The 72089-nt window shown below is 35.8% G+C and overlaps 3 protein-coding genes across 3 annotated transcripts; 1 reads left to right on the top strand and 2 right to left on the bottom strand.

The window, feature by feature from the left end:
- The first annotated feature begins 25806 nt into the window (after positions 1–25806).
- On the top strand, positions 25807–29119 carry LOC140835374 (uncharacterized). The gene is made up of 3 exons (XM_073200866.1): positions 25807–26688; positions 27276–27548; positions 28790–29119. Exons 1-3 carry the CDS (start codon positions 25807–25809, stop codon positions 29117–29119), a joined length of 1485 nt encoding a protein of 494 aa, XP_073056967.1.
- A 4842-nt stretch (positions 29120–33961) lies between these two features.
- On the bottom strand, positions 33962–34330 carry LOC140835373 (uncharacterized). The gene has a single exon (XM_073200864.1). It carries the CDS (start codon positions 34328–34330, stop codon positions 33962–33964), a length of 369 nt encoding a protein of 122 aa, XP_073056965.1.
- Positions 34331–62747: 28417 nt separating this feature from the next.
- LOC140833360 (EPIDERMAL PATTERNING FACTOR-like protein 4) lies at positions 62748–63589 on the bottom strand. Its single transcript, XM_073197724.1, has 2 exons — positions 63332–63589; positions 62748–63209 (listed from the first exon to the last, which is right to left on the bottom strand). Exons 1-2 carry the CDS (start codon positions 63457–63459, stop codon positions 63008–63010), a joined length of 330 nt encoding a protein of 109 aa, XP_073053825.1. The 5' UTR covers positions 63460–63589; the 3' UTR covers positions 62748–63007.
- Between the last annotated feature and the right edge of the window lie 8500 nt (positions 63590–72089).

The following is a 72089-nucleotide window of genomic DNA, read 5'->3' as shown; positions in this document are numbered from 1 at the left end:
ATATGAATATTATATTTATGATACATGTTTATTAGTTTTTTGAGTATTTATGCTTTGCATGCTTAAATTGCAAATTGGATTAAGACATGGCACATGATTAGAGAACTTAGATTTAAATGCATGTTGATTACGTTAGAGTTTGGAAAACATTCAGATAAAATGCCTCCTAGACGTGCACCCATCATTGAGAATCAGGGAGAGAATAGTGTTAATCGTCGAGGGAATAATCAAGGAAATGGACCACCGCCACCACCGCCAGATGCTGCTACACGTGCTCTTGAGGGGATGGCTCGCCTCTTCGAGCAGCAGATTCAGAAGCAGCAGTTACAAGTAGCTATAGTTACAGCAGCAGCTACAGCAGATGCAGCAGCAGCACCTTCAGCAGCCACCTAGGCCACAGCACAACATTTATGATCAGTTCCAGATGCTAGGGCCGAAGGAATTTTCTGGCACCACCGATCCTTTTGCTGCTGAGAGTTGGATACGTTCCCTTGAGGTACATTTTCGTGACCTAGATATGGGAGATGCGGATCGTGTGAGGAGTACTACTTATTTATTCAGAGATGACGCTTCCTTATGGTGGGAGGGAGCTGAGCACAGTGTTAATCTTGCCACTGTCACTTGGACTCGTTTCAAGGAAATATTCTATGAAAAATACTTTACTGTCGATGTTAGAGGACGACTGATGAGGGAATTTATGACCCTCTGCCAAGGAGACGCAACTGTTGCAGATTTTGTGAAGAAGTTTGATAGGGGTTGTCATTTTGTACCCCTTATTGCCGGGGATCCTGCATTGAAGCTTAAGCATTTCATGGATGGCTTACGACCTACCCTTCGAAACAATGTTATGATGATGCTTCCATTGGATTATGCTACTGCTATTGCTTATGCTTTCCAGTCTGAACAGTCTTCGAAGGACATCGATTTTGAGAATCAGCGCAAGAGGCAGCACTTTCAGAATAATTATCAGCGGAATAAAAAGCCTTATACGGGTCCTCCTAGACCTCAAGGGCCTCAAAAGCCCCAAGGTCAAGTCAAGAAGCCAGCTCCACCAAAGCCACAAAATCCAGGAGCACCAAAGCCTGCTGAGAGGCAACCATGCAAGGAGTGCAACCGTCTTCATCTTGGCAAATGTGAATGGGGATCATTTAAATGTTTCTACTGCAAGGAGGCTGTACACAAAGCTATTGATTGCCCAAAAAGGAAAGCAGCTACAACGGCACGAGCCTATGTTATTAATGTCGAGGAAGAAGCAGACACTACTCATCACGGGTAACCTAGTTATTTAACATTTTTATATTGCTTATTATTGCATGAAATGTTAAATTGGTTATTGGAAAGTAGGTTGCATGTTCTACTTAGTTGGATTTATGTTATGATTTTAGAAACCATAGAAAATGATATGAATTTTGTGCCTTATTTTATGTGAAGGATGTAATGATTCCCAATAAAAAGTTGAGGGCCACAATTCAAAGAAAATTATAACTAAGGGATTTTTAGGGGATTTCGAAATTAATGGGGTCCAAAGAACAATTTTGGTTAACTTGAGGGCTAAAAGTAATTTTTGAAAATATAGGGACCAAAAGGTAATAATTCGAAAGATAAGGGACCTAAAAGTAATTTCCGAATTCTTAAGGACTATGAATGTAATTTTCAAAAACTTCAAGGACTAAAATGAAAAAGTTCGAAAATATCATGACCTTATTGCATTTATCCGAAATTCTGGAGACTAAATTGTAAAATCCGAAAAAAAAATTGAGGGACTAAAGTGCAATTTTCCAGAAATGTTTAAGTTCAACACGAAATTTTCACCTAAATTTGGGAAATTAATGATAGTAAATCCTTAAGCTTCAACACGAAAAGATTTATAATACAATTTCACCGTAGGGAGGATCATTATTCTAGGTGTAGCAACCTATGCATTGCTAGATTCAGAAGCTACACATTCTTTCATATCTGAAACCTTCATCAAAAGATTGAAAATTACTCCTCAAGATATGGGTTTGCGTTTCAAAGTTATTATCCCTTCCGGTGATCAAATGCTCACATCCAAGATTGTCAAGAATCTGGAGCTTCGTTTATTCAAGGATGTTGTCCGGGCAGATTTTATTGTCCTTCCTATGCCCGAATTTGATATCATACTTGGGATGGATTGGTTATCAGCGAATGGAGCTTCGATTGATTTTCGTCAGCGATCAGTATCTATTAGGCCACCTACTAGTGGTAAATCTTTTGTCTTCGAGGCAGCAAGAAACAAGCAAATGATGCACGTTATCTCTTATCTATGTGCGAGGAAGCTTATTAAGCGTGGATGCCAAGCTTATCTAGCATGTGTCACCACTTCACGTGAATCTATCAGTCAGAAGTTAGAAGATGTTGACATTGTGAGATATTTTCCTAGCGTCTTTCCTGAGGACGTTTCTGGCATTCCACCCGACCGTGAAGTAGAATTCTCTATTAATCTAATGCCGGGCACCGTTCCTATATCAAAAGCACCTTATCGTCTAGCACCTGCCGAAATGTAAGAGCTAAAAGATCAAACCCAAGAATTGCTAGACAAGGGTTCATTCGCCGTAGTTACTCTCCATGGAGCGCTCCGGTATTATTTGTGAAAAAGAAAGATGGTAGTATGCGTCTTTTCATCGATTATCGTGAGCTTAATCGGGTTACTATCAAAAATAGGTATCCACTGCCAAGGATTGAAGATTTTTTTGATCATTTGTAAGGAGCATCTATATTTTCTAATATTGATCTGCGATCTGGATACCATCAATTGAAAGTAAAAGAGTCAGATGTACACAAGACGGCATTTCGCACGAGATATGGGCACTATGAGTTTATGGTCATGCCATTTGGGTTGACCAATGCGCCAGCGATTTTCATGGATCTCATGAATCGCGTATTTCAGCTGTATCTGGATCAGTTTATTATTGTCTTCACAGATTACATATTGATCTATTCCAAGAGCAGAGATGAGCATAGCCGTCACTTGAGGATCGCACTGCAGGTACTGCCAGACAGAAATCTATATGCAAAGTTCAGCAAGTGCGAGTTTTGGCTGGATAGAGTGGCGTTCCTAGGCCAAATCATTTCTAGTGATGGCGTGGAAGTTAATCCGAGTAAAGTGGGAGCAGTGAAAAAATGGCCAGTACCATAGAGTGTCACCGAGATTCGCAGTTTCTTGGGACTAGCTGGCTATTATCGCAAGTTTATACAAGGGTTCTCATCTATAGCGGTACCTATGACCGCCTTGACAAAGAAAAATGCTAAGTTTATTTGGGGATCCGAGTGTCAAGACAGTTTTGAAAAGTTGAAGCAAGCCTTGATATCAGCACCAGTGTTATCTATGCCATCAGGGCAAGGGGAGTATGTTCTTTACACCGACGCTTCTAAACTTGGTTTGGGCGCAGTTCTTATGCAAAACGACCGAGTTATCGCCTATGCGTCGAGGTAGTTGAAAATTCATGAAAAGAACTACCCTACTCATGATCTTGAGCTTGCAGCAGTAGTCTTTGCACTAAAAATTTGGAGACACTATCTTTATGGGGAGAAGTGCAAGATATTCACTGATTATAAAAGTTTGAAATACTTCTTCACCCAAAAGGAGTTGAATATGGGACAGCGCAGATGGCTTGAGTTAGTGAAGACTATGATTGTGACATTAGCTACCATCCGGGAAAAGCTAATGTAGTGGCAGACGCGTTGAGCAGAAAGGCAGCAGTTATCACTCAATTATCACTCCAAAACCGTTGCAGTCCGAGATACAGCGTTTTGAGCTTACAGTGTATGCTAGGGGCGAGGCCTCAAATCTTGCCACATTATCAGTACAGTCGACTTTGAGAGATAGAATTCGAGATGGACAGTCCACTGATGAGTAGTTGCAAAAGTGGAGAGCTAGAGATGAAGTCAAGGACCGGAATTTATACTCAGTGGTGGATGTTTTAGTTCGCTATCGAGATCGTCTATGGTTTCCTAGTGACGATTCCTTGAGAGATCTTATTATGAAGGAAGCCCATGACACACCATACTCCATCCATCTGGGAAGTACGAAGATGTACAAATATTTTCAGTTGTTATATTGGTAGCCAAGCATGAAAAGGGACATTCTGAGATTTATATCCGAGTGTTTGACTTGTCAGCAAGTCAAAGCAGAGCATCAAAGACCAGCAGGAAAGTTGAAGCCACTCCCTATTCCCGAGTGGAAACGGGAAAATATCACTATGGACTTTGTTTTGGGATTTCCACAGACTGTTAAGGGATTGAATGCCATTTGGGTGATCGTCGATCGTCTTACGAAATCAGCGCATTTTCTACCTATTAAGACGACATTCACCATGATCCAGTACGCCGACTTGTATATCCGAGAGATAGTTCGGCTGCATGGGATTCCTGTATCTATTGTTTCCGACAGGGATCCAAGATTCACGTCATCTTTTTGGAAAATTCTGCAAGCAGCGATGGGGACCAAGTTATTACTCATCACAACATTCCATCCTCAGGTCGATGGCCAGTCAGAGAGAGTTATACAGATCTTGGAAAATCTAGTGCGAGCATGCGTTATTGATTTCCAAAACATTTGGGAACCAAAGTTACCTCTAGTGGAGTTCACTTACAACAACAGTTTCCAATCATCAATCGGAATGGCTCCTTTTGAGGCACTTTATGGAAGGAAGTGTAGATCTTCTATTCATTGGGACGAGGTTGGGGAAAGAAGAGATATTGGTCTGGATGTAATTGAAGAGACTGCCGCACTTGTAGTCAAAATTCGTGAGAGAATGAAGACTGCACAAAGTCTACAAAAGAGTTATGCGGACAAAAGACGAAGGGACTTAGAGTTTGCAGTGGGCGACCATGTATTTGTGAAAATAGCACCTATGAAGGGTGTTATGCGCTTTGGCAAGAAAGGCAAGCTTAGTCCAAGATTTATTGGTCCGTTCGAGATTTTGGAGAGGATTGGGACACTAGCTTATAGAGTGGCATTGCCACCAGCGTTTGCAGGAGTTCACAATGTGTTCCACATTTCAATGCTGCGGAAGTACATGTCGAATCCGTCACATGTGCTTAATTATGAACCTCTCCAATTAACTCCAAATATGACATATAAGGAAAGACCTGTCCAGATTTTGGCAAGGAAAGAAAGACTATTACGAAACAAAGTAATTCCAATGGTCAAGGCCAAGTGGCTGAATCACTCGGAAGAGGAATCTACTTGGGAAACCGAGAGGGACTTGAAGAGTCGCTATCTAGATGTATTCGGTAAGTTCAAATTTCGAGGACAAAATTTTACTTAGGGGGGAGGAATTGTAAGGTCCAAAATTAAGACGACGTAATCCAACTGCATGCAAATCTACGAATTATGAAAAATGAGTAACTAACTTATTTTAAATGCTATTTGATTATGTGACATATATGTTTACATGTTAATTATGATTTATTATCATCATGCATAAAATGGCATTTTTAAGGAATGTTCAAGTGACGATCGAGGAATGGGGACCAAGGGCTATAAATGTAAAATGTTTTTACTGAATAATTATTTTTAATTATTTAAAATATGGTTGATGCTTTTTAGTATTTTTGAAAATAAGGGTTTTTTAGGTGAATTTATACGCCGGGACGTAATTTTTATCGGTATCGGTTTTTCAACAAAAATACGAGCTTTTTTGCTAACCCGGCTAATAAATTCACATACTTAATAAACAAAAACCTTGTTGATATTTTATTATATACTAATTAAAATTAATGTGCTTAATTTAGAGGCTTAATAGGCGTAAAATCCTGGAGGGTGATTAATTAATATTTAAAGTGTTATTTTAGTCAAAACCCTACACTTGGTGCAAAAGAAAAATCGGCCACTCACTTTCAAAATCTGAAAACACTCTCTCAATCACTCTCCAAACACACGGCACTTCACACAAAATTTTGAAGAGCAATTCGAAGGGTTCAAGGGACTTCAAGCCAAGGTTTCGATCCGTTCTTCGTTGTCAACGTTATTTCGTGCGTATAAAACGCAAAGGCACGCCATACATCTCCTTTTCTCATCCATCATATCATATTATTGTTTAAATATTGTACGCATGAAGAACATGAACCCACTTTTCTGTATTTTCGAAATAGTGCACATAGGAGTTTCAAATTCATGATTTTGCATCCAATAAATTGTTCATGCATAAAAGGGGGCTGCCATGATAGTAAGTGATGATCAAGCAAATATTTTTATGGGTATTAGAGTCTCACACAACCCCCAAACTCACGACAGAAGCATGGGAGCAAGCAGCCGTGAGTTACTGTCAAGTGATGAGGGTTCGGGTTTCATGCACAAGGGGGAGGGTTGGCCTTGGCTTGGGTTCAGGGCTGGCTAGGGGCTTGGTTAAGTCTAGGGTAAAGTCCTAGCGAAGCTATGACTCGGGTTTGAGGGGTGGGAGGAGTCCTGATACACGAGGACTCCTACCCGAGAGCAACTCAGTTTCTGCGCATGGGGTGCGCAGCTTGCTGGGAGGGGAGGGCTCGGTCCGAGGCTCAGGGGCTGGGCTAGGGCGAGTCCTAAGGCTCGTAGGGAAGTGCACGGGTGGTTGGTTCAAGGGCTGGGCTCGTTGGTAAGGGTTGGGAAGCAAATCAAAGAGTCCTAGTCCCATACAATTCTCGGCCAGCATAGGGGTATTTGAGAGGATCACGTTTTTGGAGTTGGCGTGGGTTTCTTGGTGAACTTAGGGTCCAGTAGGGTACTTTAGGATGTTGGGCAAGTTTTGGATCAACATGGTTTCGGGGTAACTCGTGAAAATCGAAAGTTGGCTCGGGGTCGAAGTTTAGGTGTCAAAATAGGATTTTTAACTAAGAAAAATAGAAAAACGGCTCACGGGGGTCGAGTCATAGTTCATAAGGGCTTAAATAATATAAAAAGACTAAATTTTGAATTTAGGAATTTTATATTAAAGTTTGGGATTTTTCGGGATTAAAACACCGTCAAAACAATTAATTAAAGATAAATGAAAAAGTCTAAAATTTAAGCTAAATAAAATTATGGAAAAATTCATGAAGCTTAAATAATTATTTGGGACATGTTAGAGTCAAGAAATCAAGAAAAAAGTCAAAATCGTAAAACGTCAAGTTATGGGTAAAACGGTCTTTTTTACACCAAAAATTAGTAAACATCATGGCAGTTCCCTAAATGATGTTTTTATGATATTATGATTATTTTTAATTGTTTATGAAATGTTCATGATTAAATTATGATTTTTTTAAATGTCTAAGGGATTTTATGATTTAAGGAAGACATTGAAAATACATGTTGCATGCTTGGTTTCAAAAATGAAAATGTGATGTTATGTACGATTTTATAAAGTGGTGAGAATGTTAAACGTTGAAGGAAGTGGAAGTAATTGTGACTATTGAGGTAACGGTATGTGGTAACGGTATGAGGTAACTGTATGTGGTAACGGTAAGAATGAATATCGTGAGGGGAAAAGACCCCAGAGGGAGCCCATTTATGGGAAAAGACCCCAGAGGGAACCCCGCCGCCCAGTACTGCAGTTTCATGTAGATGGATCCATCGATTTTTGAGGTTTATGTCATGTTGAGGAAAGTCACAATTAACGATCTGAATTCAACAAAGGAAAAAGGGAAAGGAAAAAAAAACGTTTATGATCATGAAAATGCTTTATGTTATGTTATGTTTTGAGGAAAAGGAAAAAGTTAAAGTTTATGTTTGCATGTCCTGAAAAAGTTATTTTTACGTAAAAATATTTTCACCGTTGCGTGTGGTTTTACTATATAGTATTTGTTATAAAGATTATGGTGTGTTGAGTCTTTAGACTCACTAGGTGTGATGGATGCAGGTTAGGTTGAGAGAAGTCTTGACGGATGATTTGACTGGGCTGAAGGCACACACAACCCGTGTACCAGCGCTTCTACTTTTTCCGCATTTACAATTTATGATTCATGATTTACGTTAAAGATTTTAAGACTATTTATTTATGCTTTGGAGATATTTTTGAGAGGTTTAGTATATATTATACTTTTCAAACTTATTGCTTTTTAAGTTTTGTAAAACAGATGACGATTTCATTTTTATGACTATTGCACTTGATTTTTAAAATGCTAGTTGGTTGATGTTTTATTTTAAAGGGGTAAAATATTTTATAAAATTTTTTTCATGTGGTAAATGTACATTGGCCAAAAATTGAGTGCTTAAAAAAAATCTAGTACTTTTTAAACAATAAAAAGGGCAGACGCTTCACCATAAATCTCCTTTTTCTCATCTATCACACCATAATACATGTTTGAATTGAGGTTGCATGGCAAAGATATCGGCCTTGCTTTTATTTTCATTTTTATGCATTGACATGTCAATAACTCATGATTTAATGTTTCAAAACTCATATTATTATTGCATGAAGGGGCTGCCATGTTAGAGGATCTTGGAGGGACGTTTTTCCACGATTTGAAGGGCCATAAGACACATGTTTGAAGGTTGCACACGTTAGGAACCAAGCCTGAACGAAATTGCATGATTTGGTGTACAAAGGGTTCGGTTATGGGACAAATCAGCGCACGGCTCGACAAGGGCTTGACCAGGGTTCATGCTAGGCGTGGTTGGGTGTGAGGAAGAATCCTAGCATGCCTAGGACTCATGTGCCACTACCAAGGAAGAGCCCAATCAAGGTGGGACTCTTTCCATGCAACCACGGCTGCAGATGTGCGAAGGGGCTTTGGCAATGGCTTAGGCTGGCAGGCAGGAGTCGGTCAGGGTCCAGATGGTGAGGTCTTGTTGGTGGCTCGATGGTAGGAGTCCTAGCCGATCTACGAAGAGTCCTAGGATTTTTAGCTAGGGTCGTGCGGCTTCTTGTCTTAGTGTAGGAGGTTGCAGTGGGCTAGGGGTTGGTTCAAGGGGTCATGGCTGGTCAATAGGGTCCACAAGAGGGTTGGGAAGGACTTGGCTTGAGCTGGCTCGAGGATATCACAAGAGGGCTCGAGGGTGTCTTGTAAGGTTCGAATATTAGGTTGTAATGGGTAAGGGTTGAACCGTGGGTCCACGGGGGTGGCTCTTGGATCACAAAGGTATTTTAGGAAATAGAAATTCTATGTTTAAAATTTGGGAAATTTAATAATCAAGTTTGAAATTAATTTGGGATCAAAACGCGCTACGAATTAATAATTAAGAAATAAATAGAAAACCACGAATTTAAGCCAAATAAAAATATAAAAAATTATTTTAAGCTTAAATAATTATTTGGGATGGTCTAGTGTCAATGAAAGTAATAAAAAGTTAAAATCGAGAAATTTTACGTCTATGGGTAAAACGCTCATTTTACACGGAAAAATGGGTAGACGTCATGACAGTGCCCCAAACGCTATAGCATATGTTACAATGCTTACTTTGAATGTGTTAATGAATTTTATAATAAAATAATAAAGCTAAAAGATATGTTGCATGCTTGGTTTAAAAATAAAAATGATATTTATATGCTATGATTTTTATAAGTGGTGAAAATATGAAACGTTGGAGGGGAAGTAATTGTGACTATTATGATACTATGATGTAATGATTGGGGATATCGTGAGGGAAAATGGCTCAGAGGGAGCGCATTTACGGGAGAAGGCTCCAGAGGGAGCCCGTCTATGGGAGAAGGCCCCAGAGAGAGTTATTACTGTAGTTACATGTAAATAGATCCATCGACTTTATGATGAAACGAAAGTTACAATTAACGATCTGAATTCAATAAAAGATAAATGAACATGCTTATGATGAAAAGGAAAATGGTTATGATGAATGATACGAAACGATGAAAGGAAAAATGTTTATGTTTATATATATTCATAAAAAAGTTATTTTAAGTAAAAGTATTTTTATTGTTGCATTCGATTGTATATATATTACTTGTTATCAAGATTATGGTTTGCTGAGTCATTAGACTCACTAGATATGATGGATGCAGGTGAGCATGATGTTAATTTGGACTGAAGGTGCACACAACCCGAGAACCAGTGCTTAGATTTTCCGCATTACGATTATGATTTACGTTTAAGTTATGATAAAGATTTTTAAGTCTTTTATGATACTTTTTGAGTGGTTTTGAGAGGTTATTAGAGTTAGTCTTATTTTTGAATTATTATAAAGTTAGGTTGTTAATGTTTGACGATTTTATATTCTAAACTCTTTCCTTTGATTTTCAAACATAGTTGGTTGTTTTAATTTTAAAATGGTGTCATGGTATTTTATATATGTATGTATGTATGTATCGGCCGAAAATATTAGAGTAGAAAAAAATAATTTCTAGTATATTTTAAAGTAAAACGAATAGTGGACGTTTAAGTTTGTATCAGAGCAATGTTCCTACAAAGGGTTATTCCACTGCAGTTCCGGGAAGTACAGGCATCAAGCCTCAAATTTGTAAGTTTATATGCTTTATATGATTTTATGCTTACTGCCGGCATGATTTACATGTTTGAGATGCATGATTACCACGATTTAATGATATTCATGTTTAAAGCATAAGGATAAATGAAATTTATATGACGCATGATTAGAAACCTTAGATTTAAATACATGTTGTTACGGTTAGAATTTGGAAAACGTTCAGATACAATGCCTCTTAGACGTGCACCTAATACTTATAATTAGGGATCTAAACGAACCAAACCGTTTGTGAGCTATTCGAAGATCGATTCGATAAAAGCTCGTTTAATGAGGCTCGTTAAGATAAACAAACCAAACTCAAGCTTTACAGTATTCGGCTCGTTAGCTCGTGAACATGTTCGTTGGTAAGTTCATGAGTAATTTTTTAGATGAAAAAATAATAGTTTTGATATTTGATTTATTGATTTTGTATATTATTTATGAAATATATAGAAAAATATAATTTTTCAATTTCTCTTTCTGATCCAAATATCATGAAAGCCCCCACCTTAAATATAAAAACTGAAGGTTTTGATATGATAGATGGAACAGAAAATGTTGTTCTATTATATAGAATTTGTTACAAGGTCATGAATTCAACGATATCTAATTTTAGAATCAATACTAATCAAATTAGTTCAAAAAGAGGAGAAACTACTCTTTTCATAACTGATATTACTAAAAGCAATATTATGATTCCTAAAACAATTAATTGGAGTCAAGTTACTTTGCCAGAAATCTGGAAAATGGAAAGTATAGCCCCTTCTCTAAAAGAAGAAGCTAGAAAACTGGAAAGTATAGTTCAATATGTTGATGGAGATGTTGAAATAAAATTCTCATCTCAAAGACATCTACGAATTAAACTTCCTGAAGAAAGTAGAAATTCTACTTCTTCTATATCTGATTTTGAAAAAATTAGTATATCTGGTCTTCAAAAGACTAATGATAATGTATCTCATCCAGAATATAAAGTGGATATTCCCGAATCTAGTTCTTCTCGATTTCAACGAAGTTATTCTGTTAATAATAGAAAATCAGATTCCCTTACTTTTTCTGATATGGGATATAATGTTATGGTTATTAATAATAACTCTATTCAAAAAAGTTTAGATAAGATTAAAATGTTAATAAGAAAAAATGGTTTTTAAGTTGTTTAAATTCTAGACAACAAACATTATATGTTTCAAGATATTTAGAATGGATAGAAGAAACTAAATTAAATTTAGATTTTTTCAAATGGATAGAAAATTTATATTTTCCAGCAAGAAATAAAATATTTCCAAATTTTAAAGATGAGTTTTTTTATAAATACTCTTGAATCAACATATAAATTATATGTTCATGAAACTGGAGAAGAATCTTTTGAGATTCATCCTCCTTTTACTACTTTACAAATTAAAAAAGGTAATAAAGAAATTTATGCTACCCCTATAAAATCAGAAATAGGGCATGGTAATTTTGAACATATTATTCAACAGAATAATTTTACCAATCTTACTTTACATTCTATAAGAAATCAGACTACTAGGATTGAAGAAATTTTATCAAAGTCTAAACCAGGAATTTCTAGTGGGGAAAGTTCAAAAACTTTGATGATAAAACCTCCTCCTAATCTTAAAAAAGAAAATTTTCTTTTAAGTTCTAAAAAGGATGATGATTTTATGGAAGGTCTAATAGATCGATTACAAAAAATCAATATTAAAGAAAAAGGTTCTATTTCGGTAATTAATAAATCTGAACAACTAGATAATATTTCTAGTTCGTCAGAAGATGAAATGCAGATTAATAAAATGCATAAAGTATCAATTGTAAAACCTTTTTATAAAAAGGCAACACCTGTTGATCTTCAAATTGAAGAGAAAAAAGATTATGTTCAGTTTAATGGAGAAGCTATTACTGAATGGAATATAGATGGAAAATCTGAATATCAGATTAAAACTATTATTAAACAAATGTTAATATACTCTTCTGCAGCAAAGATAAAAGGTAATAATGATAGGCAAATTGCTCAAGCCATTATTACTGGTTTCACAGGCCAACTTCAAGGTTGGTGGGATTTTTATCTTTCTAAAGAAGCAAAGAATAAAATTCTAAACTCTTCTATAGTTGATCTTAATGGAAGAGAAGAGTCAGATGCTGTAAATACACTTATTTATACAATTTTATCTAATTTTATTGGAGCAAATGAACTCCAATTAGATAGATCTCAAGAACAATTAATGAATCTGAGATGCCCAACATTATCTGAATTCAGATGGTATAAAGATGTTTTTATGACCAAAGTCTTAACCAGAAATGATTGCAATGCAAATTTCTGGAAAGAAAAATTTATATCCGGACTTCCGGTGCTTTTTGCAGAAAGAGTAAAAAATAGATTAAAATCTAAATCTCCAACAAATTCTATAGATTGGAATATTCTTACTTATGGAGATTTATCTGCAGAAATAACTGCAGAAGGAATTAATCTTTGTAATGATATCAAGTTAAAAAGACAACTTGATATGCAAAAAGAAGAAAATAGAAATATTATTGGTGATTTTTGTGAGCAAATAGGCTTTCAACCAATACAATATCCTAAAAGGGATAAGAAAAAGAAACGATTTCCTTTTAAAAGAAAGAAACATTACTTAAGAGATAAAGAAAAATCTAAAAGATATTCTAAGAAAAGGTTTAAAAAACCTATAAAAAATGATTCTAAAGTTCCAGTATGCTGGAAATGTGGAAAAATTGGACATAAAGCTAATAAGTGTTATGTCAAGAAAAAGATTAATAATCTCAATATAAACAATGATTTAAAAGAATCATTGATAAACATTCTTCTAAATAAAGAAGAAGATTCAAAACAAAAAGATTTCTATATTAATATTATTGATGAATTATCAGAATATTCTAATAGCAGTTCAGATAATGATTCTGATAATGAAATAACAGAAAATAAAATATGTGATCCAAATTGTGATTGTGACACCTGTCTCATAAATTTTATGGGATTAGAAATAAATGTTATATCAAATGAAGAAACTTTCATTTTAGATCTCACAGATCAAATTAACGATCCTATAGAAAAAAGAAAAGCTATAGAACATTATTTAAATATGGCAAATCATAAGCCTCCTAAACTTGTACAAAATACAGTACAAGAACATGAATTATATTCTTACAATAAAATATTAGAAAAGGCTAAACAAAAAGAAAGAGAGCCTACTATTTCTGAATTAAAAGGAGAAATAGATCAGATAAAATCTGAAATAAAATATTTAAAAGAAAGAGTAAATACTCTTAGTATCAATAATAACACTTGGGAAAAAGATTCGACTTCTGATGAAGAAGAAGAAGATATTTTACCAAAAAATGATAATGATCATGAAATAAATCAAATGGTATGGATCAATAAAATTGATCAGATTATTTCTCAAAAATGGTACTCAAAAGTAACATTAATTATTAATAAAAAATTTAAAATTACTATTGAAGCATTATTAGATACGGGAGCTGATGTAAATTGTATCAGTGAAGGAATTGTTCCTTCCAAATATTATAAAAAGACTACTCAATTTATAACAGCTGCTAATAAGCAACCTCTTATAGTTAATTACAAATTGTCTGATGTGGCAATATGTAATTCTGGAGTTTGTTTAAATACAACTTTTATTCTCATTAAAAATATATCTACTCCTGTGATTTTAGGAACTCCATTTTTCCAAATGTTGTTTCCTATTAATAAAATTAATGAAAAGGGTTTATATACCAACATTAAAGGTAATGATTTATTTTTTCCATTCACAACAATACCAGTTTCAAAATCTATTAATATTTTACAAAAAATAGTGTGTAATAAAGAAAATTTTATTAATTCATTAAAAGATGAAATTCATTTTAAAAATATTAAAGAAAAATTAAATTTTGAAAAAATTCAAGAAAAAATAAAAATTATTTCTGAAAATATATCCAAAGAAATATGTGCTGATGTTCCTAATGCCTTCTGGAATAGGAAAAAACATCAGGTCAGTCTTCCTTATACAGATGATTTTAATGAAGATAAAATTCCTACAAAAGGAAGGCCTATAGCTATGGGGCCTAGACTTTTAAATTATTGCAAAGAAGAAATTGATAGTCTTCTTAAAAAAGAGTTAATCAGACCAAGTAATAGTCCTTGGAGTTGTCCAGCTTTCTATGTTGAAAATGCAGCCGAAATTGAAAGAGGAGCTCCAAGACTTGTTATCAATTATAAACCGCTTAATAAAGCATTAAAATGGATAAAGCATCCATTACCAAATAAAAGAGATTTACTAAATAGATTATTCAAAGGAAAAGTTTTCTCTTCTTTTGATTTAAAATCAGGATTTTATCAAATTCTTCTAAAAGAAGAAGATAAATATAAAACAGCTTTTACTGTACCATTTGGCCATTACGAATGGAATGTAATGCCATTTGGATTAAAAAATGCTCCAATGGAATTCCAAAATATAATGAATGAAATTTATAATTCATATATAGACTATATTATTGTCTATATAGATGATGTCCTTATATATTCTGATAATATTGATCAGCATTTTAAACATTTAAATATATTTATTCAAGTTACTAAAAAAGCTGGTTTGGCAGTAAATCAGAAAAAAGTAAAACTTTTTCAAACTAAGATAAAATTCTTAGGACATTATATTGAAAATGGAATAATAATTCCTATTGAAAGAGCAATTGTTTTTGCTGATAAATTTCCTGATAAAATCACTGATGTAAATCAATTACAAAGATTTCTTGGAAGTCTTAATTATATAGGAGATTTTTATAAAGATCTCGCTAAAGATTGTAAATTATTATTTCAAAGGTTGAAGAAAAATCCTCAACCATGGACTGATAGTCATACTTTAGCAATACAAAAAATAAAAGAAAGAGTTAAAGAACTCCCTTGTTTATCTATTGCTAATCCAGAAGCATTCAAAATAGTTGAAACAGACGCCTCTGATATTGGATATGGAGGAATACTTAAACAAAAATTAGATAATACATCTAAAGAAATTCTTGTGAGATATACTTCTGGTACTTGGAATAATACTCAAAAGAATTATTCTACAATAAAGAAAGAAATTCTTTCAATTGTTAAATGTATTACAAAATTTGAAAGTGATCTTTTAAACAAGAAATTTTTATTAAGAGTTGATTGCAAATCTGCTAAAGATATTCTTTTAAAAGATGTTAAAGTAATAGCATCTAAACAAATATTTGCTAGATGGCAAGCTATATTAGCATGTTTTGATTTTGATATTGAACATATCTCTGGAAAATCTAATTCTTTACCAGATTTTCTAACTAGAGAATTTTTGCAGGGAGCAACCTTGGAAAACGGTTCTAAAGAGACCAGCAACAGGAAAAAAGCCTATGAATAAGCCACCTTTTAAAAGAGATGCTAATGTTCAGCAGCCTAATATGGCTACTACAGAAGAAGAGAAATTTGATCCCATTAAAGAATTTGCAGATGATCCAACTGCATATGACATTCATTATTATAATAATGCTATATTTGCCTTAAAAGGATCAAAAGAGGAATTAAAATATCCTTATCTCATTTCAGGATGTCTTCATTGCTGTCCTGTTGACAAAGATCTAAAAGGTCTATCTCCAATTCATATAGCTCAAAGCTATTTAATTAAAGATTTACAATCCATATTGGGAAGAAAAACTCGTGATTATTTTGAAACTATTCTAGTCGAAACTGGCTCAGTTGAAATCCAACATATGGATCGCAATCGCGATTTTGCATTCTCTAAAATGATTATAAAGAAAATTATCCCAGCGGCTAATTGGGGTTTACCTATCGGACAAGCCAGACAATTAAACACTTTTCAGGCAATGCCAAATATGTTTAATTATCATGATTATATCATGGCATGGGATACAATTCTTATTTATGAGAATTCTCAAAGAAAACATTCATGGTGGATTAAATTCCAATTAGATGATATTCATCAATTTATACCTACCTGGTTCAAAACTTTTTTCTTCTCATGGGGGGTAATGCCCTCTATTTTTCCTAGAAATGTTAAAAACATATGGATTAAGTTTCAGCAAGCCAATCCACAATTCGACGGAATGACCGCAATAATTCAATTCTCCATTAATTATAATGTTCCCTGGATTATAAGATGGGAGTATGGATTACAAGATTTGCCAAAAGAAAAATTTGAAATCAAATTTGCCCCTACCATTTTGATCAGAAACTTGAGAGAATTCTTCGAAATATTAAACCTTTTATTCAGAAAGAGAGTAGTTTTTGGTGTGTCGATTACAGAGAGAAACCACTACTCTTATAGACTCCAAAAGCAAACAGTACATCCACTATCGAAATACTTAAACCAATATAATAAAGACACGTACTCAATAAAATATAAAAATTACAGACTCAATAATACACACATATGACAAGAGACTTTTAGTCGGTATTGGCATCCAGCTCAGTCGGTGGTGGCATCCAACTTGCATCCACTGAATTATGCATTAAGTAATGCGAAAATATCTCCATCATCCTCATAGGGATCCTGTGCATCTTGATTTTGATCATCATTTTCTGCCATAGTAGTATCATCTTCCATTTTATTTTTTCCTTTTGAAGAGGTAGATGCTTGTGTAGATATATTTGATTTTTCACCAAATACTTCTGAAAACATAGAAGTAATGGTATCTTTGTCCAAATGTTGGAAAAGTTCTTTAAGTAAAGTGGTTTGAGTTGGGGTATCATGATTCATGTTTTTCATAGTTTCTCTGGCAGGTCCAAGAGCTATTACCCCTTGTCGATCATAGGCTTTACCTTCTCCAAAGAAGTCTTCTTTTCCCCACCATTTTATTAATATTTTTCTGATCAAAATGGTAGGGGCAAATTTGATTTCAAATTTTTCTTTTGGCAAATCTTGTAATCCATACTCCCATCTTATAATCCAGGGAACATTATAATTAATGGAGAATTGAATTATTGCGGTCATTCCGTCGAATTGTGGATTGGCTTGCTGAAACTTAATCCATATGTTTTTAACATTTCTAGGAAAAATAGAGGGCATTACCCCCCATGAGAAGAAAAAAGTTTTGAACCAGGTAGGTATAAATTGATGAATATCATCTAATTGGAATTTAATCCACCATGAATGTTTTCTTTGAGAATTCTCATAAATAAGAATTGTATCCCATGCCATGATATAATCATGATAATTAAACATATTTGGCATTGCCTGAAAAGTGTTTAATTGTCTGGCTTGTCCGAGAGGTAACCCCAATTAGCCGCTGGGATAATTTTCTTTATAATCATTTTAGAGAATGCAAAATCGCGATTGCGATCCATATGTTGGATTTCAACTGAGCCAGTTTCGACTAGAATAGTTTCAAAATAATCACGAGTTTTTCTTCCCAATATGGGTTGTAAATCTTTAATTAAATAGCTTTGAGCTATATGAATTGGAGATAGACCTTTTAGATCTTTGTCAACAGGACAGCAATGAAGACATCCTGAAATGAGATAAGGATATTTTAATTCCTCTTTTGATCCCTTTAAGGCAAATATAGCATTATTATAATAATGAATGTCATATGCAGTTGGATCATCTGCAAATTCTTTAATGGGATCAAATTTCTCTTCTTCTGTAGTAGCCATATTAGGCTGCTGAACATTAGCACCTCTTTTAAAAGGTGGCTTATTCATAGGCTTTTTTCCTGTTGCTGGTCTCTTTAGAACCGTTTTCCAAGGTTGCTCCCTGCAAAAATTCTCTAGTTAGAAAATCTGGTAAAGAATTAGATTTTCCAGAGATATGTTCAATATCAAAATCAAAACATGCTAATATAGCTTGCCATCTAGCAAATATTTGTTTAGATGCTATTACTTTAACATCTTTTAAAAGAATATCTTTAGCAGATTTGCAATCAACTCTTAATAAAAATTTCTTGTTTAAAAGATCACTTTCAAATTTTGTAATACATTTAACAATTGAAAGAATTTCTTTCTTTATTGTAGAATAATTCTTTTGAGTATTATTCCAAGTACCAGAAGTATATCTCACAAGAATTTCTTTAGATGTATTATCTAATTTTTGTTTAAGTATTCCTCCATATCCAATATCAGAGGCGTCTGTTTCAACTATTTTGAATGCTTCTGGATTAGCAATAGATAAACAAGGGAGTTCTTTAACTCTTTCTTTTATTTTTTGTATTGCTAAAGTATGACTATCAGTCCATGGTTGAGGATTTTTCTTCAACCTTTGAAATAATAATTTACAATCTTTAGCGAGATCTTTATAAAAATCTCCTATATAATTAAGACTTCCAAGAAATCTTTGTAATTGATTTACATCAGTGATTTTATCAGGAAATTTATCAGCAAAAACAATTGCTCTTTCAATAGGAATTATTATTCCATTTTCAATATAATGTCCTAAGAATTTTATCTTAGTTTGAAAAAGTTTTACTTTTTTCTGATTTACTGCCAAACCAGCTTTTTTAGTAACTTGAATAAATATATTTAAATGTTTAAAATGCTGATCAATATTATCAGAATATATAAGGACATCATCTATATAGACAATAATATAGTCTATATATGAATTATAAATTTCATTCATTATATTTTGGAATTCCATTGGAGCATTTTTTAATCCAAATGGCATTACATTCCATTCGTAATGGCCAAATGGTACAGTAAAAGCTGTTTTATATTTATCTTCTTCTTTTAGAAGAATTTGATAAAATCCTGATTTTAAATCAAAAGAAGAGAAAACTTTTCCTTTGAATAATCTATTTAGTAAATCTCTTTTATTTGGTAATGGATGCTTTATCCATTTTAATGCTTTATTAAGCGGTTTATAATTGATAACAAGTCTTGGAGCTCCTCTTTCAATTTCGGCTGCATTTTCAACATAGAAAGCTGGACAACTCCAAGGACTATTACTTGGTCTGATTAACTCTTTTTTAAGAAGACTATCAATTTCTTCTTTGCAATAATTTAAAAGTCTAGGCCCCATAGCTATAGGCCTTCCTTTTGTAGGAATTTTATCTTCATTAAAATCATCTGTATAAGGAAGACTGACCTGATGTTTTTTCCTATTCCAGAAGGCATTAGGAACATCAGCACATATTTCTTTGGATATATTTTCAGAAATAATTTTTATTTTTTCTTGAATTTTTTCAAAATTTAATTTTTCTTTAATATTTTTAAAATGAATTTCATCTTTTAATGAATTAATAAAATTTTCTTTATTACACACTATTTTTTGTAAAATATTAATAGATTTTGAAACTGGTATTGTTGTGAATGGAAAAAATAAATCATTACCTTTAATGTTGGTATATAAACCCTTTTCATTAATTTTATTAATAGGAAACAACATTTGGAAAAATGGAGTTCCTAAAATCACAGGAGTAGATATATTTTTAATGAGAATAAAAGTTGTATTTAAACAAACTCCAGAATTACATATTGCCACATCAGACAATTTGTAATTAACTATAAGAGGTTGCTTATTAGCAGCTGTTATAAATTGAGTAGTCTTTTTATAATATTTGGAAGGAACAATTCCTTCACTGATACAATTTACATCAGCTCCCGTATCTAATAATGCTTCAATAGTAATTTTAAATTTTTTATTAATAATTAATGTTACTTTTGAGTACCATTTTTGAGAAATAATCTGATCAATTTTATTGATCCATACCATTTGATTTATTTCATGATCATTATCATTTTTTGGTAAAATATCTTCTTCTTCTTCATCAGAAGTCGAATCTTTTTCCCAAGTGTTATTATTGATACTAAGAGTATTTACTCTTTCTTTTAAATATTTTATTTCAGATTTTATCTGATCTATTTCTCCTTTTAATTCAGAAATAGTAGGCTCTCTTTCTTTTTGTTTAGCCTTTTCTAATATTTTATTGTAAGAATATAATTCATGTTCTTGTACTGTATTTTGTACAAGTTTAGGAGGCTTATGATTTGCCATATTTAAATAATGTTCTATAGCTTTTCTTTTTTCTATAGGATCGTTAATTTGATCTGTGAGATCTAAAATGAAAGTTTCTTCATTTGATATAACATTTATTTCTAATCCCATAAAATTTATGAGACAGGTGTCACAATCACAATTTGGATCACATATTTTATTTTCTGTTATTTCATTATCAGAATCATTATCTGAACTGCTATTAGAATATTCTGATAATTCATCAATAATATTAATATAGAAATCTTTTTGTTTTGAATCTTCTTCTTTATTTAGAAGAATGTTTATCAATGATTCTTTTAAATCATTGTTTATATTGAGATTATTAATCTTTTTCTTGACATAACACTTATTAGCTTTATGTCCAATTTTTCCACATTTCCAGCATACTGGAACTTTAGAATCATTTTTTATAGGTTTTTTAAACATTTTCTTAGAATATCTTTTAGATTTTTATTTATCTCTTAAGTAATGTTTCTTTCTTTTAAAAGGAAATCGTTTCTTTTTCTTATCCCTTTTAGGATATTGTATTGGTTGAAAGCCTATTTGCTCACAAAAATCACCAATAATATTTCTATTTTCTTCTTTTTGCATATCAAGTTGTCTTTTTAACTTGATATCATTACAAAGATTAATTCCTTCTGCAGTTATTTCTGCAGATAAATCTCCATAAGTAAGAATATTCCAATCTATAGAATTTGTTGGAGATTTAGATTTTAATCTATTTTTTACTCTTTCTGCAAAAAGCACCGGAAGTCCGGATATAAATTTTTCTTTCCAGAAATTTGCATTGCAATCATTTCTGGTTAAGACTTTGGTCATAAAAACATCTTTATACCATCTGAATTCAGATAATGTTGGGCATCTCAGATTCATTAATTGTTCTTGAGATCTATCTAATTGGAGTTCATTTGCTCCAATAAAATTAGATAAAATTGTATAAATAAGTGTATTTACAGCATCTGACTATTCTCTTCCATTAAGATCAACTATAGAAGAGTTTAGAATTTTATTCTTTGCTTCTTTAGAAAGATAAAAATCCCACCAACCTTGAAGTTGGCCTGTGAAACCAGTAATAATGGCTTGAGCAATTTGCCTATCATTATTACCTTTTATCTTTGCTGCAGAAGAGTATATTAACATTTGTTTAATAATAGTTTTAATCTGATATTCAGATTTTCCATCTATATTCCATTCAGTAATAGCTTCTCCATTAAACTGAACATAATCTTTTTTCTCTTCAATTTGAAGATCAACAGGTGTTGCCTTTTTATAAAAAGGTTTTACAATTGATACTTTATGCATTTTATTAATCTGCATTTCATCTTCTGACGAACTAGAAATATTATCTAGTTGTTCAGATTTATTAATTACCGAAATAGAACCTTTTTCTTTAATATTGATTTTTTGTAATCGATCTATTAGACCTTCCATAAAATCATCATCCTTTTTAGAACTTAAAAGAAAATTTTCTTTTTTAAGATTAGGAGGAGGTTTTATCATCAAAGTTTTTGAACTTTCCCCACTAGAAATTCCTGGTATAGACTTTGATAAAATTTCTTCAATTCTAGTAGTCTGATTTCTTATAGAATGTAAAGTAAGATTGGTAAAATTATTCTGTTGAATAATATGGTCAAAATTACCATGCCCTATTTCTGATTTTATAGGGGTAGCATAAATTTCTTTATTACCTTTTTTAATTTGTAAAGTAGTAAAAGGAGGATGAATCTCAAAAGATTCTTCTCCAGTTTCATGAACATATAATTTATATGTTGATTCAAGAGTATTTATAAAAAACTCATCTTTAAAATTTGGAAATATTTTATTTCTTGCTGGAAAATATAAATTTTCTATCCATTTGAAAAAATCTAAATTTAATTTAGTTTCTTCAATCCATTCTAAATATCTTGAAACATATAATGTTTGTTGTCTAGAATTTAAACAACTTAAAAACCATTTTTTCTTATTAACATTTTTAATCTTATCTAAACTTTTTTGAATAGAGTTATTATTAATAACCATAACATTATATCCCATATCAGAAAAAGTAGGGGAATCTGATTTTCTATTATTAACAGAATAACTTCGTTGAAATCGAGAAGTACTAGATTCGGGAATATCCACTTTATATTCTGGATGAGATACATTATCATTAGTCTTTTGAAGACCAGATATACTAATTTTTTCAAAATCAGATATAGAAGAAGTAGAATTTCTACTTTCTTCAGGAAGTTTAATTCGTAGATGTCTTTGAGATGAGAATTTTATTTCAACATCTCCATCAACATATTGAACTATACTTTCCAGTTTTCTAGCTTCTTCTTTTAGAGAAGGGGCTATACTTTCCATTTTCCAGATTTCTGGCAAAGTAACTTGACTCCAATTAATTGTTTTAGGAATCATAATATTGCTTTTAGTAATATCAGTTATGAAAAGAGTAGTTTCTCCTCTTTTTGAACTAATTTGATTAGTATTGATTCTAAAATTAGATATCGTTGAATTCATGACCTTGTAACAAATTCTATATAATAGAACAACATTTTCTGTTCCATCTATCATATCAAAACCTTCAGTTTTTATATTTAAGGTGAGGGCTTTCATGATATTTGGATCAGAAAGAGAAATTGGAAAATTAGGAAAACAACTAAAATGTATTGGTCCTTCGCAGCTTGTTTAGGCTCGATAAAGGATTGAATAAGCTCGTGAGCCATGCATATATTCGTTAAATAAAGCTCGAGCTCGGCTCGATTATAAACGAACCAAGCTCAAACATTCAAGAGTTCGACTCGGCTCGGCTCGACTCGATTACATCAGTGGGGACCCGGACGCTAATTCGATTCTTAATCATCATTGGGACTAATTAATCAATTAGAAACCAGGGTCTAAATTTTTTTTAAAAACGCGGAACGTAGTGGAATAAACTAAATATACAAATCTGTATAAAATAAAGTACAAGTCATGTACCGTCTACATTTAATAAAAACTAAGGTTCAACAACTACTATCAAGTGTTTAAACCATATTTACAATCCAAGTCCGCAGTCTCCACTCTATCTCGATCTCTCTCATCTCCTCGACCCTTATCATGTCCCACCTGTTGTCATGTACACATACAAACAAGACAACAGCCGGATAATACCGGTGAGAAAGATATCCCAGTATAAATCAACGAACATGCAATTATATACACAATATAAAGCATTAAACAGATAACAGCAATATGTATCAAAATCTGAAACATAATCAATATCAAACTGTCAACAATGCTCGTGACTCTACGACTCAGACTAGACTCAATCCATGTCTAGGGATTCCAGTTTCCAGATGTTGGTATTCCTATATCGACCAACAGTAATAGAAGAAACTCCAATTCTATCCACGTTGATATAACCAAACATCCAGTGTCTGGACCTATCCGTCACAGACTATGGCCCTATAGCCAATACACTATCTTGTGACATCGTGCAATGTGCCCATGGCGGTCCCGCCACTATCAGGTACTTCTGTCACAAGATTACTCGTCTAATGCATGCTCCTATAAACCAATAGAACAGGCATTTAATCAAATCAATGAACACAATGATAAAACATAATAATAAGTATGTGATTTAGGGAAACCCAAGTATATCTTACTTGAGTCGATCTCCCAATACCACATTGACTTATACCTTTCGTTTGTTGCAGTTCTGACGTTGTACTCGTCTGTAATTCAAACTCTTTCAATACACGATCTGGCAATAATAATATCAATAATATCATATCAATATACTGCTCAAATCGATACCAATCTGATCAATAATTCAAAATCAACGGTATAACCGCACAATCCCGATATCCCGATCAATAAAACATCACCAGATAATAATTCCCTCAACTCATAATCAATACCAATACAATCTGATATCATATCTCAGTCAATTAACTTCAGAAAATCATAAAAATTCCATAATCAATCTGTTTCTCAATCTGACTTCAATTCTACGATGTCTAACATGTGAAGAACATCATATACGAATCACATTCAATTCTGTCAATAGCATAATTTCAAAACATGTCAAAACATAACAAAACTTACGTCCAGTTGTAGCCTGCGTCGATAGGAACACAGTACCGAAGTCAGATTTCAGATCGAACAGACGGATTTCTCACAAAAGGCGTAAGGATTTTCTATAACTTCACAGAGACTTTTCTCGATTTTTGCTATTGATTCTCGAAGAAATGAATGTTATATATATATATATATATATATATATATATATATATATATATATATATAACAGTGCATGCATACGGCGAGGTGGCATCATTTTTGCAAAACATGTTGCACCGCGGGTGCGGTCATCTTTGGACCGCGGGTGCGCTCAGCCTACTGATCCGCATCCATTTTCCAGAAACAAGAACCGCGGGTGCGCTCACTTTTATACCACGGGTGCGGTCCTGTCTTGGGGCATCCACCGCGGGTGCGCTATGTTTTTCACCGCGGGTGCGGTCAGCTCACGGCACCGCATTCAGAAATTCAAAAACCGCAACCGCGGGTGCGCTCTTGTTTACACCGCGGGTGCGGTGTCTCTTCGGCAACACATTCCAAAAATTCAGGGTAATGATCGCGGGTGTGATAGGTGTTGCTGTGCGGGTGCGGTCCTCTTGTCCATGCATATTTCATAATTTCGTTTTATCAACCTACAATTCTTGGGCATTACAACATCTCTACTTATAATCAAGCTGAGAATACTGAAGAACGTCAAGAGAATGCACCCCCACCTCCTAATGGGGATGCTGCTATTCGTGCATTAGAGAGCATAGCACATTTTTTTGAGCAGCAATTTCAGCATGCTCCTAGACCACAACATGATATTTACGATCAATTTCGGAGGCTCGGTCCGAGGGAGTTTTCTGGCATTACCGACCCTTTTTGATGCTGAGGGTTGGATTCGACCTCTCGAGATTCATTTCCGCTATTTGAATATGGGAGACAACGACTGAGTTAGGTGTGCCACTTACATGTTTAGAGACGATGATTCCCTTTGGTGGGAAGGTGCGGAGCTTGGGATTGACTTGACTACGCTTACATGGGTTCGATTCAAGGAAATTATCTATGAGAAGTACTTCATCACTGACGTTCTAGGGCGATTGAAGAGGGAGTTTATGAGTCTCCGTTAGGGGGACATGACTGTGGCTGAGTTTGTGAGGAAGTTTGTGAGTGGTTGTCACTTTGTGCCCCTCATTGCTAGAGATCCTGCTGAAAAGATGAGGCACTTCAGGAATGGACTTCGACCTACCATCCATCGTGATGTTATGATGATGCGTCCAGTGGATTATGCTGCTGCCACTACTATGCATATCAAGCTGACAAGTATTGAAAGATATTGATTTGAAAGTGCAGTACAAAAGGCAGCAAGACCAGTAGAGCTCACAGCCGAATAAGAAGCCATACATGAGAGCTCCTAGACCTCAAGGGCCACAAAAGCCCCAAGGTCAAGTAAAGAAGTCAGGACCACCAAAGCCGCCACAACCTGGTGCGCCAAAACCTGCTGAAAAGCCCTTATGCAAGGAGTGCAATCGCCCACATCTTGGAAAGTGCGTGTGGGGGACTTACAAGTGCTTCATATGCAAGGAAGAAGGGCGTAAAGCTGCTGATTTCCCGAATAAGAGCGCACCAACTATTGGGAAAACTTATGTTATGCATGCTGAAGAAGCTGAGGAGGAGCCAGACACGATCCTAATTACTGGAATGATATTCGTCCAAGGTGTAGCTAACTACACATTGCTGGATTTGGGAGCTACACACTCATTTATATCTGATACGTTCATCAAGCGACTAAATATTATACCCGATGATATGGGATTAGGCTTCAAAGTTTTTATTCCTTCCGATGATGAAATGGTTGCATTGAATATAGTGAAGAATTTGGAGCTTCGTTTATATAAAGATGTGGTTCGGGCAGATCCTGTCGTACTTCCAATGCCTGAATTTGACAATATACTTGGCATGGATTGGCTGACAGCAAATGGAGCTTCAATAGATTTTCAGCATATGACAGTGTCTATTCGACCGCCTAGTGGTAAGCCTTTTATCTTTGAGAGATCAAGAAACAAGAAAATGTCACACATTATCTCTTGTATGTGTCCAAGGAAGCTTATTAAGAGAGGATGCCAAGCTTATCTAGCATGTGTTACTTCAGCACATGTTCCCGACAGTCAGAAGCTAGAGGATGTTGATATCATCAGATATTTTCCTAGCGTATTTCCGGAGGACGTTTATGGCATTCCACCGGACATTGAGGTGGAATTTTCTATTGAGTTGATGTCGGGCACTGTACCAATTTCTAAATCACCCTACCATCTAGTGCCCGCTGAAATGAAAGAATTAAAAGATCAAATCCAAGAATTATTAGACAAGGGTTTCATACTCCTTACCTGTTCTCCAAGGGCGCGGCAGTATTGTTTGTAAAGAAGAAGGATGGTAATATGAGACTCTGCATCGACTATAGAAAGCTGAATAGAGTCACTATCAAGAATAAATATCCTCTACTCAGAATTGAAGACCTATATGATCGATTACATGGTGCATCGATATTCTCAAAGATAGATCTTCGTCCTGGATACCATCAGTTGAAGGTTAAAGAGACGAATGTTCATAAGACAACGTTCAGAACTCGTTATGGATATTATGAATTTATGGTCATGCCATTCAGTCTGACCAATGCACTGGCGATTTTCATGGATCTCATGAATCACGTGTTTCATCCGTATCTAGATCAATTCGTGATCGTTTTTATTGATGATATTTTGATCTACTCCAAGAGCAGATAAGAACACAGTTGGAATTTGAGGACATCACTGCAATTACTGCAAGATAGAAAGCTATATGCAAAGTTCAGCAAGTGCGAGTTTTGGCTTTAGAGAGTGGCATTCGTAGGCCACATCATTTCTAGAGATGGAGTGGAGGTTGATCCAAGTAAAGTGGAAGCAGTGAAAGAATGGCCTTTATCGAAAAGTGTAACCGAGATACGTAGTTTCTTGGGACTAGCTGGCTATTATAGGAAGTTTATTCAAGAATTCTCATCTATTGAGGTGCCCTTGACTGCCTTGACAAAAAAGAATGCAAAATTCATATTGAGATCCGAGTGCCAAGAAAGTTTTGACAAGTTGAAGCAAGCTTTGATCTCACCGTCAGTATTATCAATGCCATCGAGGCAAGGAGAGTATGTTCTGTATACCGACACTTCAAAACTTGTTTTGGGCTCAGTTCTGATGCAAAATGACCGAGTTATAGCTTATACATCGAGACAGTTGAAAGTGAATGAGAAAAATTAACCCACACATGATCTTGAGCTAGCAGCAGTCTTTTTTGCATTAAGTATTTGGCGACATTACTTGTATGGGGAGAATTGCAAGATTTTCACCGACCATAAAAGTTTGAAATACTTTTTCACACAAAAAGAGTTGAATATGAGGCAAAGAAGGTGGTTGGAATTAGTAAAAGACTACGACTCTGACATTAGCTGTCATCCGAGAAAAGCTAATGTAGTAGCAGACGCATTGACTAGAAAAACATCTGTTATCAATCAATTATCACTTCAGCAACCATTGCAGTCTGAGACTCAGCAATCTGAGCATGCGGTATATGCTAGGGGCGAGGCCCCTAATCTTGCCACCACGACAATACAATCGATTTTGAGGGATAGAATCCGTGAGGGGCAGTTTACTGACGAGCACACTAAAAGAAAAAAGGCCTACGACAACGGTGAAAGGTATTTTAATACTGTTGTTAAAGCCCAAGTGCTCAAAGACAATGGTTTTTTTCGTTGTTGTAGCTACAATTTGCAATGGTTTTTCAAAAATTGTCGCCTACAAAATTAGCGACGGATTAATATAAAACCGTAGCTAATTAGCGACAGTTAGATCATGCTTTCCGTCTCTAATTTTAGCGACGATTGAATTATAATTTCCGTCGCTAATTTTAGCGACGGTTGGATCATGATTTCCGTAGCTAATATTTTCGGAAAAATAAAAAAAATTACTTTTAATAATTTAATAAATCTAAAAAAACTTACGATTTGAAAAGGCTAACAATATTCATGATATTAACAAACACATAAAAAATTACCAAAAATTAAAGGGAAAAAACTTACCCTAAATTGAAATTAAATCAGAAAAAAATTTAAGTGTGGTAAAGTGTTAAAATTGTGTAAGAGGGAAAAATTTTAAGTGTTGTGAGGTGTGTGGAAAAAATGGATCGGAAGTGCTGGTATTTAAAGAAGTTTTGCGACGATTATTAGTTTAACCGTCGCTTTGCTTAAAAAACGCCATAAGACAACAGTTTTCACTAAAACCCTTGTTAAAAAGTTTTTTAACAACGATTTTAGTGAAAACCGTTGTCGTATGTGTGTTGTTGATTTCTGAATTTCTTGTAGTGGCAATTCCAAACGTGGAGGTCAATAGATGAAGCCAAGGGTCGGAAGCTGTATTCTGAAGAGGATGGCATAGTGCAATACCAAGATCGACTATGGGTTCCTAGTGGCAATTCTTTGAGGGAATTCGTTATGAAAGAATCTCATGATACTCCGTACTCCATTCATCCTGAAAGTACGAAGATGTATAAAAATTTGCAATTATTATATTGGTGGCCGGGTATGAAGCGTGATATCCTGCGATTTGTATCCGGATGTTTGACATGTCAACAAGTAAAAGCAGGGCATCAGAGGCCAGCAAGGAAACTTAAGTCACTTCCTATTGCCGAGTGAAAATGGGAAAATATCACTATGGACTTTGTTGTGGGATTACCGAGGACTGTTAAGGGATTGAATGTCATTTGGGTGATAGTCGATCGTCTTACGAAATCAGCACATTTTCTACCCATTAGGGCGAAATTCACCATGATTCAGTACGCCGACTTGTATATTCGAGAGATAGTTCGTCTACATGGGATTCATGTATCTATTGTTTCTGACAGATATCCGAGATTTACATCATCCTTCTGGAGGAGTCTGCATGCAGCGATGGGCACTAAATTATTATTCAGCACAGCATTACATCCTCAAACTGATGATCAGTCTGAAAGAGTTATTCAAATATTGGAGGATCTACTTCGAGCATGTGTGATAGATTTCAAGGAATTTGGGAGTCTAAATTACCTCTGGTGGAGTTTACCTACCATAATAGCTATCAAACATCAATAGGGATGGCTCCATACGAGGCTCTATATGGGAGGACATGTAGATCACAGATACATTGGGATGAGGTTGGTGAACGAGGAGAGTTTGGACCGGACTTGATCAAGCACACTGCCGATTTAGTAGTCAATATACGAGATAAGATAAAAACTACACAGAGTAACAGAAAAGCTATGCCGATAATCATCGAAGGGAGTTAGAGCTTGTCGTAGGTGACCATGTGTTTGTAAAAATAGCACATATGAAGGGCGTTATGAGATTTGGCAAGAAAGGAAAGTTCTGTCCGAGATACATTGAACCATTTGAGATTTTGGAAAAGGTTGGGACACTAGCCTATATAGTGGTTACAACCGATGCTAGCCGAAGTGCATAACGTGTTCCACATCTCGATGCTACGAAAGTACATGTCGAATCCTTCACATGTACTAAATTATGAGCCCCTGCAGTTGACTCCAAACATGACATATGAAGAAAAACCTAAAAAAATCCTAGGAAGACAAGAAAGAATACTACGAATCAAGGTTATTTCAATGGTCAAAGTCAAGTGGATTAATCACTCGAAGAAGAAGCTACTTGGGAGACTGAGAGGGACATAAGGAGTCGTTATCCGGAGTTATTCTGTAAGTTCTAATTTCGAGGACAAAATTTATTTAAGTGAGGTAGGAATTGTAAGGTCCAAAATTTAAAATAATGCAATCCAACTGCATGCCAATATAGGGAAAAACGGAAATAGCTAATTGAATGATTTTAATTGCCTAATTAATCATGTTTGACATGTTTATATGGTTATGAACTAGTTTTCTACATGAATTCATGTATACTGTATTTTTAAAAGATATTCGAGATGCGATCGAAGAACGGATGCCGATGGCTGAAAAATGGAAAATATTTTTATTAAATATTTGTTATTAATTATTTATAAATAAGGTTGATGATTTATGATATTTTTAAGATTAAAGAGTTTTGAGGTGACTTTATACGTCGAGATTTAAATTTTAACGGTATTTGATTTTTGGATAAAATACGAATTTTTCGAGAACTTGGCTAATAATTTCATGAACTTTCCTAAACGAAATATATTAAATACGTACTAATGGGCTTAATGAACCCAGTACATCATACTAATGGGCCCAAGCTTAATCTACACCTTTTTATTAAAACAAATAAGCACGAAACCCCACCCTAAAACCCTAAAAGCACACGCCCCTTTCCCCTAAACCTCACAAACTCTCTCCCACCATCATAACACATGGCACACACGAAAATCTTCAAGGCAAGGCAACAATTTTTGCAAAGGAAATTCAGTCAAGGTTCTTCGTCCCCGTTCTTCACATCTCAACGTAATTGTCGTGCGTCAAATACGCAAAGGCACGCCATAAATATCTTTTTTCTCATATATCACACCATAATACATGTATGAATTGAGATTGCATGGAAAAGATGTTGGCCTTGCTTTTATTTTCGTTTTTATGCATTGACATGTGAATAACTTATGATTTAATATTTCAAAACTCGTTTTATTATTGCATGAAGGGGCTGCCATGTTAGAAGATCTTGGAGGGACCTTTTTCCATGATTTTAAGGGCCATAAGACACATGTTTGAAGGCTGAACACGTTAGGAACCGAGCTTGAACGAAATTTCATGATTTGGTGTACAAAGGGTTCGGTTAAGGGACAAACCAGCGCACGGCTCGATCAGGGCTTGACCAGTGCTCAGGCTAGGTGTGGTTGGGTGTGAGGAAGAGACCTAGCATGCCTAGGACTCATGCGCCACTACAAAGGAAGAGCCCAATCGAGATGGGACTCTTCTCATGCAACCATGACTGCAGTTGTGGGAATGGGATTTGGCACTGGCTTAGGCTGGCGGGCAAGAGTCGGTCAGGGTCCAGTGAGGGTCTAGCTAGTGAGGTCTCGTTGGTGGCTCGAGGGTAGGAGTCCTAGCCGATTTACGAAGAGTCCTAGGATTTTTAGCTAGGGTCGCGCGGCTTCTTGTCTTCGTTCAGGAGGTTGCAATGGTCTAGGGGTTGGTTCAAAGGGTCATGGCTGGTAAGTAGGGTCCACAGGAGGGTTGGGAAGGACTTGGATTGAGCTGGTTCAAGGAAATCACAAGAGGGCTCGAGGGTGTCTTGTAGGGTTCAAATATTAGGTTGTAATGGCTAAGGGTTGAACCTTGGGTCCACGGGGTGGCTCATGGCTCACAAGGATATTTTAGGAAATAAAAAGTCTATGTTTAAAATTTGGGAAATTTAATAATCAATTTGAAATTATTTCGGGATAAAAACGCTCTATGAATTAATAATTATGAAATAAATAGAAAAACATGAATTTATGCCAAATCAAAATATAAGAAAATTAATTTAACCTTAAATAATTATTTGGGATGTTCTAGTGTCAACGAAAAAAAGAAAAAGTTGAAATCGAGAAATTTTACGTCTTGGGGTAAAACAGTCATTTTACATTGAAAAATGGGTAGACATCGTGGCAGTGCCCAAATTTTATAATATATGATAAAATGCTTACTTTGAATGTTCAAGGAATTTTATGATAAAATATTAAAGCTAAAAGATATGTTGCATGCTTGGTTTAAAAAGAAAAATGATATTTATATACATGATTTTTATAAGTGATGAAAATATAAACCATTGGAGGAGGAAAAGCAATTGTGACTATTATGATGCTATGATGATATGATTGGGGATATCGCGAGGGAAAAGGCCTCAGAGGGAGCGCATTTACGGGAGAAGGCCCCAGAGGGAGCCCGTCTATGGGAGAAGGCCATAGAAGGAGCCCAACGATCGTATTTCCATATGATGATGATAAGTCAAGGCTCAGTTGACGGGTGAGAGTGTTGCTGATGTCCTCGTCGCCCAGTACTGTGGTTACATGTAGATGGATCCATCGACTTTATGATGAAACGAAAGTCACAATTAACTATCTGAATTCAATAAAAAGAAAACATATATGCTTATGATGAAAATGAAAATGGTTGTGATGAAATGATATATGATATGAAATGATGAAAGGAAAAATGTTTATATTTATGCATGGTCATGAAAAATTATTTTATGTAAAAGTATTTTCACAGTTGCATGCAATTGTATATATATTACTTGTTATCAAGATTATGGTTTGTTGAATCATTAGACTCACTAGGTGTGATGGATCCGGGTGAGCATGATGCTAATGATAATGGAGGTATTGATGGTTGATTTTGATGGAATGACGGTGCACACAAACCGAGGACCAGGGCTAGATTTTTCGCATTACGATTTTGATTATGATTTACGTTTAAGTTATGATAAAGATTTTTACGCCTTTTATGATGCTTTTTGAGTGGTTTTGAGAGGTTGTTAAAGTTATTCTTATTTTAAAATTTATTAAGTTACGTTGTTAACGTTTGACGACTTTATGTTCTGAACTCTTTCCTTTGAATTTTCAACCATAGTTGGTTGTTTTAATTTTAAAATGGTCTCAAGGTATTTTAAGTATATACATATGTGTATCAGCCGAAACTATTAGAGTTGAAAAAATATGTTCTAATATATTTTAAAGTAAAACGAGTAGTGGATGTTTCAAACATGCTTTGAGGAAATTTTTTTGAAGGTTTGCGACGGTTTTATTAAAACCGTCGTAATTTTTAAATTAGCGACGGTTTTTGTTTAAATTGTCGTTATCTTAACAATGGTTCACTAAAACCGTTATCGTTTCTCCAAAAAAATACGCTAATCCACAACGGTTAAAACCGTTGTGGTTTGTCCAAAAAACAAGCTAAACCACAACGGTTTTCGTTAAAACCGTTGTTAAAAGTAAAAACACAACGGTTTTCCAATAAAACCGTTGTCTTTTGAGTGTTGTTGAAGGCATATTTTCTTGTAGCGTTAGGCCATAACAACATGTGGTTGCTAGAACATTGTCTTTGTTTGAAAAATTGATAAAATGGCATTCTTTAGCATTCCATTAGAGATACTTGAATCAGTGTAAGATGGGTGTGATAAAATCTTTACCTGAATGCCGATTTCTAGTCTTCTGAACCTGGATGCATATTTTCTAGTCGTGTTCGCGAGCTAACTATTTGTGATTCCTCCAAGTGAGGGTTATGATTATTGATATACCTATGTGATAAGCTAGAATTTGATATAGAAAGAAAAGAAACAATTTAGGAAGAGATGAGTGAATTTTTCTGAACAACTGATTCCTTTCCTTAAAAACAAGTACAATTATTTATAGACATCGGGAATTCTAAATGATAATAACTACCCACTAAACCACTAAGCCAATTATAAAAACTAATATAATTTGATCCTCAATTCCCACTACTCCAGTTGACCTATTCTTCAGCAAGCCACTACCATTACGTGTCTATGGCATGGGCTGTAATGTATGAAGATTGACACGTAACAATTCCCCCTTGCTTAAGCATCCTTGTCCTCAAGGATGAATTCAGGATACATCTTAGCAAAGCGTTGTGCATTTTCCCATGTAGCATCTTCAACTTGTGTCCCTTTCCATTTGCCTAAAACTTCAGATCGTGGTTGAAACTTTCCTTTTTGAATTACTCGCCGGTTTAAGATGACTTCTGGTTGAGGAAGAATAGTAGAATCATCGGCAACAGGAGGAATTTGAGCAGAGATCGGAATGATTGGCCCCAGATTTTTACGTAACAAACTTACATGGAACACATTGTGAATTTGAGAACCGGGAGGAAGAGCCAACTTATACGCTACTGCACCAACTATTTGTATGATCTCATATGGTCCAAAGAAGCGTGGAGCAAGCTTCATATTACGTCAAAAGGCTACAGAAGTTTGGCGGTATGGTTGGAGCTTTAAATATACGTAATCTCTGATATTGAAAGAAGCCTCTCGTCGATTCCGATCAGTTATACTTTTCATTCGATCTCTGGCTATCAATATATTATGGCGCAATACTCGTAAAATGGAGTCACGGTCGCGCAAGAACTCATCAACCGCTTGAACACGAGCTGTACCTGGAATATAAGCTAGTGGAGTTGGAGGCGGAATACCGTAAACAGCTTCAAATTGAGTCATTTTGGTGGACGAATGGACTGATGTATTGTAACTGAACACAGCCCATGGGATCCATTCTGCCCATTTCCGTGGTTGATCACTAACAAAACATCTTAAATATTGCTCCAAGACTCGATTCACTACCTCGGTTTGTCCATCGGATTGGGGATGATAACTTGAACTCATGAAAAGCTTGGTTCCTTGTAGCTGAAATAGTGCTTGCCAAAAATAACTAATGAAAACTTTGTCTCGATCGCTAACAATTGACGTTGGAACTCCATGGAGACGAACCACATTCGCAACAAAGGACTTGGCCACAGTGAGTGCTGTGAATGGGTGTTTCATGACTACAAAATGACCATATTTCGTCAATCGATCAACAACCACCATGATGACGGTAAACCCGTTATATGGGGGTAACCCTTCAATAAAATCCATTGAAATATCTGTCCAAGGGCGAACAGGTACTGGTAATGGTTGGAGTAGGCCAGCAGGTTTCATGCAATCGATCTTGTTACGCTGAGAAACATCGCATTGTTGCAAGAATCCTGTCACTGTTTGACGCATATTTGACCAAATGAAGCTTTTCTTGATACGAGAAAGGGTTTTGTGGAACCCAAAGTGCCCTCCGATTGGAGATGAATGGCAATCAACAAGTATTTGTGGAACCAATGTGGATGTCGGGCACAATAAAATTTTATCTCCCTTGAACCATACACCATCTCGTAGGTGCATATTACGATAGCATAAATGAGATTTTTTTTTCTCAGTTTCTCGTAGAATGAGTTTTGTTCAACTTTTTTTTGGAGTATTGGCCACCAATCTGCATGGGGTAGTGAGATAAACAAAAATTGAAATTCAACTACACGTGATAAAGAGTCCGCACTTTGATTTTCAACTCCTTTCTTGTATTCAATCTCATAATCGTAACCAAGGAGCTTTGGAAGCCATCAGGTCTGTGCCGGTGTCGTGATGCGTTGCTCCAATAGATATTTGAGACTTTTTTGATCGGTGCGTAATGTAAACGGTTTCCCAAGGAGATATGGACGCCATTTCTTGATGGCCTTAACAATAGCCAGCATCTCTTTCTCATATGTAGACAACACCAAGGCTGAACCTTTTAAAGCTTCACTGAAATATGCGATTGGGCGCCTGTTTTGAGTGAGGACTGCCCCAATTCCAATCCCACTAGCATCACATTCAATTACAAATCTTTGAGAGAAATCAGGGAGGCATAAAACAGGCGGGGGAGGTCAACAACTCTTTCAATTTGTTGAAGGCCATTTGTGTTGTCTCATTCCATTCGAAGCCATCCTTGGTTAAGAACTTAGTCAAAGGAGCTGTTATACCTCCAAAATTGCGGATAAACTTTCGATAGTAACCTGCTAAACCCAAGAATCCTCGGACACCTTTTATTGTGGTTGGGATTGGCCACTCAATGACAGCTTGTATTTTGGTTGGGTCCACCGCCACTCCTTGTTCCGATATTTTGTGGCCCAAGTAATCAACCTGTGAAACACCAAACTCACACTTGAAATCTTTTGCAAACAAACGGTTAGTTGATAAGATTTGTAAAACGATTATCAAATGTGCGGTATGATCGTCGCATGATTTCGAGTACACCAAAATATCATCAAAGAATACCAAAATAAACTTTCGAAGATAAGGACGAAAGAGATCATTCATTAAGCTTTGGAATGTGGCAGGTGCATTGGTGAGGCCAAACGGCATCACAACGAATTCATAATGCCCTTCATGTGTTCGAAAAGCCGTCTTTGGAATGTCTTCCTCTTTTACTCTAATTTGGTGATAGCCAGCACGTAAATCCAACTTGGAAAAAATTTTGGCTCCATGGAGTTCATCCAGAAGCTCGTCAATCACAGGTATTGGATATTTATCTTTGACAGTGATGTTATTCAATGCTCGATAATCTACACAAAATCTCCAGTTTCCATCAACCTTCTTCACCAACAACACAGGGGAAGAGAATGGGTTGTTGCTGGGTCTTATTAGGCCCTGATTGTAGTAGCTCTTGCACCATTCTTTCTATTTCGGTTTTTTGGAAGTAAGGGTATCGGTATGATCGTACACTCACAGGGCCTTGGTTTGGTTGCAATGGAATGTGGTGATCGTGTAAACGCTTTGGAGGTAAGTGAGTGGGTGTTTTAAAGACGTGGGAAAATTCCTCTAAGAGGTGGCCGAGGCTAGGTGGGTATGGATTTTGGTTACTATTTGTAGAAATAGAAATAATTTGGAATAAGAAACCAGTACCATGTATGTTGTTGAATTCCTTCTCTGTCAAAGCCTCAATGTTAGCCTGCTTCAGTCCTTGGAAGGTGTGGGAGACTCCGTCGACACGGAAGGTCATTGTGAGCCTCCTATAATCAGTTTTGATAGGTCCAAGAGTTTCAAGCCATAGTACCCCCAAAACCAATTGGCACACAGCGACAGGAAGAATATAATAATCTGTTGTCATGGAGTGACCCTGGATCATGATGGTTAGTGCTTGACACTGCCCAGAACATTCTATCTTCTCTACATTAGCTACCATGACTTGAAACATTTGGCATGGACCACCGGTAATCCATACTTAGTGACTATGGATTGATCCAGGAATTTGTGAGTGCTGCCACCATCAATTAACACCGTGATATCCTTGTTTTTCAGTTTTCCCATGGCACGCAATGTTTGAGGATGCTTAGTTCCTGTGATGGCATGAAAAGAAATTTCAGGAATTTCCAATAGACCTTGTGGAGCTTCTGGAATGATATCGTCATCTCCCGAGCTTGAATGTATTGAATCTTCGATCATGAACAATTGTGGTCGGTCACATCGATGGCCTGGAATGAACTTCTCGTCACAATAGAAACATAGCCCCTTCTCCCTTCTCTCTCGTGCCTCTTGGTTGGTGATTCGACGGAAATTTGGAGGAGTAGAATTAACACGCTGGTTGGGTGGAGGTCCTAGTATACCGGCTGTAGGATTTGCATTAACTTTTGGGGCCACTGTAGTTGGAGTGGGGCGGAATGGCTGGCTTGATTTCTTTTGTAACTGGTTTCGCTCCTCTATTAATCGAGCAACGCCAATGGCATCTGTTAGAGCTTTTGGTTGTTTTATTTTCACGTCTAGACGGATGTCATCACGAAGACCTGCAATAAAATAACCGATGAGGAAATTCTCGGGTAGACCATCAACTTGGTGAGAAAGTTTTTCGAAAACTTCTTGGTAAGCTGCTACTGTTGTGGTTTGTTTCAGCCTGCTTAGAGCTTCCGATGGGTCTTCGTAATCAGTTGGGCCAAAACGAAGAAGAACAGCTTTAGAGAATTCATTCCACGCCAATGGCCCGCGGAATTTCGTCAACCACCGATGCCATTGAAGAGCAATTCCTTCTAAATGAAAGGAAGCTAGTTGGACTTGTTCATCTGGTGCAATATTTTTTATCTCAAAATACTGCTCAACTTTATAGATCCAACCTGTTGAATCTTCCCCATTGAATTTGGGGAATGACAAGGAAAGATGTTGATGATGGTTTTCGTTGGAGGAGTTAGAGCGAGAGGTATGTTGTTGTAAGGTTTCATTTCTGCCAAAAGGATTGGTTTCAAGATGATTCGTGTTTGGGCTGTGCGAGAGTTGAAGAGATTGAAGCTCTGTTAACACCTTTTGCAAGGTCACGTGAACTTGGTCAAAGTTCGATTCATGTCGGGCTAAAATTTCATTGACGTCGTTGCGAAATTCTGCATTGCTTTTACCACGGGTGTCCATGATGGATACGTCGTGTAACCTGGCTCTGATACCAATTGATAAGCTAGAATTTGATATAGAAAGAAAAGAAACAATTTAGGAAGAGATGAGTGAATTTTTCTGAATAACCGATTCCTTTCCTTAAAAACAAGTACAGTTATTTATAGACATCAGGAATTCTAAATGATAATAACTACCCACTAAACCACTAAGCCAATTATAAAAACTAATATAATTTGATCCTCAATTCCCACTACTCCAGTTGACCTATTCTTCAGCAAGCCACTACCATTACGTGTCTATGGCATGGGTTGTAATGTATGAAGATTGATACGTAACACTTTGTTCTGCATCTCAACAAATTATAAGAACCAAACCCTATATTTTATACATCTTCAAAATCAATATTCATGTTGGTGAGAATAACTCCAGTATATATGTTTGCTATATATACCGTATACAATTAAAGCAAGCAAGCATGCATGTATATAATTAGGACATCTTGAAAAACCATATGTGCTATCGACTTATCGTTGTGCAGATTATAGAAGAACGTGACATGCGTGTGGAAGATAGAATCGATGAGCTTGTCGAGACTATCGTGCAATAGTTTTACCGCCACATCGAACCTATGGAGGAGATTGTCGAGGACAAATTATGACATGAAAACGGATCCATGTAAACTAACAATTGCGCTTTATTTATCGAACAAAGCTTATGCTACATCGGGATGATCTGGACCTAGTGTAGCCATGACAGGACTGGATCGTAGATTCGCCCAACGAGCGATCTGCACGCGGTGGAGCGTCTCCACCCTGTAGTTTTTTTTTTTTTTGTGTCTTAATGAACTTAATACGAAAGAAATTGAAGCGAGCCAACTTGGTAAATTATGTTTTATCAACTGTAGCCTGGAGAAATTATACATGGAATTTATATTTTATGGAGGGGCCTATGTTACATGTTAAGGGCTGTTCCAATATTCTTGATTTCTCACTTTAGTATATGTATATGTATATGCCTGTCTTACAGCTCAACCTCTGGCCTGAACTGCAAGTTATTTTAATCAGAAATGGACCCAACAAGGATACGATACCAACGACCTGAAATATTTATGTATTATTATTGGTTCAGAAATTCATACTCATCCTTAGACGTGTCCCCGGGTCACGGTTAATTAACCATGACCCGGACCGGTAACCCACCGTTGACCCAGTTCGACGGTACAAGTCGTAACCGTCCCGTCACAAGGCGGAACAGGCACGTTTTGTTAAACTTGAACTCATGAACCACCAATTCTACAGTGAGAGTAGGTCTCTTGTGAGACAGGCTCATGATAATATTTTTTATTTTTTAAAAAAAATGGATGAATGTATAATAATTCTATATAAACTTTGCCCTATATACACACATACAGTGACATGACATGGACTCTGCGCTAGAGTATTCTTTAAATCTATATACTAGCTATATTTTAGATAATATTTGAAATAATGCATGAAACCTTGAAATTAACACTTCCAAAAAGCAATACATGTGATTGAGTGACCAAACATTTGTCAAATCAAATATCACTTCAAATAATTTCCCCTATTTTAATTTATACACTAACTTCAGGAATTTTCTTTTCTAATAAATCTTCCTAAGAAATAAGTCTAAATTTATAGAAGATTCAAATAAGTGTACGTACGTGGTGTGGGAATGGGCAAACTGACTTGACATTTGGGTATGTTTTTCTTTTTAAAAAAATAGGTGTCTACTCAACCCCCCTGCACTGCCATGTGTTTGTTATAGGCCAACTTGTCTCACGTAATCTTTAATATAATACGCCCACACCCATATTTCACGTACGTGAAATTAATTCAATCATTCTACAAATCAATCCAATAATTGAAATTGACTTCTTCTTCTTTTTTATTATTCTCCCACAATAAAATTATATATATCACATTTTTTTATTAGGTAAATTCTGGTTTTTGAAATTTATAGAACAGTTTTTCAAATATATTAATATGATAAGTTGTAGGACCGAACGCTTGTCGCTTTACCAAAAGTTATAGCTAGTAGTAATGGTGCAACTCAAATCTTATAAATCGCACAGCAGCTCAAGCACCATAGTTCGATCGTTCTACCAAGCAGGAATAATTATTGCATCCAACAATCTCCCTCTCAATAATTGCACACCTTGAAAGCAATGGAATCGAACTCGTGACCTTGACTCTGATACCAATTGTAGGACCGAGCGCTTGCCGCTTTACCATAAGCTATAGCTAGTAGTAATTGTACAACTCAAATCTTTTAAACCGCACAGCAGCTCAAACATCATGGTTCGATTTCCCTACCAAGTAAGGACAATTATTATACCGAACATAAGTTTGTCAATTTTTTTCAATATTTCTTAATTATATTTACATGTAGTTTATTTGAAGCAGGAGAAGTATATATTTAAATTTAGTTTGGTGTCACATTGAATCGATTACTTTGCATGGCTCAAATTTAATAAATAATTAATAACAATCGATCGTGGTTTTATCGTGCTCGTATGATTTAATTACTTGAAGGAAGAAAATTTACAAAAAAAATATATGAGAGAGGAAAAAAACATGTGAGTTTTGAGATAAAATAGAGAAAATTGAAAAATAAAAAAAAAAAAAGATGGAGATGAGTAGGAAGATTGATAATAAGCTCAAACCATCAAAGTTGCATAAAAAATTACGCAAGGATAACAATGAAAATAAACTTTGATGTCGTATCGACACACCGAAATTATTATTACTAAGTGCTAATTATTATTATATAAAAGTAAAGAATATTAAAAATATTTATAATTATTTTACTGTAGTAATTTATAATTATTGTTTTGCTAATATGTGATTTTTTTATTTTCATATAAAAAAATAAACAATTATATTACAAATATGTGTGATTTGTTATGTCCAGTAGGAGAGTAACTTGAAAGTTAATTAATTTTTATTAATGAAATGGAAAATAGTTATAATATGGTACCAAAGTACTTCGTGTCAAGAACAGAAACTTTATAATACATATGTGTGTGTGTGATTATAGATACACGAATTTACGATATTATTAAAGGGAATTTGTCAAAAAATCCCTATTCTCATTCTCAACTTTTTCTTTATTCTCTATCCCCACTAAAACTTTGTTTCAACTCCCCATATCTTTCAAATTTCTAAATTTATCCATCTATTTTTTATTTTAAATAATTGATTTTTCATTTGTAAATAATGGCCCTATTATGTTTCCGTAAATTAATAAATTAAATCTTTTATCCTCTTTGATCGGAGTTCCACCGGATTATATCTACCGTATTTTACAGACTGCTCCTCACAGCCCAACCACGCGATCGCAACCGATGGTTACCGACGCAGATTCCTTCAGCAGTACTGGCACAACCCTAATTCGTTTCAAATCTTAGGGTGTACAATAAAAGATAAAATTTTGAAAATAATACATGAGAGGGGCTAAGAGCAAAGATCTCTTTTTTCAAACACAAAAATTTATTTATTATATAGTAACCTCCTGTAGAGGAGGAAAAACTTGTTAGCTACTAACAGTAGCTGAACTCACTACACACATAAACTTGAAAGAAAATACTACAAATGATTTTGAAGAAAAACGAAGAGGTTGAGTGATGCCTTCATCTTCCTTCTGCTTCTTTATTTATAGAAGGCTCCTTCGGATTTGAAACTCAGATTTCAAATCTTCATAAGCCTTTACATCTTGCCTTGGGATCTTATAGTGGTTGAGTGGTCCCTTCTTGAACTGTCTTTTTCTAGATTATTAATCTATAAATTAACTTTTCATCTTCTTTTATCTCTCCGAGATACCAGTAACAATGAGTACATAAGAGATCTGTGGTAATCTCATCTCTTTTTTCCTGGAAATGTTGGACTAGCCATTTAAGAGCATCCGCCTCTTTTCTCTTATACTTTATCCTTCTTTTGAAAACGTTCATATATGTGAAATGCATTTCTTTAGGTTTCTTTATGGTGTGTTTAACTGGTTCCATTTACCCTTGTATAAAGTTTGGATCCAATTTTCTTGTTTATTATATTGGATTCATTTTTCAAATAAAGTATCTAATGTCCTTTCGTCTTTTACCACGCATTATGAGTGGTCCTTGTGTCATTTACCACCCATTATTAGTAGTCCTTGTTATTCCACTCACATGAATTTTCACATGGTGGTCCTTCTTATCTTAGTAGAATTATCACGTCTCTTTTAGCTTTATCGAGGAATCTTTGGCTTTTTGTATCCTCGAGGAAAATGTGATTGTGATCCTTCTCCACTTGTCCTTGCTTCGGTAAAATGTTTCCGATCAGATCTCGGTTTGAAACCTTTACCGAATTCCGGCTCTTTCTGATTCTGGCATTCAGGACAGATGTTTTCTGACCATCTTCCTATATGTGCCATATTGTAGAACTTTCGGCGAGTCTCTTTACTGGCCAGTATCTTGTTATTCCACAGAAGATTTCTTTTCTTCTCGAATATTTCTGCTACAAAACTTGTTGTTTTTCCTGTAATGGTGTTTAACAGGAATGATCCATTTAAAGAATTTTGATAAAATTTAAATGGAAACTTGACTTTGTTCATCTCAGTTAGACAGACCCATAAACCCCATGCTCTTCTGGTTGAAATATCATCTTCAGTTATTGAAACAACCAGGGGTGTTTCTTCTGTCGGAGGGTCCTTGATAAATTTATGGATATTTGTATCTGGCCTTCTTAATTTGATGAAATGAAAGGCTTCGTGTGAGCCTTTCCCTAGTGGTTCTGGGGCTGCACTGAAAAAATATAGCTCCAAAACATCTCCTCTAGACAAATAATCATTATTCGCCCAAGTTTCATAAACAGCTTCCTGAATCCATTTTGGTAGATTTGAAATTTTTGGAAAGCTGGGTGATGTAGTATAAACTAGGCAAGAGCCCCGAATTCATACCAAGCTTTGACCTCCTTGGGATAGGAATTAGGTTTCATCCATACTCGAGGATATTTTCCTGAAACACCAACCTTTTTGGTAGCTGGGTTAATGGCAACTCTTGTTTTTAATTTCTCTCAGTTCTGCTGATAAACCTGAAATGGAGAAATTACAACTTCGTTAGTACCAACCTTAGATTTTCCTTTGTCAGTACGAGGCCTAAGTTGATCTCTCCCTCTTCAATCCACCAGATGAAGGGATGACTTGAGGACTCAAGATAAGGATCAGGAGTCTCAATTTTTTTTTCAGCCGACTCATCTGGAGATGATCCCGACTTAACACTTGTGCCTAGGGTATTTGAATTCCCCGTTCCAAGTATAGAGTCCTGTACTCGAAAACTCTTCATTTGGGAAACCAATGGTTTCTCAATGCCTTGGAGGATAAGCCTTTGTGTTATAGACCATAACTGAGTATAAGCCTGTAAACATCCTGTAATTCGATAAGAGATGACTCTCTTATCAGCTTGTTCTAGTCTACCCGCAACTTATGCGCTTAAGACCAGCTTGTTAAAGTTGTTTTGAAGCATTTCAAGGTGTTCCCTCAAATGCCTCTATATCTTGATGATGGCATCGATATCACCACTGTCCATCTCTTGTTAAAAATATGCAAGAATATTTCATGAGATTTAATTATCACAACATCAAAAATATAATTCTGACATAGTGTCCTGCCATCTTAATAATCTAGCCTTCTCAGGTTTAAATTCAATTATATTCTTAAGAAAGCTTTACCTGTGTATTATCAACTTTCAAAGTAAGTTTCTTTGTAAGTAAAAATAGTGGCCATTTTTCAAAAGCCCTTTTTGCCAGCATAAAATTCCTTCTCGTTGATATGTCATCTTATGGCTTCTGCATCGGAGAATAAACCGCTACAATACATGCATAGTTGTTCTCCATCTGGTGTGAGCTTTGTTAACACTGCAGCCCACCAATGATCAATGGCATCGGTATACAATACCAGATCATCTTCATCTTGAGGAATAGCCATTTTTGGAAGATTCTTACAAATCTCCTTCAAATAGACAAGTCCTTCTGTGTGTTCTTTTGTCCATATAAATCTTGCATCTTTTTCAACAATGGACTAAACACTTTCATGTGTTTTGCTAGGTTTTTAATAAACATCCCAGCAAAATTAACAACTCCCAGAAAACATTGAATTTGTTTCTTTTCTTTTAACTCGTTTGGAAAATTTTGCACTTTTTCTACAATATGATCTTGCAAAATTATTCCAGACTCATCGATTTATATTCCTAGAAATTCAATCTTTCTTATGACAATAACTGCTTTCTTTTCGGATAAAAACAATCCTTCTTTTTTGCAAACATTAGAGAAAATTTCTAAATGTTTGACATATTCTTCCATATTTTTAGATGCTATTAAGGCATCATAAATATAGACAAACATAAATTTAAAATAACCTTTAAAAAGATTATCCATCTTTCTTTGAAATATCTGCGGTGAATTAGCCAATCTCATTGGTAATACTTCCCAGATATAATGTCCTTGTGGTGTGGAAAAAGCTGTGAATTTCTTGCTTTCTTCCTACATCCGACTTTGATAGAATCCGAACTTACAATCAAACTTAGAGAAAATCTTGGCATTGCGTATGCAACTAACTAGATGTTCTCTACTAAGGTATAAAATACCCATCAAATTCCAGAATCTTATTAATCTCTTGATAATTAATAATTATTCTGGGTTTTCCTCTTTTTATCTCACCATGATTTCTTACCAGAAAACCTGGACTGCTATATGGTGACATTCCTGCTTTGATCAATCCAAGGTCCAAATGTTCCTTGATTATAATCTGCATATCCCTTTGATCAATGATATTCATTAGGATAGGCTTGCAATGCACAAATTCATATTATTTGCCTTCCTTAATCTTAAGGCACGCTTTGAGTTGATTTTTGTCCCACCATGCCAAGGGATCTTCATTGTAATTTTCTTTAATATCTTCTTGACATCTTCCAGTGATACCTTAGATTCAAACTCTACTTCATTCGTTTGTAGAGTTATCTTAAGACATTCTACATCTTCTGGTTGGAGTTCATTATCTACTCTCAACTGGAGCATTGTTTCTCCAAACCGTCTTGAATCCTTCATTTTTTGGTTCAGAAGTTTTTCTGAATCACCACGCTTACTGCAAAACTGGATTGACAATTTTCTGTAAAATGCCTCTCTTAGTCTCTGGACTATGATTTTGTGATCACAGGGTGTGGTGAACACTAATCTTCTAGCCTCATTTTCTTGAGTATAGGATTTGAACATTTGTAGGAAATTATTTCCTAACAATATGTCAGCTCCTGTATCATGAAAATAAATTGGTGGTGTTTTTATTTTGTACCAAGGTGTTTGCCCCGCACCGCCAATCATGATGTCAGTCATCTTAATCCTTTTAAATAGGATTAAAATTCGTCTGGAAAAATCTCTTCCAGCGATCTTGGTAATTCTTCTTCCAAATTATTTGGAAAAACTCCTATTTTTGCTGTACAGATTCCAGCACCTGAATCAATATAAGAAGAAAAATTTCTACCTTATATTGTTCATATAACATTCCTACTGGAATCTATATCGAGAATGGACTTGTGGTCATTGGATTTTACGCATCTTATCCTCTGCCATAAACTTCATTCCATACTCTAGACGTTTCCAAGGTTTGTGTTCCTCGAGAAACTCTAGTCCAAGAATCAGTCGATCTGATTCTTTCCCTAGAATTCCTTGGATATGTACTTCCAATTCTCCGATATTAATCAGTCCTTGGTAAGTTCCTATCATAAGTTGTTTCAAATAATATATGGTATTACAAGGAAATTGAATTCTTTGTTTTGTAATATCAAATACTATTTCGACTTCCTTCCACCCTTTTGGGCATCTAAGTTTTCCTATTGTAGAAAAAGTTTTTAGCTCCTATTGGATTTCTATTACAGTTTTTTTATCCCACCTGTAGCTCGTAATTCTATCTCCTTGAAAAGATAGTCTTCTTGATTCCAATCTAAGACTTTGATTCCTTTGTAAAATCGGTTTATCTTGTATTTGGATATTTGTTCCCTGTATTAAAAGAAACTCGACTCTTTCTGGATAAATTGCCTAAGCAACTTTTCCGAATATCTCAGGGATTTCAATAAAATCGTTTCTAATAAACAATTCAGAATGATGTGTATTAGATAGAGCATATGAAATGCAATAGGTAATAGAATATGGCCCATTACTTTTTTTCATCAGTCTTTTCTCCTTGAAGTTTTGAAACAATGTCAAGGCTCGGCTGAAATCTCGATCTGCCAGGTTGTAGGCTATCCTTGGATAGATTACTCCTACAATTTTTCCTGCACAGAGATTTTTTGAGATTGTTCTCAGTACTGAATTGTGGGGACCCGGGCTCTAATTCTTTTTATTGGGATTAAATGGATCGTTATTCTAAAATGTGGGTCAATTTTTCGCTTTTTACATTAAATCAAATGTAACTAAACAAGCATAAGTTCTTTATTTATTTTACAACTTACAACAAAAATACATGTCTTATTCTATATACAACTAGTGTCCACTACCATCTATAAACAAAAGATAGTCCAAAGCTAATAAAAAGACCACTAGTACTCTGCTGCGCCCGTGATCTCCACGCTAACACGATCATCTCTGTCTCGACCCAGATCCTGCCCCACCTGTTGTTATGCACACATACAGACATAACAACAGCCGACAAACCGGTGAGAAAAAATCCCAGTATAAACATGTATACATGCATTAAAACAATCTAAAACATGAAACATGCTGATATGAATGTCATTCATATAAAATCATGCAATGCGAATCTAATCGTGTCTAGACTCGACTCGACTAGAACTCTAGGGATCCCGGTGTGAATAAGACGATCTATCACCTACCCTCCCAATCGGGGTGACGGTACGTCTTATTCCTAGACTTCGGCCTGATCTGTATCCGCATCTACAATAGGGGTGGTGATCTTCCCCTAAGCTGTGATATCGCCGAACGTCTAGAAGTTTGGCTGATCTCCAAACTTTCCTATCTTAAATGCAATGCAACATGATCTGTAAACAAAGCATAATCATCTTAACATGATTTGCATACAAGATCTATAAACAAATCTAATCATGTCAAGATATATCATAATCATATCAAAATAAAACAATAAACAAGTATGTGATTTTGGTTGGGAAACTCAAATGTGATCTCAATTGAGTCATGATTCCCCAAACAAAACATGTACTATACATGTCGTCGCACAATCGCTGTCACGATCGCCAATACGAATCTGAAATGGAAATGTTGATACACAATCTATCAATCTCTCATCTAATCAACACATATCCAAATCACTACGCGATCTCGATACAATCTGACGGCATAACGACGTATATTCTTAATACCGGTCAATCCAAATTAACAGATATCAACATATATCATTCTCAACTCATAATCAAATCATATGCACAAAACCATACTCAAAATCGGTATGTCTTACTTCTAAACATGCTGAAATTCATAAGAAATGCATATGACCTCCGTTCTTTGATCCGTTTACGAATATATCATGTTCAAAACATCAAAAACACACTATAACTATCATATTCCAATTTCCCCAACATCTCTAATTCGAAACATGCTGGAATTACATAAAACTTACATCACTTTGTAGCCTTTGAAGAGACGAACAAGAATTTCAACTCGGAATATAATTTGGGTGGCTAAATCTTGAGATATCTTACCTTAAAGTCTTGAAAAACTTAAAGAGGCTTAGAGGGAATCTCGATTCTCTGTGCTGGAGGTGAAGAATGAGTGAATCAGCACCTTTCTATATATATACCATGCCACATGTCAATAGGAGAAGGAGAGTGGATTTCTCGGCAGCACCACCGCGGGTGCGGTGCTAACATGAGCGCGGGTGCGCTCATGTCTCGGCGAGATTACAATTTTTCCAAAATAGTCGACCGCGGGTGCAGTCATGTTACTACCACGGTTGCGGTCTCAGCACCGCGGGTGCGGTCTTGTTATACCGCGTGTGCGGTGTTGCTTCGAACAAAACTTACCAACTTTCTGTCCATACACCGCGGGTGCGGTATCTCCTAGCACTGCAGGTGCGGTATAGCTTCGAATTAAATTCCTAGAATTCAACATTTCAAGCCAACTTCTTCCTCTCTTACTTCTTATCTCTATGTACATTATTCATAACATATATCTATCAATTCGGAATGAGTAATCATTGTTCTGGGCATTACATTTCTCCCCCTCTTAAGACATAAGTTCGTCCTCGAACTTGAATTCAATAAATCAAGGTATTTAAAGCAGCCTTAAATTCAAAATCTGAATAATTACTTACGTCATACAAATAGCTCGGGGTGTTTCTGTTTCATGCCTGCCTCTGTTTCCCAAGTCGCTTCCTCGATGCCATGACGACTCCACTGAACTTTCACAAGTGGAATAATCTTCGTTCTGAGCTTCTTTTCTTTCCGATCAAGTATCTGTATCGGTTGTTCTACATAGCTCAAAGTCTGATCAAGTTCAGCTTCGTCAAGTTGAATGACATGAGAAATATCTGGTATGTATCTACGCAACATCGATACATGAAACACGTCATGTATTCCGGACAGAGAAGGAGGAAAAGCAAGTCTGTAAGCTCGATCGCCAATCTTCTCAAGAATCTCGTAAGGACCAATGTATCGGGGAGATAGTTTCCCGCGTTTGCCAAATCTTACAACGCCTCTGAAAGGAGAAATCTTTAAGAATACTCTATCTCCTGCCTCAAATACTAACGGTCTACGTCGGATATTGGCGTACTTCGCTTGTCTATCCTGTGCGGTCTTCATTCGCCTCTGAATGATTTTTACCTTCTCAATCATGTCACGAATCATATTTGGTCCAAGTTCTGGTACCTCTGAGATGTCATCCCAATATAGCGGAGATCTGCACTTCTTACCATATAAAGCTTCAAATGGGGCCATCTCAATGCTCGTCTGATAGCTATTATTGTAAGAAAATTCGCAAAGAGGTAGGGAATCTTGCCAACTAGTGCCAAAATCTAGCACTACGGCTCTCAACATATCCTCTAATGTCTGGATAGTTCGCTCTGAATGTCCGTCTGTCTGAGGATGATAAGCAGTGCTCAGGTGTAAAGTCGTACCCAAAGCCTGCTGCAAACTATGCCAGAAGTGAGAAGTGAATCGTGGATCACGATCTGATACGATCGTCTTCGGCACACCGTGCAATCTGACGACCTCTCTGACATACAACTCGGCCATCTGATCGTGTCTGTAAGTCATTTTGTACGGAATGAAGCACGCTGATTTGGTAAATCTGTCAATAATGACCCAAATCGAATCACAGCCTTTGGATGATCGGGGTAACTTCGTCACGAAATCCATGGAAATGTGGTCCCATTTCCATTCTGGAATGGCTAAGCTCTGAAGTAAACCTCCAGGCTTCTTTCTCTCAGCTTTCACCTGTTGGCAATTTAAGCATTTAGACACGAATTCGGCAATGTCTGACTTCATCTGTTTCCACCAGAACTGTGTCTTCAAGTCATTATACATTTTTCTGCCACCAGGGTGAATACTGAACCGACTACAATGTGCCTCTGACAGGATCTGCTGTCTCAAATCTGCAACATCTGGCACAACAAGACGGTTATTGACGTACAAAACATGATCACGCACCTGGTATTCTGATATGTGCCCTGATCTGACCATCTGAACAGATTTCTGCACATTCTGATCTCTTCTCTGTGCTTCTTTGATTCTCATAATCAAATCAGGCTCAACTTGGATTGTAGCAAGTCGTAGTGGTTTACTATCTGTATCAAATTCTAATCCAGACAAGCAGCAATTTTCAACTAAATTGTTAACACCTATCGTCGACAAGGACAACGAACATACCTTTCGACTTAAGGCATCTGCTGCTGCATTTGACTTCCCTGGATAATATTTGATTTCGCAATCAAAGTCTTTCAGTAAATCAAGCCATCTACGCTGCCTCATATTCAATTCTGACTGAGAAAATAGGTACTTCAGGCTCTTGTGATCGGAGAAAATCTCAAATTTCTCTCCGTAGAGATAGTGACGCCAAATCTTCAATGCAAAAACGATAGCCGCCAATTCTAGATCATGAATGGGGTATCGAACTTCATGTGGCTTCAATTGTCTCGAGGCGTATGCGATCACATGACCCCATTGCATAAGAACACATCCCAACCCTCTATGAGAGGCATCACAATATACAACGAAATCACCTGTACCTGAAGGTATCATCAATACTGGAGCACTGGTCAGTCTTTTCTTCAACTCTAGAAAGCTAGACTCGCACTCCTCTGACCATACAAATGGTGCATTCTTTTGTGTCAACTGTGTGATGGGTTTTGCAATACTGGAGAAATCTTGGATGAATCGTCTATAGTATCCTGCTAGACCCATGAAACTGCGTATTTCTGGCACAGAAGTTGGTCTTGACCAATTGATCACAGCTTCCACTTTACTCGGATCTACAGAAATACCATCTCCCGATATGATGTGCCCCAAGAAGACAACTCGATTCAACCAAAACTCACACTTTGACAATTTAGCATACAATCTCTCATTTCTCAGTGTCTGCAACACAATTCTGAGATGCTCTGCATGCTCATTTCTATTTTTCGAATACACCAAAATGTCATCGATAAACACGATCACAAAATCATCCAAATACCTCTGAAAAACTTGATTCATCAAGCCCATAAATACTGCTGGAGCATTTGTTAAACCAAATGGCATAACAATAAATTCATAATGCCCATACCTAGTTCGAAATGTTGTCTTTGGTATGTCTACATCTCGAACTCTGAGCTGATGATATCCGGATCGCAAATCAATCTTGGAATAAACCGAAGATCCCTGCAACTGATCAAATAAGTCATCAATTCTAGGCAAAAGATATTTATTCTTTATCGTTGCCTTATTCAGTTGCCGGTAATCTATACATAATCGCATCGAACCATCCTTCTTTCGCACAAACAGCACTGGTGCTCCCCAAGGAGATACACTGGGTCTAATATATCCCTTGGCTAACAGATCTTCCAACTGTGCTTTCAATTCTTTCAGTTCGATGGGTGCCATCCTATACGGAGCTCTCGAGATAGGGACAGTACCTGGCACAAGATCAATACTAAAATCTACCTCTCGAATCGGAGGTAATCCTGGTATCTCATCTGGAAAAATATCTGCAAACTCCCGTACTACTGGTATATCTGCCAATGTCGGGCTTGATTTCTGCATATCTACAACATAAACAAGAAACCCATCCGCTCCTTTTTGCAACAATCTATTCATAGTTAGAGCCGAAATCAAGGGAATCCGAGATCTGGAACCCTTCCCGTAGAATTTCCACTCGTCTGTCATCTCGGGTCTGAATCTGACAATCTTGTGAAAACAGTCTACGGTGGCTCTGTACTTAGGTAACATGTCAATTCCAACAATGCAATCAAAATCAGCTAAACCAAGTACTATACAATCTAGGTCAATTTCGTGCCCCTCAAACTGTAACATGCAATGTCTAACGGTAGTCACAGATATCAATCCACTTCCCAACGGAGAAGTAATAGACACAACATCCAACAAAGACTCAACAGGCAAAGAATGCAACAATGCAAATCGTTCTGAAATGAATGTATGCGATGTACCTGTATCTATCAATATATAAGCAGGATAACCATAAAGGTAACAGTTACCCGCAATGACATCGTCTGGCGCATCTTGTGCCTGCTCCTCTGTCAATGCAAACACTTGAGCCTGTTGCCTCGGAGATTGACTCACAGTCTGACTACCTCTGGCTCTGGGTTGAGTCTGTGCCGGTGGAGGCTGAAAAGAATGAACCGATGATGCCTGCTGTTCAAACTGAGGTACTGAACTGGATGCTCGTCCACTCTGGGCTGGCTGTACACTCCTCTGTGGACAGACTTTGGCAAAATGCCCCGGTTGCCTACAAATGTTGCATCGGCCTGTGACTCCCTGGCACTGTTCAGTCGCATGCTTTCCTCCACAGGAACTGCACTAAACACCTGTATACCTGGTACTCTGATCAAAACCACTCTGTCTGGATCCACTGGAGCTTGACGAACTGCTCCCAGGTCTTTTAAACTGTTTCCCCTTCGCCTTCAGCTGTTCCTTCCTGCCACTGCTACTACCGCCGCTTTCAAATCTAGGAGGAGGAGATTGCACTGAAGGCTGCAGTGGTCTTGGTACAGGAGCAACATACGGAGCACTCCGCTGTCTTATCAATCCTGCTTCTGCTCCTTTGGCCCGATTTAACGCATCTGCGAAATTATTCGGTCTCCCCGTATTTACCAACGTAAAGATATCTGGGTTTAGGCCATTTATAAATTGATCTGCCATGGCCTCATCATTACCTGAAACATGAGGTGCAAATCGAAGCAAGGAAGAAAATTTAGCGACGTACTCTTCAATATTCAGTTGCCCTTGCCTCAAGTTTGCAAACTCAGCGCCTTTATCCTTACGGTAGGATATAGGAAAGAAACGCAGATAGAATTCCGTCTTGAACACTTTCCATGTAATCTCTGTACCACGTTGCTCTAGTGCTCTTCTCATGTTCAACCACCAGTTCTTGGCTATGTCTTGAAGTTGATGGCCAATGAGCTTCACTCTCTTCTCATCACTGTATTCCAAGGAGTCGAATAACATCTCAATATCCTCAAGCCAGCTTTCACAGTCAACTGCAAGTTCTGTACCCTTTAAGGTCGGTGGTCTAAACGACTGAAATCGTTTCAACAGAGTTTCCATAGGAGTCGCAGTAACATCCATGTGCTCTCCGGATGTACTCCCCTGTTCTGGCGCTGGTGGTCGTAGAGGTACGGCTGCTCTTCTAGGAGGCATATCTAATAAACCAATAGATTAGTAAACAAGATATACAACTGTCTCAGCCCTCCTCTGATCATTTACCTCTGATCCAGAATCGATTCTGATTCAGTCAATTACATGATGTAATCAATCAGATAACACACAACATGTAATACGAAAAGCAATAAATCATGATATCACATCATAAAGCAAGGAAGAAGACTCAATCTACCTCGCTCATTCTATTCTATCTTAGTCTAAAAGAACTCTTGCTCTGATACCACCTGTTGTGGGGACCCGGGCTCTAATTCTTTTTATTGGGATTAAATGGATCGTTATTCTAAAATGTGGGTCAATTTTTCGCTTTTTATATTAAATCAAATGTAACTAAACAAGCATAAGTTCTTTATTTATTTTACAACATACAACAAAAGATACATGTCTTATTCTATATACAACTAGTGTCCACAACCATCTATAAACAAAAGATAGTCCAAAGCTAATAAAAAGACCACTAGTACTCTGCTGCGCCCGTGATCTCCACGCTAACACGATCATCTCTGTCTCGACCCAGATCCTGCCCCACCTGTTGTTATGCACACATACAGACATAACAACAGCCGGAAAACCGGTGAGAACAAATCCCAGTATAAACATGTATACATGCATTAAAACAATCTAAAACATGAAACATGCTGATATGAATGTCTTTCATATAAAATCATGCAATGCGAATCTAATCGTGTCTAGACTCGACTCGACTAGAACTCTAGGGATCCCGGTGTGAATAAGACGATCTATCACCTACCCTCCCAATCGGGGTGACGGTACGTCTTATTCCTAGACTTCGGCCTGATTTGTATCCGCATCTACAATAGGGGTGGTGATCTTCCCCTAAGCTGTGATATCGCCGAACGTCTAGAAGTTTGGCTGATCTCCAAACTTTCCTATCTTAAATGCAATGCAACATGATCTGTAAACAAAGCATAATCATCTTAACATGAGTTGCATACAAGATCTATAAACAAATCTAATCATGTCAAGATATATCATAATCATATCAAAATAAAACAATAACCAAGTATGTGATTTTGGTTGGGAAACTCAAATGTGACCTCATTTGAGTCATGATTCCCCAAACAAAACATGTACTATACCTGTCGTCGCACAATCGCTGTCACGATCGCCAATACGAATCTGAAATGGAAATGTTGATACACAATCTATCAATCTCTCATCTAATCAACACATATCCAAATCACTACGCGATCTCGATACAATCTGACGGCATAACGACGTATATTCTTAATACCGGTCAATCCAAATCTTAACAGATATCAACATATATCATTCTCAACTCATAATCAAATCATATGCACAAAACCATACTCAAAATGGGTATGTCTTACTTCTAAACATGCTGAAATTCATAAGAAATGCATATGACCTCCGTTCTTTGATCCGTTTACGAATATATCATGTTCAAAACATCAAAAACACACTATAATTATCATATTCCAATTTCCCCAACATCTCTAATTCGAAACATGCTAGAATTACATAAAACTTACATCACTTTGTATCCTTTGAAGAGACGAACAAGAATTTCAACTCGGAATATAATTTGGGTGGCTAAATCTTGAGATATCTTACCTTAAAGTCTTGAAAAACTTAAAGAGGCTTAGAGGGAATCTCGATTCTCTGTGATGGAGGTGAAGAATGAGTGAATCAGCACCTTTCTATATATATACCATGCCACATGTCAATAGGAGAAGGAGAGTGGATTTCTCGGCAGCATCACCGCGGGTGCGGTGCTAACATGAGCGCGGGTGCGCTCATGTCTCGGCGAGATTACAATTTTTCCAAAATAGTCGACCGCGGGTGCAGTCATGTTACTACCGCGGGTGCGGTCTCAGCACCGCGGGTGCGGTCTTGTTCTACCGCGGGTGCGGTGTTGCTTCGAACAAAACTTACCAACTTTCTGTCCATACACCGCGGGTGCGGTATCTCCTAGCACTGCAGGTGCGGTATAGCTTCGAATTAAATTCCTAGAATTCAACATTTCAAGCCAACTTCTTCCTCTCTTACTTCTTATCTATATGTACATTATTCATAACATATATCTATCAATTCGGAATGAGTAATCATTGTTCTGGGCATTACATGAATCTTGTAGATTCCCCATTTTTTTATCGCATATAGCAATATCAATAGGCAAATCTATATCTTCTTTGAAAATATCCTTTATCATAATTTGGATTGCTCCAATATGAATCCAGGACATATTCCTTGCTATTTATATCTTGAGTTTTTGTAATTTCTCCTTAATTTCTTCAGATGGAATTAACTGCATCTCCATTCTATTTCCTGTAAGTTCCATCGGGATTGCCATTTCTCTTCTAGAAACTTTATAGATTAGATGATGCTTTCTGTTTCTTAGGCCAAGACCTCCTAAGAACTTTTCTACCTGTCCTGCAGAGAATCCTTGATATCTCTGTAGATTAGGATTTTCTCTCATGATCCTTTGGACCATATTATGGGATATTGTTGTCTGGATGAAAAATCCAGACAAATCTTCATGTGTTTCTTGTCGAAACACCTCGTCCTCAGTCAGATTCCGATTTTGTTCCATCGGATTCTCCCTGACTTAGAACTTCCTCTTCTTCATATACTCTCATCTAAGACAATGTCCTCAAATCGGTATACTTGAATAAGATCTTGGTCAGAAACGGCTTCTTCAATATCCGGGGTTTGATCAAAGCATTTAATACCTTTTTTTTTCATTTTCTGGATAGTTGGTCGAGATATGACCTCTTGCTCTACATGTCCGGAAATTACAATCTTTGAAACTTTCATCAGCCCGAGTATGAGCTCTTCTGAAAGTTTTCTTCGTAGGTGTTCTTCCTGTGCTTCGAGATGTACTCGATGCTTGTGATGATATCCTACTCTTGATGGTCCACTTCTTTGTCCAGATTTTTAAGATCTGGCTTTCTGTCTAGACCATATTGTTCTCTGTTTCCAAGAACTTCTTTCACTTCGAGTATAAGGATGAGTCCTGAAACTTTTATTCTTATACTTTTGTGTTTTACATCCAATTATTGTTGAAAGATCATTTTCCTTACAACAAAAAGGAGTTCTTTTGTTGATACCCCTTAAGCATTTGTAATTCTTTTGTAAGGCTGCCATATGGCACCATTCTGCCAATTTTCCTTTGAGGAAAGAGGCTCTTCGTGCCATGTATCTGGATTTCCAAGTACGTATTTCCTTATGAGCATTTCTCTCTAGGGGCTTGGTATTTTTGCGAAGAAAAGCTGCATAGCTATATCTTCTTCGACTCCTGAATTCCATCTATATTTAGTGAATAACATAATGTATTTATCCACCAAACATATGTCATATAATTCAAGACTATACAGAGCTTGAGTGTATTTCTTTCACTTCTCTGTATCTTGACTATTAAAATAGTCCACCCCAATTGTGCTTTAAATAGGGTAGCCATTTTTCCAGTGATCTCACTAAGAGATTCACCAGCTAGGACTGACTCTTTCATTTCCAAAGAAGTCATGTCCCAAGCAATTTTTATTGATCCCATAAGACTCATTTCTAAGAGTTTAATGAATCCTTCTTTGTTGAGATCTAGTGTTCATGCTGCGATTCTCATAGCGGGTGTCCAATCATCTATGAGATCTTGTCTGTTTTTGAAATCTAATACATCAAGGTTAATCATAATCCATTAGGATGTATTGGATCTAAAACAGTTTTCTCATAGGGTGTTTGGTGCAAGGGAATTTGATTTCTCCTTGTCCTTGTTCCCACTGGATGTGATCCTCCACCAGTATGGAAATCGGATTGCGATTCTGTCATGTTAACATTCTGAGATCCCACACTTTCTCTTGGTGGTTCCTGAGAAGATGACCAAGTTATAGCAGGTATTTCACCTCCTGCTGTGTTCATCTTTAAATCTACAACTTTGAGATTTGCAAAAGATTCCGCAAGCTCTTGTAGATCTTCCAAACCAATCCTTTCTAAAGTTGTCATCAGATTAATTTATTTTCTGAGACAGACTTAATTAGATTGATCATCTTTTCTTCTTCAGTCAAAGATTTTGAAACCACTATGGCTTTACCTTGTTGATGTAACAAAGGTACAGTACCAAATGATTGTGGTAACAATCCTCCTGAAGTTCTTTTACTAGAACTTGGTTGTTGTTCTAGTTTCTGAATTCTTGTTTGAATATCCCAAAATATTCAAAGAATTTCTTCCTGTTTTTCAAGGATTTTTTCAACTCGTTGAGATACAAAATGTAGCATTTTTCCATAATTTTGTATTGTCTTTTGTATTTCTCTAAGATCTGAAGAGAGCTTAGAGGAATCTGGAACCATCTCCAGAAAATTATTTGCTTGAATCATAAGTTTACCTGAGATTTTTCCTGAGGGTGCTGATGCTTCTCTATCTGCTCCTGATTTCTAACAATATTTAGATGTCCTTGTGTATATTCCAAAATATTGGAATAGATCTTGTATATTATTTTTCTCGAACCTAAGTTCGGGTTCATAATTTTTCCAAAATTCTCCTTCTCATACATTTAGTTATTGAACCTAAGTTCGGGTTCATAATTTTTCCAAAATTCTCCTTCTCAAACATTTAGTTATTTTATAATAATAAATCTTGTGTTTGAAAAATTAACCAGGCTCTGATACCATTTTCGGGAGCGCGGAGATCAATTAAATTTAAAATAGGAATAATGGTAGTTTTGTCCATTTTAGGGTATTAGGGAGTTTAAAGAAAGTTTTTGATGTGTAGAGAGTTTGGGTAAAGTTGAGTTTGAGTTCGGAGAGTTATGAGCAATTTTTCCTATTATTAATTGTAATCCAAGAAGAAATAGAAGAAAAGAATGATTTTTACACCATTTTGAGACAAACAGTGAGAATTGAAATTCATTAAATTGAAAGTGAAACATCATAAAAAAGTAGAAACAGTACAACCAAATATCTACCATAATTAACTGAGATTGTGAGAATTATTTTTTAGTAAATTTATCTAGTAATAGTCACACGGATATTTATGGTAAGATGAGTTAATTATATTTATATTTATAATAATAATTAGAGTAGGTCTTTATGAGACTGTCTCACGGATCTTTATCTGTAAGACATGTCAATCCTATCGATATTCACAGTAAAAAGTAATACACATGACATAAAAAATAATATTTTTTCATGGATAACCCAAATAAGAGATCCGTCTCACAAAATACAACATGTGAGAACGTCTCACACAATTTTTTACCTAATAAAAAATATTCTTTTATATAAAAATAATATTTTTTATTAATAATCTAAATAAAATACATATTTCGTAAAATTACAGTATGAAATTATCTCATTCAAGATTTTGTATGTATTTTTTTTACCAGCTGGTTTATATAACCACAGTACAGTAAAGCGGAGTGGTCCAGAAAGCCATGAAACAGTAAAATATTTACTGTTAAAAACGTCTTGTCCACAAAATTTTGAATTAAATGTGACCGACTTTTTATGTATCTGATTTTTCTGGCCTAAATTATCATTTTTAATTTGATGTAAAACAAAATATAAATAATTTATTTAAATAAAATAAATAAATATTTGTTAATTAAATTGTATTTTTTCTTAGCAAAAAGTCTTCACTTCTTAAAAAATATCGAATGGCCATGTTTAAAAATTACTTATTTTTTTCTCATTTTAGCATAAATTTAAATTTTAATAAAAAATCGTTTAGAATATCAAATTCCAATTTAAATTTTAATAAACTTTTTTTAGGCTAAACTTTAATTTACTTGATCTCTACCAAAATCAATAACTGTTCAACACCATATGGGACGCGTAAATACGCATTTTGTATCTTCCAATTTGAAATTTCTGAGTGATTTCTATTAAATTCAAAATTTTATCATAACAAAAAATAGCACGTATACCTAGACCAAAATTTATAGTTGTTAACAGATACTTGACTTAATTTTTGTGTACTCATGTTGTAGCGTAGAGTCTCATACTAATTAATTGATAGACATGAGAGGTTGTAATGTACCTACTTGAGTGTTAATATGTTGGGTTGTTAAGCTCTTGTGTCTTAAAAAGGTCGTGCCTTATCGATGGTGTTGTCTCGTATTGATGGGATCGGTTCTAGACACCTGCGAGAGTGTTTCAAACATAATATTCTCAATGAGATGCAATAGCTCGTGTTCTAAGAATGTAAATACCAATAACGAAACGGAAAAATACTCGAAGTAATCCTTCGTTAAAAAAGCTAATCAGTTTAGAGCTTTTAGCTTGTGTCAACTGATTAACTGAAAAAAAAAGATCGGTTCTTGCTTGTATCAGTCCATTTATGGTAAAAATTGAACTGATATCAGCTCGAGCTGATTAAATCAGTTTAAAAACAAAATTTAAACAGTTAAATACACAAGATATGTTTATGGACGTTCGGAGACTTTAACTGCTCATACGTCACCCCTTCTATCATATGGGGTAGGATCCATTAGAAGACTTTGATTTATACAACACTTTGTACAAATCGACTCAATTTAGGACTTACACTACTGTTTAACTGAACTCCTAGTCTAGACTGAATGCAACACATTTTCAGCCAACACTTGTTTAACGTCTATGTGTCAAAGACTACATACACAAATTTATTGTCTTTGTCCAAGACTCACGCAGCTTTTCAATACGCTCTATTCTCTATGTATATATGAGTGATGGTGTGTGTGTGTGTGTGAGAGAGAGAACTGGCATACGAATACAACACGAAAGTGTTCTCACACGCTGATGGAATTGTACTTTTAATCTAAGCTGATAATATGTTGAAGTGTTACCTAAATCTGGGCTGATTGCTTCTTGTAAGCTGATATGCACACTTGTTTTTCCACACCCTTTTATTTCCACACACTTCTTTATATTTGTTGATGGTTTTGATCTTGTATTTATAGAAGCAATGTGACTGTACATCAAGACTCATCAAATATGTTCATTGCAATTTGAATCCTTTCGTCGAAATTTGTGTCTTGTCCTTTCTGACAGCCATTATAGAACGTCTCGACTTTAAGCTCTGCTGCAAAATTCATTATTGTCATATGATCGGACAATTGATTTTATACCGTTGTGAACAGCTGGATTCAACTTAGATTATCTTGTCATGTTCTACAAACTGGTCGGCTCCTAACTGATGCTCTGAACTAGTCTTGAACTAGTGTGGTGAAATCAGTTGGCTCGTCGGCTGAACTAATTTCACTGATTCAGATGAGCTGGTCAGTTGGGCTCTTCATCAGTTGAACTCTTCATCAGATGGTCGGGCTTCGGAAGGTCTTTTGCTTAATTACCTATCAACTGAAATGGTCTTTGATATTTCAGTTGGACTGGTTCAGTTTGATCAATCAGTTGGCACTTTCAGTTTGTGTCTCGATAGCTTCAGTTTTGGCTCGTTAACTGATCAGTTCGAATCCTGATCAGTTTCAGCTTTCTCTGCACTTAGGTAAATTCGTTAGAAACAAAACAACAAGTTTATTAACATCAAAATCAATATTGCGAACATGAAATATTTCAACACGTATCATCTTATAAAAAATCATTCTTACTTTTTCTTTTTAGTGATCTCTTCTTCATATATCAGTCTTGCTCATTAATATATGATATTCCTCTTTTAAGACTCAGCAAACCAATCAATCATGTAATAACATTTACAGTTCGATATATGAGAACTTCTTAATAAATCATATACATGTCAAACTCCTCTTATCCAAACTCGCTTAACCAAACATGCACATTATCATGTGTAAAATATACCACTTGATGAATTGACATGAGAGATATGTATGTGTGTGTTATGTAATAAATGAAGTTAATAATTATTTATGGAATAAATAAAATAAATATATATCTCCAAAAAAGCGTGTTTGGTGAAAAAATAAATAATAATTGCAATGAAATAGTGAAATGCTCGCATGCACAATAATTGAGTTACTGTTTTAAAAAAATAATTGAGATATAAAAATTCAGATATTATTTCACATCAAATGATATCCCTAGTAAAAGGGTTCTATGAGGAGTGCTGTGCAAACAAGAGAGGAAATAGTTTATTTATAAGTTTGGATATATATATATATATATATATATATATATATATATATATATATATATATATATATATAAAAGTTTTGATATCATGCACACCTATCGTGCACACTTTTGTGAGCACCAATGAGGTGTCACTCACCCATTGGATACACAATTTTTTTATATTTCATCACATCCAATGGGTGAGTGACACCTCATTGGTGATCACAAAGGTGTGCACGATAGGTGTGCAGGATATCAAAACCGTATATATATATATATATATATATATATATATATATATATATATATGTATATATATAGAAAATCATATTATATAAGTAAATCTATATATTCAGAAAATTAACAAACTGTTTTTTTTTTTTTTGACAGAGGAAATAACAAACTGTTAAATGACCATTTATTAAATTTAAGAGTGTGTGTGTGTGTGTGTAACTTTAAATTATTAGAAAAATTACATTGCCATAATATACATGTTAATTAAGTACTTGTCTTGACATCAAAATTATTCGATCGACTTAATTTTAGCCACTATTATTATGATATAAACCACTATATTAGTATGACATACAAAATTTTAAAACCAAAACTAAACAAAAGACGATCCAATTATGTTGAATCTAATCCAGCGCACCAAACTATACATAAATTTATGTGTTTAAGAAATAAAAATAGACAAAACATTACAATTTCATATGAAATTTCAAGATTTTTATTTTTTTGAATAACAGAAATGACCAACCTCGAGTAGATGCATGGTCCCTTATCTACCTAGTTTAAGCTATTAGAATCACTAGACATACCACAATAATTAAATTAAACTGGAAGAATAACTTAAATACAAGTATTATTTTTCTTGGCAAAAACTTATATGAGACGGTCTCATATGTCGTATTTTGTGAGACGGATCTCTTATTTAGGTATCCATAAAAAAATATTATTTTTTATGCTAAGAGTATTATTTTTTTATCGTGAATATCATAGGATTGATCTGTTGAACATATAAAGATTTATGAGATCGTCTCTACTTTCTTTTAGACATACCACAATAATTAAATTAAATTCGAAGAATAACTTAAATACAAGTATTACTTTCTTTCAGTCCCACATCACATGCATTAATGCATCCCATAAAGCCCACCACCAAAAGAGGGAAATAACCAGTAAACATTGAAACTAAAATGAAATTAATATATCAATCATTTTTTATCATTATTTATTTTATTTTTTCAATCTTTTATCAATCAAAATTTTAAAAGACAGTTAGAGATGGAAAAATTACATTCCCAAAGTTCTTATCTATCTCCCAACACTTCAAACATAGGAAAAAAACAAGAAAAATATGGGTATTTTTTTTAAGATTATCAAGAAGATAGAACTAATATCTATGCATATTTATAATAAAAAAAAATTCACAGAATAGCAAAAATCAACAAAAATTTATAAATAAAAACCAAAATAGTTAGGAAAAAATCTTTTCCAAACCTCGAAAAGTTTCTTATCTAAGTACCCTACTGTACAAACACTGTGTTTGTGCAATACAATTATACCATGTGACAAGAAGTCATTGCCAAACAGTACAAATACAATTGATTTGAAAAGCCGAGACAGAACCAAAAATTTAATCGAGCGTACAAAAAAAAATCAAAACTCACATGTTTTTTTTTTTCGAATAATAATTACATGTTCGTCCCGTTAAGTCCTCTGGATTTAACTGATCGATCGTAGTTGATTTTTTTTTTCCTAAGGCATGAAAAGTTTGTTGCCACACTTGCATCTCCAAGCTTCTGGATAGTACTCCAGTGGCATACTAAACCCTGGCTGAATCGGAACATGAACCGGTATACATGGCATACACCTCCCACACTTGGATCTGCAAGACGGCGGAGATGATCCCGGTCCGCCGAGCCTCCGCCGTGACAAGATTTCCTCCGCCGCGTCTTCTCTGAATTTTCTTGATTCAACACCTACATTGCAAAAAGAGAGTAGTGGGCATCAGTCAGATGGCTGGTGAATAAGATAATATTAGTACTTGGATGCTTGAGTTTATGGTAATTTCGAATGCACTTACTTAATTTAGGAGATGGGTTGGAGCCAAGAACTGAGACGGAAGAGAGTAGAAGAAATGCTACGGTGGCGAGATAGAGCGAGAGTTGCCGCCGGCAGCGGCGGCGTGGGTGGTGCAATAAGTCCATTGGTGGTGGTGTAAAAAATCAGTGAAGCAAGATATGTGGGATTGAGTGTTTATACGTAAAAAAATTATATGTATGAATTGGAATTTAGTATAGAAAAGTGTGGAGTGAAAAAGGATCGAGAAAAAGAAGAAAGTTAGGAATGAGAGAATGGGAAAAAATTGATTGCAAGTTATAGCTAATATTGACGATAGTGTTGCGTGCAAGCGTGCGAGTCAGTCCAAGTCAAAGGGGCGTCCTAAATTACAGAAGAAAAATAAATAAATAAATAAATATATATATATATATATATTTAATAATAATAATAATATATATATATATATATATATATATATATATATATATATATATATTTATGGGTTAATTGGGTATCAGTACCCAAAACAAATGAAATTTGGTTTTAGTACCTGGAGCGAGAAAACTTCTTTAAAAATACCAAAAATACCCTTGCCTTCTATTTTGATTTTAATTGATCCCCGCGCTCCCGAAAATGGTATCAGAGCTAAAGGTTTATTTATTTCAAACACAAAATTTATTATTACTAGTAACTAATTGTATGAGAAGGAGAATTTTGAAGAAATTATGAATCCGAACTTCGGTTCAAAGAAAATAATTTACAAGGAATATTCCAATATTTTGGAATATAAAAAAGTACATCTAACTATTGTTAGATATCAGAAACAGAAATGGAAGCTACTGCACCCTCAGGTAAAATCTCAGGTAAACTTATGATTCAAAATAATAAGTTTCTGGAGATAGTTCCAGATTCCTCTAAGCTCTCTTCAGATCTTAGGGAAATTCAGAAGACAATACAAAATTATGGCAATATGCTATATTTTGTACCGCAACGAGTTGAGAAAATCCTTGAAACCCAAGAAGAAATTCTGGGATTATTAAAGGATATTCAAACAAGAATTCAGAAACTGGAACAACAACCAAGTTCCAGTAGGAGAACTTCAGGAGGTTGGTTACTACCATCTTTTGGTACTGAACCTTTGTTACATCAACAAGGGAAGGCCAGAGTGGTATCAAAACCTTTGACTGAAGAAGAAAAGATGATCAATCTAATCAAGTCTGTCTCAGAAAAGAAATTCATCTGATGACAACTTTAGAAAGGATTTGTTTAGAGGATCTACAAGAGCTTGCGGAATCTTTCGCAAATCTCAAACTGTAGATCTAAAGATGAACACTGCAGTAGGTGAAACACCACCTGCTATAACCTGGTCATCTTCTCAGGAACCACCCAGGGAAAGTGTGGGATCTCAGAATGTAAACATGAGAGAAGCACAATCTGATTTCCATACTGGTGGAGGATCACACCCAGCAGGGACAAGGGCAAGGAGAACTCAAATTCCTTTGCACCAAACACCCTATGGGAAAACTGTTTTAGATCCTATACATCCTTACGGGGTTATGCTTAACCTTGATGTATTAGACTTCAAACACAGGGAAGATCTCATAGATGATTGGACATCTGCTATGAGAATTGCAGCAGGAACACTCGATCTCAACAAAGAAGGATTCATTAAACTTTTGGAAATGAGTCTTATGGGATCAGTAAAAATTGCTTGGGACATGACTTCATTAGACATGAAGGAGTCAGTCCTAGCTAGTGAATCTCTTAGTGAGATCGCTGGAAAAATGGCTACCCTATTTAAAGCACATTTTATAGGGGTAGACTATTTCAATAGTCAAGATACAGAGAAGAAGAAAAAATACACTCAAGCTCTGTATAGTCTTGAATTACATGAAATATGTTTGGTGGATGAATACATTATGTTATTCACTAAATATAGATGGAATTCAGGAGTCGAAGAAGATATAGCTATGCAGCTTTTCTTCGCAAAAATGCCAAGCCCTTGGAGAGAAATGCTTATAAGGGAATATGTACCTGGAAATCCAGATACACTGGCACGAAGAGCCTCTTTCCTCAAAGGAAAATTGGCAGAATGGTGTCATATGGTAGCATTACAAAAGAATTACAAACGCTTAAGGGGTATCAACAAAAGAACTCCTTTGTGTTATAAGGAAAATGATCTTCCAACAATCATTGGAAGTAAACCACAGAAGTATAGAAGGAAAAGTTTTAGGACTCATCCTTATGCATGAAGTGGAAGAAGTTCTTGGAAACCAAGAACTGTATGGTCTAGACAGAAAGCCAGATCTTATAAATCTGGACAAAGAAGCGGACCATCGAGGAGTAGGATATCATCCCAAGCATCGAGTACATCTCGAAGCATAGGAAGAACACCTACAAAGAAAACTTTCAGAAGAGCTCATACTCGGGCTAATGAAAGTTTCAAGGATTGCAATTGCTGGACATGTGGAGCAAGAGGTCATATCTCGACCAACTGTCCAGAAAATGAAAAAAGAGGTATTAAATGCTTTAATCCTACCCCGGATATTGAAGAAGCAGTTTACTACCAAGATCTTATTCAAGTATACCGATTTGAGGACATCGCCTCAGATGAAAGTATATATGAAGAAGAAGAAGTCTTAAGTCAGGAAGAATCTGATGGAACAGAGTCGGAATCTGACTGAAGACAAGGTGTTTCGACACGAAACACATGAAGATCTGTCTGGATTTTTCAGCCAGACAACAATCTCTCATAACATGGTTCAAAGAATCATGAGAGAAAATCCGAGTCTACAGAGATATCAAGGTTTCTCTGCAGGACAGGTAGAATAGTTCTTAGGAAGTCTTGGTCTAAGAAACAGAAAGCATCATCTAATCTATAAAGTTTCTAGAAAGGAAATGGCAATCCCGATGGAACTTACAGGGAATAGAATGGAGATGCAGTTAATTCCTTCCGAAGAAATTAAGGAGGAATTACAAAAACTAAAGATAGAAGTAGGCAAGGACTATGTCCTGGATTCATATCGGAGCAATCCAGATTATGATAAAGGCTACTTTCAAAGAAGGGATAGATTCACCTATTGATATTGCTATTTGCGATAAAAGAATGGGGAATCTACAAGATTCAGTACTGGGAACAATCTCAGGAAATCTCTGTGCGGGAAAGATTGTAGGAGTAATCTATCCAAGGATAGCCTACAACCTGGCAGATCGAGATTTCAGCCGAGCCTTGACATTGCATCAAAACTTCAAGGAAAAAAGGCTGATGAAAGAAGGTAATAGGCCATATTCTATTTCCTATCAAATTTCATATGCTCTATCTAATACACATCATTCTGAACTGTTTATTAGAAATGAGTTTATTGAAATCCCTGAGATATTTGGAAAAGTTGCTCAAGCAATTTATCCAGAAAGAGTCGAGTTTCCTTTAATACAGGAAACAGATATCCAGATCCAAGACAAACCGATTCTACAGAGGAATCAAAGTCTTAGATTGGAATCGAGAAGACTATCTTTTCAAGGAGATAGAATTACAAGTTACAGGTGGGGAAAAACGCCTGTCATAGAAACCCAACAGGAGCCAAAAAAGTTTTCTATAATAGGAAAACTTAGATGCCCAGAAGGTTGGAAGGAAATAGAAATAGTATTTGATATTACAAAACAAATGAATCAATTTCCTTGTAATTCAATATACTATTTAGAACAACCGATGATAGGAACTTACCAAGGACTGATTAATATCGGAGAATTGGAGGTTCACATTCAAGGAATTCCAGGGAAAGAATTAGATCGACTGATTCTTGGACTAGAGTTTCTAGAGGAACACAAACCTTGGAAACGTCTAGAGTATGGAATGGAGTTTATGGCAGAGGATAAAATGTGGAAAATCCAATGACCACAAGTCCATTCTCCATATACATTCCAGTAGGAATGCTATATGAACAATATAAGGCAGAATACTTTGCTGCTTATATTGATTCAGGGGCTGGAATCTGCACAGCAAAACGAGGAGTTTTTCCAAATAATTTGGAGGAAGAATTACCAAAGATTGCTGGAGGAGATTTTTCCAGAAGAATCTTAATCTTATGTAAAGGGATTAAGATGACTGAAATTATGATTGGCGGTGCAGGACAAACACCTTGGTATAAGGTAAAGACACCACCAATTTATTTTCATGATACAGGAGCTGACATATTGTTAGGAAATAATTTCCTACAAATGTTCAAGTCCTATACACAAGAAAATGAGACTAGAAGATTAGTGTTCACAACACCATGTGCTCACAAAATCATAGTCCAAAGACTACGAGAGGCATTTTACAGAAAATTGCCAATCCAGTTTCGCAGCAAGCGTGGTGATTCAGGAAAGCTTCTGAACCCAAAAATGAAGGATTCTAGACGGTTTGGAGAAACAATGCTCCAGTTGAGAGCAGATAAGGAACTCCAACCAGAAGATATAGAATGCCTTAAAATAACTCTACATACAAATGAAGTAGATTTTGAAGCTAAGGTATCATTGGAAGATGTCAAGAAGAGGATCAGAGAAAATTATAATGAAGATCCCTTGGCATGGTGGGACATAAATCAACTCAGAGCTTGCCTTAAAATTAAGAAGGCAAAGAGTATGAATTTGTCCGTTACAAACCCATCCCAATGAACATCATTGATCAAAGGAATATGCAGATAATAATCAAGGAACATTTGGACCTTGGTTTGATCAAAGCAGATATGTCACCATATAGTAGTCCAGGTTTTCTGGTAAGAAATCATGGTGAGATAAAACGAGGAAAAACCCAGATTGGTTATTAATTATCAAGAAATTAATAAAATTCTGGAGTTTGATGGGTATTTTATACCAAGCAGAGAACATCTAATCAGTTACATACGCAATGCAAAGATATTCTCTAAATTTGATTGTAAGTCTGGATTTTATCAAATTCGGATGGACGGAAGGAAGCAAGAAATTCACAGCTTTCTCCACACCTCAAGGACATTATATTTGGGAAGTGTTACCAATGGGATTGACTAATTCACCCCAGATATTTCAAAGCAAAATGGATAATCTTTTCAAAGATTATTTTAAGTTTATGTTTGTTTATATTGATGATGTTTTAATAGCATCCAAAGATATGAATGAACATGTTAAACATTTGGAGATTTTCTCTAATGTTTGCAAGAAAGAAGGACTGGTGTTATCTGAAAAGAAAGCAGTCATTGCTACAAGAAAGATTGAATTCCTTGGAATTGAAATCGATGAGTCAGGAATAATTCTGCAAGACCACATAGTCGAAAAGGAGCAGAATTTTCCAGAAGTCTCAAAGACAAGAAACGACTTCAAAGTTTTTTAGGAGTTGTTAATTTTGCTGGGATGTTTATTAAAAACCTAGCAAAACACAGGAAGGTGTTCAGTCCATTATTGAAAAAAGATGCTAGATTTATATGGACAGACGAACACACAAAAGGACTTATCCATTTAAAGGAGGTTTGCAAGAATCTTCCGAAAATGGCTATTCCTCAAGATGAAGATGATCTGGTATTATATACTGATGCTAGTGATCATTGGTGGGCTATATTCCTCAAAATGGCAGTTCTTACGAAGCTCACCCCAGAAGGAGAACAACCATGCAGATATTGTAGTGGGTTATTCTCAGATGCAGAAGCCATAAGATGGCATATCAACGAAAAGGAATGTTATGCAGTAAAGAGGGCTTTTGAAAAATGGCCATTATTTCTACTTGCAAAGAAATTCACTTTGAAAGTTGATAACACACAAGTTAAAGCTTTTTTAAGGAATATAATTGAGTCTAAACCTGAGAAGGCTAGATTATTACGATGGCAAGCCCTATGTCAAAATTATATTTTTGATATTGTGATAATTAAATCTGATGAAAATATTCTTGCAGATTTTTTAACAAGTGATGGACAGCATTGACATAGATGCTATTATCAAGATGCAGAGGCATTTGAGGGAACACCTTGAAATGCTTCAAAACGAGTTTAACAAGCTAGTCGTAAACGCAGAAGTTGCGGGAAGACTACAACAAGCCGATAAGAGAGTTGTCTCCGATCGAATTACAGGATGTTTACAGGCATATACTTAGTTATGGTCTGTAATGCAAAGGCCTATCCTCCAGGGCATTGAGAAGCCATTGGTTTCCCAGATGGAGAGTTTTCGAGTACAAGACTCTATACCTGTAGCGGGAGATTCAAATACCCCTTGCACAAGTGTTAAGTCGGGATCATCACCAGATGAGTCGGCCAAAACAAAAATTGAGACTCCTGATCCTTATCTTGAGTCTTCAAGTCAACCCTTCACCTCGGGGATTGAAGAGGGAGAGATCAACCTTAGGCCTCGTATTGACAAAGGCAAAACTAAGGTTGATACTAATGAAAGTGTAATTTCTCCATTTCAGGTTTATCAGCAGAATTGGAAGAAATTGAAAACACGTATTGGCATTAACCCAGCTACAAACAGGGTTGATGTTTCAGGAAAATATCCAAGGGTATGGATGAAACAAAATTCATATCCAAAGGAGGTTAAAGCATGGTATGAATTCGGGGCTCTTGCCTTAGTTTATACAACATCACCCAGCTTTCCGGAAATCTCAGGTTTACCAAAGTGGATCCAGGAAGCTGTTCACGAGACTTGGGCAAACAATGATTATTTGTCCAGAGGAGATGTTTTGGAGCTATACTTCTTTAGTGCAGCACCAGAACCAGCAGGGAAAGGTTCTCACGAAGCCTTTCATTTCATCAAGCTAAGGAGGCCGGATACAAATGTCCAAAAATTTATCAAGGATCCTCCAACAGAAGAAACACCCCTGGTTGCTTCAATCACTGAAGATGACATTTCTACCAGAAGAGCTTGGGGTCTATGGGTCTGTCTAACTGAGATGGACAAAGTCAAGTTTCCGTTCAAATTCTATAATCATTCAGTGAACGAATCATTCCTGTTAAATACCATGACAGGAAAAACAACAAGTTTTGCAGAAGATTTATTCGAGAAAAAGAGAAATCTTTTGTGGAATAGCAAGCTGCCGGCAAGTAAAGAAACTCGTCGGAAATTCTGTAATATGGCACATGTAGGAAGATGGTCTGAAAACATCTGTCCAGAATGCCAAAACCAGAAGGAACCGGAATTCGGTAAATGATTCAAGACGAGATCTGATCGGAAACACTTTACCGATACCTGTACAAGTGGGGATGGACCACATTCACGTTTTCCTCGAGGAAACCGAAAGCCAAAGAATCCTCGACAAAGTTGATAGTGGACCTGTGACTAGTCCACTCACAAAGAAGGACCACCATGTGAATAATCATGTGAGTGGGATGTCAAAACAGGACCACTAATAATAGGTGGTAGGTGACTCGTTAACCACTAATAAGTGGAAAAATACAAGATGACATTGGATACCATAAACCAAAAGAGAATCCAATGAAGAAAAGCAAGATAACTGGTCCCGAAATTTTATCTATAAATAAGGACATAATAGAACCAGTTAGACACACCAAGATCAAAACTTAAAGATGTACCGAGTATATCTGAAAGTATTGAAAAGAAGAATCAGTTACAAGAGGAAAGAGGCGGAGGCCCTTAAATGACTAGTTAATTGTTTCCAGGAAAAAGGAGACGAAATTACTGCAGATATCCTAGAAACTCATAGTCACTGGTTTCTAAGGAAAATAAAAGAGGATGAGGAGTTAATTTCTAGATTAATAATCTAGAAAAGACAGGTCAAGAAGGGACCACTCAACCACTATATGGTCCCTAAGCAAGCTGTAAAGGCTAATGAAGATTTGAAGTCCATTTCAAATCCGAAGGAGCCTTCTATAAATAAAGGGCAGAAGGAAGATGAAGGCATCGATCAACCTCTTCATTTTTCTTCCAAACCATTTGTAATATTTTCTTTCAAGTTTATGAGTGTAGTGAGTTCAGCTACTATTAGTAGCTAAACAAGTTTCTCCTCCTCTACAGGAGGTTACTATGTAATAAATAAATGTTTGTGTTTGAATAAAAGAGATCTTTGCTCTAGCCCCTCTCATGTATTATTTTCATAATTTTATTTTATACTGTACACTCTAAGGTAGGAAACGAATTAGAGTTGTGCCAAGTACTGCTGAAGGAATCTACGTCAGTAACCATCGGTTGCGATCGCGTGGTTGGACTGTGAGGAGCAGTTCGTAAAATACGGTGGATATAACCCGGTGGTACTCCGGTCAAAGAGGTATAAGATTTTATTTTATTTTACGGAAGCATGATGAGCCTTTATTTATAAAATAAAAATCAATTATTTAAAATTAAAGGATGAAGGGCATTATGGGAAGCTATATATATATATATATTTATTTATTTATATATATATACATATTAATTTATTTGTATAGGGTGAAAATTGTGGGGATATTTTTAAAATAAGAAAATTACCACTTTATGATTCCAAATCTTGATCATATTTGAGGACCCGGACTCTAACTCATTTCTTTGGGATTACATGGATCCTTATATAAAAAGTGAGTCAAATTTTTGTTTTTAACATTACATCAAATGTTAATAAAACTAAGCACAATAGATACTTCTACTTTATTTCATCAAATGTAAATACAAGTCTTGCTATTATACATTCGTACCACTAGTGTTTAAAACAAATTACTATCTACAAGTAGTACAAAGCTAGTCGTAACAACTAGTCCTTTGCTGCGCCCGAAGTCACCACGCTATCACGATCTCATCTCTGTCTCGACCCAGATCCTGCCCCACCTGTTGTTATGCACACATA

The sequence above is a fragment of the Primulina eburnea genome, chromosome 6 (assembly GCF_022965805.1).
Source record: "Primulina eburnea isolate SZY01 chromosome 6, ASM2296580v1, whole genome shotgun sequence".
In the NCBI taxonomy this organism is placed as follows: domain Eukaryota; kingdom Viridiplantae; phylum Streptophyta; class Magnoliopsida; order Lamiales; family Gesneriaceae; genus Primulina; species Primulina eburnea.
Note: the sequence above shows the minus strand (reverse complement) of the source record. Positions and strands in the feature narration are given on the sequence as shown.

What these genes read in the sequence shown, in the direction of transcription:
- LOC140833360 (XM_073197724.1), bottom strand. Translation starts at nt 63,459, where the DNA reads ATGGACTTATTGCACCACCCACGCCGCCGCTGCCGGCGGCAACTCTCG. An exon ending in CCATCTCCTAAATTAAGTAA is followed by an intron (nt 63,210 to 63,331) that starts GTGCATTCGAAA and finishes AAGAAAATTCAG; the next exon opens with AGAAGACGCGGCGGAGGAAA.
- LOC140835374 (XM_073200866.1), top strand. Translation starts at nt 25,807, where the DNA reads ATGAGAGCTCCTAGACCTCAAGGGCCACAAAAGCCCCAAGGTCAAGTA. An exon ending in TTGAGTTGATGTCGGGCACT is followed by an intron (nt 26,689 to 27,275) that starts GTACCAATTTCT and finishes TTTTGGCTTTAG; the next exon opens with AGAGTGGCATTCGTAGGCCA. An exon ending in AAGCTTTGATCTCACCGTCA is followed by an intron (nt 27,549 to 28,789) that starts GTATTATCAATG and finishes AATTTCTTGTAG; the next exon opens with TGGCAATTCCAAACGTGGAG.
- LOC140835373 (XM_073200864.1), bottom strand. Translation starts at nt 34,330, where the DNA reads ATGAAGCTTGCTCCACGCTTCTTTGGACCATATGAGATCATACAAATA.